The sequence below is a fragment of the Somniosus microcephalus genome, unplaced genomic scaffold (genome assembly GCF_052327205.1).
Source record: "Somniosus microcephalus isolate GS21.2 unplaced genomic scaffold, FLI_Smic_1.0 unresolved_chr9, whole genome shotgun sequence".
NCBI classification, from domain to species: Eukaryota; Metazoa; Chordata; class Chondrichthyes; order Squaliformes; family Somniosidae; genus Somniosus; species Somniosus microcephalus.
Genome location: NW_028225187.1, coordinates 29,535,265 through 29,607,353, shown reverse-complemented (window position 1 = coordinate 29,607,353; position 72,089 = coordinate 29,535,265). Strand labels below are relative to the sequence as shown.

Sequence of the window (72,089 nt, the reverse complement as noted above, 5' to 3'; positions counted from 1 at the left end):
GCAGTGTGGAAAGACCTGAGCTCTCATACTGGAATGGTGTAGTGTGGAAAGACCTGAGCTCTCATACTAGAATGGTGTTGTATGGAAAGACCTGAGCTCCCATACTGGAATGGTGTAGTGTGGAAAGACCTGAGCTCTCATACTGGAATGGTGTAGTATGGAAAGACCTGAGCTCCCATACTGGAATGGTGTAGTGTGGAAAGACCTGAGCTCTCATATTGGAATGGTGCAGTGTGGAAAGACCTGAGCTCTCATACTGGAATGGTGTAGTGTGGAAAGACCTCAGCTCTCATACTGGAATGGTGCAGTATGGAAAGACCTGAGCTCCCATACTGGAATGGTGTAGTATGGAAAGACCTGAGCTCCCATACTGGAATGGTGTAGTATGGAAAGTCCTGAGCTCTCATACTGGAATGGTGTAGTATGGAAAGACCTGAGCTCTCATACTGGAATGGTGTAGTATGGAAAGACCTGAGCTCTCATACTGGAATGGTGTAGTATGGAAAGGCCTGAGCTCCCATACTGGAATGGTGTAGTATGGAAAGACCTGAGCTCCCATACTGGAATGGTGTAGTATGGAAAGACCTGAGCTCACATACTGGAATGGTGTAGTATGGAAAGACCTGAGCTCACATACTGGAATGGTGTAGTATGGAAAGACCTGAGCTCACATACTGGAATGTTGTAGTATGGAAGTCCTGAGCTCTCATACTGGAATGGTGTAGTATGGAAAGACCTGAGCTCCCATACTGGAATGATGTAGTATGGAAAGACCTGAGCTCCCATACTGGAATGATGTAGTATGGAAAGACCTGAGCTCTCATACTGGAATGGTGTAGTGTGGAAAGACCTGAGCTCTCATACTGTAATGTTGTAGTATGGAAGTCCTGAGCTCTCATACTGGAATGGTGTAGTATGGAAAGACCTGAGCTCCCATACTGGAATGATGTAGTATGGAAAGACCTGAGCTCTCATACTGGAATGGTGTAGTGTGGAAAGACCTGAGCTCCCATACTGGAATGGTGTAGTATGGAAAGACCTGAGCTCCTATACTGCAATGTTGTAGTATGGAAGTCCTGAGCTCTCATACTGGAATGGTGCAGTATGGAAAGACTTGAGCTCCCAAACTGGAATGATGTAGTATGGAAAGACCTGAGCTCTCATACTGGAATGGTGTAGTATGGAAAGACCTGAGCTCCCATAGTGGAATGGTGTAGTGTGGAAAGACCTGAGCTCCCATACTGGAATTGTGTAGTATGGAAAGACCTGAGCTCCCATACTGGAATGGTGCAGTATGGAAAGACCTGAGCTCACATACTGGAAAGGTGTAGTATGGAAAGACCTGAGCTCCCATACTGGAATGGTGTAGTGTGGAAAGACCTGAGCTCCCATACTGGAATGTTGTAGTATGGAAAGACCTGAGCTCTCATACTGGAATTGTGTAGTATGGAAAGACCTGAGCTCCCATACTGGAATGGTGTAGTATGGAAAGACCTGAGCTCTCATACTGGAATGGTGTAGTATGGAAAGACCTGAGCTCCCATACTGGAATGGTGTAGTATGGAAAGACCAGAGCTCTCATACTGGAATGGTGTAGTGTGGAAAGACCTGAGCTCCCATACTGGAATTGTGTAGTATGGAAAGACCCGAGCTCCCATACTGGAATGGTGTAGTGTGGAAAGACCTGAGCTCTCATACTGGAATGGTGTAGTGTGGAAAGACCTGAGCTCCCATACTGGAATGGTGTAGTATGGAAAGAACTGAGGTCCCATACTGGAATGGTGTAGTATGGAAAGACCTGAGCTCCCATAGTGGAATGGTGTAGTATGGAAAGAACTGAGGTCCCATACTGGAATGGTGTAGTATGGAAAGACGTGAGCTCTCATACTGGAATGGTGTAGTATGGAAAGAACTGAGGTCCCATACTGGAATGGTGTAGTATGGAAAGACCTGAGCTCCCATACTGGAATGGTGTAGTATGGAAAGAACTGAGGTCCCATACTGGAATGGTGTAGTATGGAAAGACCTGAGCTCCCATACTGGAATGGTGTAGTATGGAAAGAACTGAGGCCCCATACTGGAATGGTGTAGTATGGAAAGACCTGAGCTCTCATACTGGAATGGTGTAGTATGGAAAGACCTGAGCTCCCATACTGGAATGGTGTAGTGTGGAAAGACCTGAGCTCCCATACTGGAATGGTGTAGTATGGAAAGACCTGAGCTCTCATACTGGAATGGTGTAGTATGGAAAGACCTGAGCTCTCATGCTGGAATGGTGTAGTATGGAAAGACCTGAGCTCCCATACTGGAATGGTGTAGTATGGAAAGACCTGAGCTCTCATACTGGAATGGTGTAGTATGGAAAGCCCTGAGCTCTCATACTGGAATGGTGTAGTATGGAAAGACCTGAGCTCTCATACTGGAATGGTGTAGTATGGAAAGACCTGAGCTCTCATACTGGAATGGTGTAGTTTGGAAAGACCTGAGCTCTCATACTGGAATGGTGTAGTATGGAAAGCCCTGAGCTCTCATACTGGAATGGTGTAGTATGGAAAGACCTGAGCTCCCATACTGGAATGGTGTAGTATGGAAAGACCTGAGCTCTCATACTGGAATGGTGTAGTTTGGAAAGACCTGAGCTCTCATACTGGAATGGTGTAGTATGGAAAGACCTGAGCTCACATACTGGAATGGTGTAGTATGGAAAGACCTGAGCTCTCATACTGGAATGGTGTAGTTTGGAAAGACCTGAGCTCACATACTGGAATGGTGTAGTATGGAAAGACCTGAGCTCACATACTGGAATGGTGTAGTATGGAAAGACCTGAGCTCTCATACTGGAATGGTGTAGTGTGGAAAGACCTGAGCTCTCATACTGGAATGGTGTAGTATGGAAAGCCCTGACCTCTCATACTGGAATGGTGTAGTGTGGAAAGACCTGAGCTCCCATACTGGAATGGTGTAGTATGGAAAGACCTGAGCTCTCATACTGGAATGGTGTAGTATGGAAAGACCTGAGCTCTCCTACTGGAATGGTGTAGTATGGAAAGACCTGAGCTCCCATGCTGGAATGGTGTAGTGTGGAAAGACCTGAGCTCCCATACTGGAATGGTGTAGTATGGAAAGACCTGAGCTCCCATACTGGAATGGTGTAGTATGGAAAGACCTGAGCTCTCATACTGGAGTGGTGTAGTATGGAAAGTCCTGAGCTCCCATACTGGAATGGTGTAGTATGGAAAGACCTGAGCTCTCATACTGGAATGGTGTAGTATGGAAAGTCCTGAGCTCCCATACTGGAATGGTGTACTGATGGAAAGACCTGAGCTCTCATACTGGAATGGTGTATTGTGGAAAGACCTGAGCTCTCATATTGGAATGATGTATTGTGGAAAGACCTGAGCTCTCATACTGGAATGGTGTAGTATGGAAAGACCTGAGCTCTCATACTGGAATGGTGCAGTGTGGAAAGACCTGAGCTCTCATACTGGAATGGTGTAGTATGGAAAGACCTGAGCTCCCATACTGGGATGGTGTAGTATGGAAAGACCTGAGCTCTCATACTGGAATGGTGTAGTGTGGAAAGACCTGAGCTCCCATACTGGGATGGTGTAGTATGGAAAGACCTGAGCTCCCATACTGGAATGGTGCAGTGTGGAAAGACCTGAGCTCCCATACTGGAATGGTGTAGTATGGAAAGACCTGAGCTCCCATACTGGAATGGTGTAGTATGGAAAGACCTGAGCTCCCATACTGGAATGGTGTATTGTGGAAAGACCTGAGCTCCCATACTGGGATGGTGTAGTATGGAAAGACCTGAGCTCCCATACTGGAATGGTGTAGTATGGAAAGACCTGAGCTCTCATACTGGAATGGTGCAGTGTGGAAAGACCTGAGTTCTCATACTGGAATGGTGTAGTATGGAAAGACCTGAGCTCCCATACTGGAATGGCGTAGTGTGGAAAGACCTGAGCTCCCATACTGGAATGGTGTAGTGTGGAAAGACCTGAGCTCCCAAACTGGAATGGTGTAGTATGGAAATACCTGAGCTCTCACACTGGAATGGTGTAGTATGGAAAGACCTGAGCTCCCATACTGGAATGGTGTAGTATGGAAAGACCTGAGCTCCCATACTGGAATGGTGTAGTATGGAAAGACCTGAGCTCTCATACAGGAATGGTGTAGTATGGAAAGACCTGAGTTCTCATACTGGAATTGTGTAATATGGAAAGGCCTGAGCTCCCATACTGGAATGGTGTAGTATGGAAAGACCTGAGCTCACATACTGGAATGGTGTAGTATGGAAAGACCTGAGCTCCCATTCTGCAATGGTGTAGTATGGAAAGACCTGAGCTCTCACACTGCAATGGTGTAGTATGGAAAGACCTGAGCGCACATATTGGAATGGTGTAGTATGGACAGACCTGAGCTCCCATACTGGAATGTTGTTGTATGGAAAGACCTGAGCTCCCATACTGGAATGGTGTAGTATGGAAAGACCTGAGCTCTCATACTGGAATGGTGTAATATGGAAAGACCTGAGCTCTCATACTGGAATGGTGTAGTATGGAAAGACCTGAGCTCCCATACTGCAATGGTGTAGTATGGAAAGACCTGAGCTCTCATACTGCAATGGTGTAGTATGGAAAGACCTGAGCTCACATACTGGAATGGTGTAGTATGGAAAGACCTGAGCTCCCATACTGGAATGGTGTTGTACGGAAAGACCTGACCTCACATACTGGAATGATGTAGTATGGAAAGACCTGAGATCCTATACTGGAATGGTGTTGTATGGAAAGACCTGAGCTCCCATACTGGAATGGTGTAGTGTGGAAAGACCTGAGCTCTCATACTGGAATGGTGTAGTATGGAAAGACCTGAGCTCCCATACTGGAATGGTGTAGTGTGGAAAGACCTGAGCTCTCATATTGGAATGGTGCAGTGTGGAAAGACCTGAGCTCTCATACTGGAATGGTGTAGTATGGAAAGACCTGAGCTCCCATACTGGAATGGTGTAGTGTGGAAAGACCTGAGCTCTCATACTGGAATGGTGTAGTATGGAAAGACCTGAGCTCCCATACTGGAATGGTGTAGTGTGGAAAGACCTGAGCTCTCATATTGGAATGGTGCAGTGTGGAAAGACCTGAGCTCTCATACTGGAATGGTGTAGTGTGGAAAGACCTGAGCTCTCATACTGGAATGGTGTAGTATGGAAAGACCTGAGCTCCCATACTGGAATGGTGTAGTATGGAAAGACCTGAGCTCTCATACTGGAATGGTGTAGTGTGGAAAGACCTGAGCTCTCATACTGGAATGGTGTAGTATGGAAAGACCTGAGCTCCTATACTGGAATGTTGTCGTTTGGAAGTCCTGAGCTCTCATACTGGAATGGTGCAGTATGGAAAGACCTGAGCTCCCATACTGGAATGGTGTAGTATGGAAAGTCCTGAGCTCCCATACTGGAATGGTGTAGTATGGAAAGACCTGAGCTCTCATACTGGAATGGTGTAGTATGGAAAGGCCTGAGCTCCCATACTGGAATGGTGTAGTATGGAAAGACCTGAGCTCACAGACTGGAATTGTGTAGTATGGAAAGACCTGAGCTCCCATACTGGAATGGTATAGTATGGAAAGACCTGAGCTCCCATACTGGAATGGTGTAGTGTGGAAAGACCTGAGCTCACAGACTGGAATTGTGTAGTATGGAAAGACCTGAGCTCCCATACTGGAATGGTGTAGTATGGAAAGACCTGAGCTCTCATACTGGAATGGTGTAGTATGGAAAGACCTGAGCTCTCATACTGGAATGGTGTAGTGTGGAAAGACCTGAGCTCTCATACTGGAATGGTGTAGTATGGAAAGACCTGAGCTCTCATACTGGAATGGTGTAATATGGAAAGACCTGAGCTCACATACTGGAATGGTGTAGTATGGAAAGACCTGAGCTCTCATACTGGAATGGTGTAGTATGGAAAGACCTGAGCTCCCATACTGGAATGGTGTAGTATGGAAAGACCTGAGCTCTCATACTGGAATGGTGTAGTATGGAAAGACCTGAGCTCACATACTGGAATGGTGTAGTATGGAAAGACCTGAGCTCCCATACTGGAATGGTGTAGTATGGAAAGACCTGAGCTCCGATACTGGAATGGTGTAGTGTGGAAAGACCTGAGCTCCCATACTGGAATTGTATAGTATGGAAAGACCTGAGCTCCCATACTGGAATGGTGTAGTATGGAAAGACCTGAGCTCCCATACTGGAATGGTGTAGTATGGAAAGACCTGAGCTCCCATACTGGAATGGTGTAGTGTGGAAAGACCTGAGCTCTCATACTGGAATGGTGTAGTATGGAAAGACCTGAGCTCACATACTGGAATGGTGTAGTATGGAAAGACCTGAGCTCTCATACTGGATTGGTGTAGTATGGAAAGGCCTGAGCTCCCATACTGGAATGGTGTAGCATGGAAAGACCTGTGCTCCCATACTGGAATTGTGTAGTATGGAAAGACCTGAGCTCCCATACTGCAATGGTGTAGTATGGAAAGGCCTGAGCTCTCATACTGCAATGGTGTAGTATGGAAAGACCTGAGCTCCCATACTGGAATGGTGTAGTATGGAAAGACCTGAGCTCCCATACTGGAATGGTGTAGTATGGAAAGACCTGAGCTCACATACTGGAATGGTGTAGTATGGAAAGACCTGAGCTCCCATACTGGAATGGTGTAGTATGGAAAGACCTGAGCTCCCATACTGGAATGGTGTAGTATGGAAAGGCCTGAGCTCTCATACTGGAATGGTGTAGTATGGAAAGACCTGAGCTCTCATACTGGAATGGTGGATTATGGAAAGACCTGAGCTCTCATACTGGAATGGTGTAGTATGGAAAGACCTGAGCTCCCATACTGGAATGGTGTTGTATGGAAAAACCTGAGCTCCCATACTGGAATGGTGTTGTATGGAAAGACCTGACCTCACATACTGGAATGGTGGATTATGGAAAGACCTGAGCTCTCATACTGGAATGGTGGATTATGGAAAGACCTGAGCTCTCATACTGGAATGGTGTAGTATGGAAAGACCTGAGCTCCCATACTGGAATGGTGTTGTATGGAAAGACCTGAGCTCCCATACTGGAATGGTGTTGTATGGAAAGACCTGAGCTCCCATACTGGAATGGTGGATTATGGAAAGACCTGAGCTCTCATACTGGAATGGTGTAGTATGGAAAGACCTGAGCTCCCATACTGGAATGGTGTTGTATGGAAAGACCTGAGCTCCCATACTGGAATGGTGTTGTATGGAAAGACCTGAGCTCACATACTGGAATGGTGTAGTATGGAAAGACCTGAGCTCTCATACTGGAATGGTGTAGTGTGGAAAGACCTGAGCTCTCATACTGGAATGGTGTAGTATGGAAAGACCTGAGCTCTCATACTGGAATGGTGTAGTGTGGAAAGACCTGAGCTCTCATACTGGAATGGTGTAGTATGGAAAGACCTGAGCTCCCATACTGGAATGGTGTAGTGTGGAAAGACCTGAGCTCCCATACTGGAATGGTGTAGTATGGAAAGACCTGAGCTCTCATACTGGAATGGTGTTGTATGGAAAGACCTGAGCTCTCATACTGGAATGGTGTAGTGTGGAAAGACCTGAGCTCCCATACTGGAATGGTGTAGTATGGAAAGACCTGAGCTCCCATACTGGAATGGTGTAGTATGGAAAGACCTGAGCTCACATACTGGAATGGTGTAGTGTGGAAAGACCTGAGCTCTCATACTGGAATGGTGTAGTGTGGAAAGACCTGAGCTCTCATACTGGAATGGTGTAGTATGGAAAGACCTGAGCTCCCATACTGGAATGGTGTGGTATGGAAAGACCTGAGCTCCTATACTGGAATGTTGTAGTATGGAAGTCCTGAGCTCTCATACTGGAATGGTGCAGTATGGAAAGACTTGAGCTCCCATACTGGAATGGTGTAGTATGGAAAGTCCTGAGCTCCCATACTGGAATGATGTAGTATGGAAAGACCTGAGCTCTCATACTGGAATGGTGTAGTATGGAAAGACCTGAGCTCCCATAGTGGAATGGTGTAGTGTGGAAAGACCTGAGCTCCCATACTGGAATTGTGTAGTATGGAAAGACCTGAGCTCCCATACTGGAATGGTGTAGTATGGAAAGACCTGAGCTCACATACTGGAAAGGTGTAGTATGGAAAGACCTGAGCTCCCATACTGGAATGGTGTAGTATGGAAAGACCTGAGCTCTCACACTGGAATGATGCAGTGTGGAAAGACCTGAGCTCCCATACTGGAATTGTGTAGTATGGAAAGACCTGAGCTCCCATACTGGAATGGTGTAGTATGGAAAGACCTGAGCTCTCATACTGGAATGGTGTAGTATGGAAAGACCTGAGCTCCCATACTGGAATGGTGTAGTATGGAAAGACCAGAGCTCTCATACTGGAATGGTGTAGTGTGGAAAGACCTAACCTCCCATACTGGAATTGTGTAGTATGGAAAGACCCGAGCTCCCATACTGGAATGGTGTAGTGTGGAAAGACCTGAGCTCTCATACTGGAATGGTGTAGTGTGTAAAGACCTGAGCTCCCATACTGGAATGGTGTAGTATGGAAAGACCTGAGGTCCCATACTGGAATGGTGTAGTATGGAAAGACCTGAGCTCCCATACTGGAATGGTGTAGTATGGAAAGACCTGAGCTCTCATACTGGAATGGTGTAGTATGGAAAGACCTGAGCTCCCATACTGGAATGGTGTAGTGTGGAAAGACCTGAGCTCCCATACTGGAATGGTGTAGTATGGAAAGACCTGAGCTCTCATACTGGAATGGTGTAGTATGGAAAGACCTGAGCTCCCATACTGGAATGGTGTAGTATGGAAAGACCTGAGCTCTCATACTGGAATGGTGTAGTATGGAAAGACCTGAGCTCCCATACTGGAATGGTGTAGTATGGAAAGACCTGAGCTCTCATACTGGAATGGTGTAGTATGGAAAGACCTGAGCTCCCATACTGGAATGGTGTAGTGTGGAAAGACCTGAGCTCCCATACTGGAATGGTGTAGTATGGAAAGACCTGAGCTCTCATACTGGAATGGTGTAGTATGGAAAGACCTGAGCTCCCATACTGGAATGGTGTAGTGTGGAAAGACCTGAGCTCCCATACTGGAATGGTGTAGTATGGAAAGACCTGAGCTCTCATACTGGAATGGTGTAGTGTGGAAAGACCTGAGCTCTCATGCTGGAATGGTGTAGTGTGGAAAGACCTGAGCTCCCATACTGGAATGGTGTAGTGTGGAAAGACCTGAGCTCCCATACTGGAATGGTGTAGTGTGGAAAGACCTGAGCTCCCATACTGGAATGGTGTAGTATGGAAAGACCTGACCTCTCATAGTGGAATGGTGTAGTGTGGAAAGACCTGAGCTCCCATACTGGAATGGTGTAGTATGGAAAGACCTGAGCTCTCATACTGGAATGGTGTAGTATGGAAAGACCTGAGCTCTCCTACTGGAATGGTGTAGTATGGAAAGACCTGAGCTCCCATGCTGGAATGGTGTAGTGTGGAAAGACCTGAGCTCCCATACTGGAATGGTGTAGTATGGAAAGACCTGAGCTCCCATACTGGAATGGTGTAGTATGGAAAGACCTGAGCTCTCATACTGCAGTGGTGTAGTATGGAAAGTCCTGAGCTCCCATACTGGAATGGTGTAGTATGGAAAGACCTGAGCTCTCATACTGGAATGGTGTAGTATGGAAAGTCCTGAGCTCCCATACTGGAATGGTGTACTGATGGAAAGACCTGAGCTCTCATACTGGAATGGTGTATTGTGGAAAGACCTGAGCTCTCATATTGGAATGGTGTAGTATGGAAAGACCTGAGCTCTCATACTGGAATGGTGTAGTGTGGAAAGTCCTGAGCACTCATACTGGAATGGTGTATTGTGGAAAGACCTGAGCTCTCATACTGGAATGGTGTAGTGTGGAAAGACCTGAGCTCTCATACTGGGATGGTGCAGTGTGGAAAGACCTGAGCTCCCATACTGGAATGGTGTAGAGTGGAAAGACCTGAGCTCCCATACTGGAATGGTGCAGTGTGGAAAGACCTGAGCTCCCATACTGGAATGGTGTAGTATGGAAAGACCTGAGCTCCCATACTGGAATGGTGTAGTATGGAAAGACCTGAGCTCCCATACTGGAATGGTGTATTGTGGAAAGACCTGAGCTCCCATACTGGAATGGTGTAGTGTGGAAAGACCTGAGCTCATATACTGGAATGGTGTAGTGTGGAAAGACCTGAGCTCCCATACTGGAATGGTGCAGTGTGGAAAGACCTGAGCTCCCATACTGGAATGGTGTAGTATGGAAAGACCTGAGCTCCCATACTGGAATGGTGTAATATGGAAAGACCTGAGCTCCCATACTGGAATGGTGTAGTGTGGAAAGACCTGAGCTCCCATACTGGAATGGTGCAGTGTGGAAAGACCTGAGCTCCCATACTGGAATGGTGTAGTATGGAAAGACCTGAGCTCCCATACTGGAATGGTGTAATATGGAAAGACCTGAGCTCCCATACTGGAATGGTGTAGTGTGGAAAGACCTGAGCTCTCATACTGGAATGGTGCAGTGTGGAAAGACCTGAGCTCCCATACTGGAATGGTGTAGTATGGAAAGACCTGAGCTCATATACTGGAATGGTGTAGTGTGGAAAGACCTGAGCTCCCATACTGGAATGGTGTATTGTGGAAAGACCTGAGCTCCCATACTGGAATGGTGTAGTGTGGAAAGACCTGAGCTCTCATACTGGAATGGTGTAATATGGAAAGACCTGAGCTCTCATACTGGAATGGTGTAGTATGGAAAGACCTGAGCTCCCATACTGCAATGGTGTAGTATGGAAAGACCTGAGCTCTCATACTGCAATGGTGTAGTATGGAAAGACCTGAGCTCACATACTGGCATGGTATAGTATGGAAAGACCTGAGCGCCCATACTGGAATGGTGTAGTATGGAAAGACCTGAGCTCCCATACTGGAATGGTGTAGTGTGGAAAGACCTGACCTCACATACTGGAATGATGTAGTATGGAAAGACCTGAGATCCCATACTGGAATGGTGTTGTATGGAAAGACCTGAGCTCCCATACTGGAATGGTGTAGTGTGGAAAGACCTGAGCTCTCATACTGGAATGGTGTAGTATGGAAAGACCTGAGCTCCCATACTGGAATGGTGTAGTATGGAAAGACCTGAGCTCCCATACTGGAATGGTGTAGTGTGGAAAGACCTGAGCTCTCATATTGGAATGGTGTAGTATGGAAAGACCTGAGCTCCCATACTGGAATGGTGTAGTATGGAAAGACCTGAGCTCTCATACTGGAATGGTGTAGTGTGGAAAGACCTGAGCTCTCATACTGGAATGGTGTATTATGGAAAGACCTGAGCTCCCATACTGGAATGGTGTAGTATGGAAAGACCTGAGCTCCTATACTGGAATGTTGTAGTTTGGAAGTCCTGAGCTCTCATACTGGAATGGTGCAGTATGGAAAGACCTGAGCTCCCATACTGGAATGGTGTAGTATGGAAAGTCCTGAGCTCCCATACTGGAATGGTGTAGTATGGAAAGACCTGAGCTCCCATACTGGAATGGTGTAGTATGGAAAGACCTGAGCTCTCATACTGGAATGGTGTAGTATGGAAAGACCTGAGCTCACATACTGGAATGGTGTAGTATGGAAAGACCTGAGCTCCCATACTGGAATGGTGTAGTATGGAAAGACCTGAGCTCTCACACTGCAATGGTGTAGTATGGAAAGACCTGAGCTCACATACTGGAATGGTGTAGTATGGAAAGACCTGAGCTCACATACTGGAATGGTGTAGTATGGAAAGACCTGAGCTCCCATACTGGAATGGTGTAGTATGGAAAGACCTGAGCTCACATACTGGAATGGTGTAGTATGGAAAGACCTGAGCTCCCATACTGGAATGTTGTAGTATGGAAAGACCTGAGCTCTCAGACTGGAATGATGTAGTATGGAAAGACCTGAGCTCCCATACTGGAATGTTGTAGTATGGAAAGACCTGAGCTCTCAGACTGGAATGATGTAGTATGGAAAGACCTGAGCTCCCATACTGGAATGGTGTAGTATGGAAAGACCTGACCTCACATACTGGAATGGTGTAGTGTGGAAAGACCTGAGCTCCCATACTGGAATGGTGTAGTATGGAAAGACCTGAGCTCCCATACTGGAATGGTGTAGTATGGAAAGACCTGAGCTCCCATACTGGAATGGTGTAGTATGGAAAGACCTGAGATCCCATACTGGAATGGTGTAGTATGGAAAGACCTGAGCTCCCATACTGGAATGGTGTAGTATGGAAAGACCTGAGCTCCCATACTGGAATGGTGTTGTATGGAAAGACCTGAGCTCCCATACTGGAATGGTGTAGTATGGAAAGACCTGAGCTCTCATACTGGAATGGTGTAATATGGAAAGACCTGAGCTCTCATACTGGAATGGTGTAGTATGGAAAGACCTGAGCTCCCATACTGGAATGGTGTAGTATGGAAAGACCTGAGCGCCCATACTGGAATGGTGTAATATGGAAAGACCTGAGCTCTCATACTGGAATGGTGTAGTATGGAAAGACCTGAGCTCTCATACTGGAATGGTGTAGTATGGAAAGACCTGAGCTCTCATAATGGGATGGTGTAGTATGGAAAGACCTGAGCTCCCATACTGGCATGGTATAGTATGGAAAGACCTGAGCGCCCATACTGGAATGGTGTAGTATGGAAAGACCTGAGCTCCCATACTGGAATGGTGTTGTATGGAAAGACCTGAGCTCCCATACTGGAATGGTGTAGTATGGAAAGACCTGAGCTCTCATACTGGAATGGTGTAATATGGAAAGACCTGAGCTCTCATACTGGAATGGTGTAGTATGGAAAGACCTGAGCTCTCATAATGGGATGGTGTAGTATGGAAAGACCTGAGCTCCCATACTGGCATGGTATAGTATGGAAAGACCTGAGCGCCCATACTGGAATGGTGTAGTATGGAAAGACCTGAGCTCCCATACTGGAATGGTGTTGTATGGAAAGACCTGACCTCACATACTGGAATGATGTAGTATGGAAAGACCTGAGCTCCCATACAGGAATGGTGTAGTATGGAAAGACCTGAGCTCCCATACTGGAATGGTGTTGTATGGAAAGACCTGAGCTCCCATACTGGAATGGTGTAGTATGGAAAGACCTGAGCTCTCATACTGGAATGGTGTAGTATTGAAAGACCTGAGCTCCCATACTGGAATGGTGTAGTATGGAAAGACCTGAGCTCCCATACTGGAACGGTGTAGTATGGAATGACCTGAGCTCCTATACTGGAATGTTGTAGTTTGGAAGTCCTGAGCTCTCATACTGGAATGGTGTAGTATGGAAAGTCCTGAGCTCCCATACTGGAATGGTGCAGTGTGGAAAGACCTGAGCTCTCATACTGGAATGGTGTAGTATGGAAAGACCTGAGCTCCCATACTGGAATGGTGTAGTGTGGAAAGACCTGAGCTCCCATACTGGAATTGTGTAGTATGGAAAGACCTGAGCTCCCATACTGGAATGGTGCAGTATGGAAAGACCTGAGCTCACATACTGGAATGGTGTAATATGGAAAGACCTGAGCTCCCATACTGGAATGGTGTAGTGTGGAAAGACCTGAGCTCCCATACTGGAATTGTGTAGTATGGAAAGACCTGAGCTCCCATACTGGAATGGTGTAGTGTGGAAAGACCTGAGCTCCCATACTGGAATGGTGTAGTATGGAAAGACCTGAGCTCCCATACTGGAATGGTGTAGTATGGAAAGACCAGAGCTCTCATACTGGAATGGTGTAGTGTGGAAAGACCTGAGCTCCCATACTGGAATTGTGTAGTATGGAAAGACCTGAGCTCCCATACTGGAATGGTGTAGTGTGGAAAGACCTGAGCTCTCATACTGGAATGGTGTAGTGTGGAAAGACCAGAGCTCTCATACTGGAATGGTGTAGTGTGGAAAGACCTGAGCTCTCATACTGGAATGGTGTAGTATGGAAAGACCTGAGCTCTCATACTGCAATGGTGTAGTATGGAAAGACCTGAGCTCACATACTGGAAGGTGTAGTTTGGAAAGACCTGAGCTCCCATACTGGAATGGTATAGTATGGAAAGACCTGAGCGCCCATACTGGAATGGTGTAGTTTGGAAAGACCTGAGCTCCCATCCTGGAATGGTGTTGTATGGAAAGACCTGACCTCACATACTGGAATGATGTAGTATGGAAAGACCTGAGCTCCCATACTGGAATGGTGTTGTATGGAAAGACCTGAGCTCCCATACTGGAATGGTGTAGTGTGGAAAGACCTGAGCTCTCATACTGGAATGGTGTAGTATGGAAAGACCTGAGCTCCCATACTGGAATGGTGTAGTGTGGAAAGACCTGAGCTCCCATACTGGAATGGTGTAGTATGGAAAGACCTGAGCTCCCATACTGGAATGGTGTAGTATGGAAAGACCTGAGCTCACATACTGGAATGGTGTAGTATGGAAAGACCTGAGCTCTCATACTGCAATGGTGTAGTATGGAAAGACCTGAGCTCCCATACTGGAATGGTGTTGTATGGAAAGACCTGAGCTCTCATACTGCAATGGTGTAGTATGGAAAGACCTGAGCTCCCATACTGGAATGGTGTTGTATGGAAAGACCTGAGCTCTCATACTGCAATGGTGTAGTATGGAAAGACCTGAGCTCCCATACTGGAATGGTGTAGTGTGGAAAGACCTGAGCTCCCATACTGGAATGGTGTAGTATGGAAAGACCTGAGCTCTCATACTGGACTGGTGTAGTATGGAAAGACCTGAGCTCTCATACTGCAATGGTGTAGTATGGAAAGACCTGAGCTCCCATACTGGAATGGTGTAGTATGGAAAGACCTCAGGTCACATACTGGAATGGTGTAGTATGGAAAGACCTGAGCTCCCATACTGGAATGGTGTAGTATGGAAAGACCTGAGCTCTCATACTGGAATGGTGTAGTATGGAAAGACCTCAGGTCACATACTGGAATGGTGTAGTATGGAAAGACCTGAGCTCCCATACTGGAATGGTGTAGTGTGGAAAGACCTGAGCTCACATACTGGAATGGTGTAGTATGGAAAGACCTGAGCTCACATACTGGAATGGTGTAGTATGGAAAGACCTGAGCTCCCATACTGGAATGGTGTAATATGGAAAGACCTGAGCTCTCATACTGGAATGTTGTAGTCTGGAAAGACCTGAGCTCTCATACTGCAATGGTGTAGTATGGAAAGACCTGAGCTCCCACACTGGAATGGTGTAGTATGGAAAGACCTGAGCTCCCATACTGGAATGGTGTAGTATGGAAAGACCTGAGCTCTCATACTGGAATGGTGTAGTATGGAAAGACCTGAGCTCCCATACTGGAATGGTGTAGTATGGAAAGACCTGAGCTCCCATACTGGAATGGTGTAGTATGGAAAGACCTGAGCTCTCATACTGGAATGGTGTAGTATGGAAAGACCTGTGCTCCCATACTGGAATGTTGTAGTATGGAAAGACCTGAGCTCCCATACTGGAATGGTGTAGTATGGAAAGACCTGTGCTCCCATACTGCAATGGTGTAGTGTGGAAAGACCTGAGCTCTCATACTGCAATGGTGTTGTATGGAAAGACCTGAGCTCCCATACTGGAATGGTGTAGTATGGAAAGACCTGAGCTCTCATACTGGAATGGTGTAGTATGGAAAGACCTGAGCTCTCATACTGGAATGTTGTAGTATGGAAAGACCTGTGCTCCCATACTGGAATGGTGTAGTATGGAAAGACCTGAGCTCTCATACTGCAATGGTGTAGTATGGAAAGACCTGAGCTCTCATACTGCAATGGTGTAGTATGGAAAGACCTGAGCTCACATACTGGAATGGTGTAGTATGGAAAGACCTGAGCTCCCATACTGGCATGGTATAGTATGGAAAGACCTGAGCGCCCATACTGGAATGGTGTAGTATGGAAAGACCTGAGCTCCCATACTGGAATGGTGTTGTATGGAAAGACCTGACCTCACATACTGGAATGATGTAGTATGGAAAGACCTGAGCTCCCATACTGGAATGGTGTTGTATGGAAAGACCTGAGCTCCCATACTGGAATGGTGTAGTATGGAAAGACCTGAGCTCTCATACTGGAATGGTGTAGTATTGAAAGACCTGAGCTCCCATACTGGAATGGTGTAGTATGGAAAGACCTGAGCTCACATACTGGAATGGTGTAGCGTGGAAAGACCTGAGCTCTCATACTGGAATGGTGTAGTATGGAAAGACCTGAGCTCCCATACTGGAATGGTGTAGTATGGAATGACCTGAGCTCCTATACTGGAATGTTGTAGTTTGGAAGTCCTGAGCTCTCATACTGGAATGGTGTAGTATGGAAAGACCTGAGCTCCCATACTGGAATGGTGCAGTGTGGAAAGACCTGAGCTCTCATACTGGAATGGTGTAGTATGGAAAGACCTGAGCTCCCATACTGGAATGGTGTAGTGTGGAAAGACCTGAGCTCCCATACTGGAATGGTGTAGTATGGAAAGACCTGAGCTCTCATACTGGAATGGTGCAGTGTGGAAAGTCCTGAGCTCCCATACTGGAATGGTGTAGTATGGAAAGACCTGAGCTCCCATACTGGAATGGTGTAGTATGGAAAGACCTGAGCTCACATACTGGAATGGTGTAGTATGGAAAGACCTGAGCTCCCATACTGGAATGGTGTAGTATGGAAAGACCTGAGCTCCCATACTGGAATTGTGTAGTATGGAAAGACCTGAGCTCCCATACTGGAATGGTGTAGTATGGAAAGTCCTGAGCTCACATACTGGAATGGTGTAGTATGGAAAGACCTGAGCTCTCATACTGGAATGGTGTAGTATGGAAAGACCTGAGCTCTCATACTGGAATGGTGTAGTGTGGAAAGACCTGAGCTCCCATACTGGAATGGTGTAGTGTGGAAAGACCTGAGCTCTCATACTGGAATGGTGTAGTGTGGAAAGACCAGAGCTCTCATACTGGAATGGTGTAGTGTGGAAAGACCTGAGCTCTCATACTGGAATGGTGTAGTATGGAAAGACCTGAGCTCTCATACTGCAATGGTGTAGTATGGAAAGACCTGAGCTCACATACTGGAAGGTGTAGTTTGGAAAGACCTGAGCTCCCATACTGGAATGGTATAGTATGGAAAGACCTGAGCGCCCATACTGGAATGGTGTAGTTTGGAAAGACCTGAGCTCCCATCCTGGAATGGTGTTGTATGGAAAGACCTGACCTCACATACTGGAATGATGTAGTATGGAAAGACCTGAGCTCCCATACTGGAATGGTGTTGTATGGAAAGACCTGAGCTCCCATACTGGAATGGTGTAGTGTGGAAAGACCTGAGCTCTCATACTGGAATGGTGTAGTATGGAAAGACCTGAGCTCCCATACTGGAATGGTGTAGTGTGGAAAGACCTGAGCTCCCATACTGGAATGGTGTAGTATGGAAAGACCTGAGCTCCCATACTGGAATGGTGTAGTATGGAAAGACCTGAGCTCACATACTGGAATGGTGTAGTATGGAAAGACCTGAGCTCTCATACTGCAATGGTGTAGTATGGAAAGACCTGAGCTCCCATACTGGAATGGTGTTGTATGGAAAGACCTGAGCTCTCATACTGCAATGGTGTAGTATGGAAAGACCTGAGCTCCCATACTGGAATGGTGTTGTATGGAAAGACCTGAGCTCTCATACTGCAATGGTGTAGTATGGAAAGACCTGAGCTCCCATACTGGAATGGTGTAGTGTGGAAAGACCTGAGCTCCCATACTGGAATGGTGTAGTATGGAAAGACCTGAGCTCTCATACTGGACTGGTGTAGTATGGAAAGACCTGAGCTCTCATACTGCAATGGTGTAGTATGGAAAGACCTGAGCTCCCATACTGGAATGGTGTAGTATGGAAAGACCTCAGGTCACATACTGGAATGGTGTAGTATGGAAAGACCTGAGCTCCCATACTGGAATGGTGTAGTATGGAAAGACCTGAGCTCTCATACTGGAATGGTGTAGTATGGAAAGACCTCAGGTCACATACTGGAATGGTGTAGTATGGAAAGACCTGAGCTCCCATACTGGAATGGTGTAGTGTGGAAAGACCTGAGCTCACATACTGGAATGGTGTAGTATGGAAAGACCTGAGCTCACATACTGGAATGGTGTAGTATGGAAAGACCTGAGCTCCCATACTGGAATGGTGTAATATGGAAAGACCTGAGCTCTCATACTGGAATGTTGTAGTCTGGAAAGACCTGAGCTCTCATACTGCAATGGTGTAGTATGGAAAGACCTGAGCTCCCACACTGGAATGGTGTAGTATGGAAAGACCTGAGCTCCCATACTGGAATGGTGTAGTATGGAAAGACCTGAGCTCTCATACTGGAATGGTGTAGTATGGAAAGACCTGAGCTCCCATACTGGAATGGTGTAGTATGGAAAGACCTGAGCTCCCATACTGGAATGGTGTAGTATGGAAAGACCTGAGCTCTCATACTGGAATGGTGTAGTATGGAAAGACCTGTGCTCCCATACTGGAATGTTGTAGTATGGAAAGACCTGAGCTCCCATACTGGAATGGTGTAGTATGGAAAGACCTGTGCTCCCATACTGCAATGGTGTAGTGTGGAAAGACCTGAGCTCTCATACTGCAATGGTGTTGTATGGAAAGACCTGAGCTCCCATACTGGAATGGTGTAGTATGGAAAGACCTGAGCTCTCATACTGGAATGGTGTAGTATGGAAAGACCTGAGCTCTCATACTGGAATGTTGTAGTATGGAAAGACCTGTGCTCCCATACTGGAATGGTGTAGTATGGAAAGACCTGAGCTCTCATACTGCAATGGTGTAGTATGGAAAGACCTGAGCTCTCATACTGCAATGGTGTAGTATGGAAAGACCTGAGCTCACATACTGGAATGGTGTAGTATGGAAAGACCTGAGCTCCCATACTGGCATGGTATAGTATGGAAAGACCTGAGCGCCCATACTGGAATGGTGTAGTATGGAAAGACCTGAGCTCCCATACTGGAATGGTGTTGTATGGAAAGACCTGACCTCACATACTGGAATGATGTAGTATGGAAAGACCTGAGCTCCCATACTGGAATGGTGTTGTATGGAAAGACCTGAGCTCCCATACTGGAATGGTGTAGTATGGAAAGACCTGAGCTCTCATACTGGAATGGTGTAGTATTGAAAGACCTGAGCTCCCATACTGGAATGGTGTAGTATGGAAAGACCTGAGCTCACATACTGGAATGGTGTAGCGTGGAAAGACCTGAGCTCTCATACTGGAATGGTGTAGTATGGAAAGACCTGAGCTCCCATACTGGAATGGTGTAGTATGGAATGACCTGAGCTCCTATACTGGAATGTTGTAGTTTGGAAGTCCTGAGCTCTCATACTGGAATGGTGTAGTATGGAAAGACCTGAGCTCCCATACTGGAATGGTGCAGTGTGGAAAGACCTGAGCTCTCATACTGGAATGGTGTAGTATGGAAAGACCTGAGCTCCCATACTGGAATGGTGTAGTGTGGAAAGACCTGAGCTCCCATACTGGAATGGTGTAGTATGGAAAGACCTGAGCTCTCATACTGGAATGGTGCAGTGTGGAAAGTCCTGAGCTCCCATACTGGAATGGTGTAGTATGGAAAGACCTGAGCTCCCATACTGGAATGGTGTAGTATGGAAAGACCTGAGCTCACATACTGGAATGGTGTAGTATGGAAAGACCTGAGCTCCCATACTGGAATGGTGTAGTATGGAAAGACCTGAGCTCCCATACTGGAATTGTGTAGTATGGAAAGACCTGAGCTCCCATACTGGAATGGTGTAGTATGGAAAGTCCTGAGCTCACATACTGGAATGGTGTAGTATGGAAAGACCTGAGCTCTCATACTGGAATGGTGTAGTATGGAAAGACCTGAGCTCTCATACTGGAATTGTGTAGTATGGAAAGACCTGAGCTCCCATACTGGAATGGTGTAGTATGGAAAGACCTGAGCTCCCATACTGGAATTGTGTAGTATGGAAAGACCTGAGCTCCCATACTGGAATGGTGTAGTATGGAAAGACCTGAGCTCACATACTGGAATGGTGTAGTATGGAAAGACCTGAGCTCCCATACTGGAATGGTGTAGTATGGAAAGACCTGAGCTCCCATACTGGAATGGTGTAGTATGGAAAGACCTGAGCTCCCATACTGGAATGGTGTAGTGTGGAAAGACCTGAGGTCTCACACTGGAATGGTGTAGTATGGAAAGACCTGAGCTCACATACTGGAATGGTGTAGTGTGGAAAGACCTGAGGTCTCACACTGGAATGGTGTAGTATGGAAAGACCTGAGCTCCCATACTGGAATGGTGTAGTATGGAAAGACCTGAGCTCCCATACTGGAATGGTGTAGTGTGGAAAGACCTGAGCTCCCATACTGGAATGGTGTAGTGTGGAAAGACCTGAGCTCCCATACTGGAATGGTGTAGTGTGGAAATACCTGAGCTCTCATACTGGAATGGTGTAGTATGGAAAGACCTGAGCTCTCATACTGGAATGGTGTAGTATGGAAAGACCTGAGCTCCGATACTGGAATGGTGTAGTATGGAAAGACCTGAGCTCCGATACTGGAATGGTGTAGTGTGGAAAGACCTGAGCTCCCATACTGGAATTGTGTAGTATGGAAAGACCTGAGCTCTCATACTGGAATGGTGTAGTGTGGAAAGACCTGAGCTCACATACTGGAATGGTGTAGTATGGAAAGACCTGAGCTCACATACTGGAATGGTGTAGTATGGAAAGACCTGAGCTCCGATACTGGAATGGTGTAGTGTGGAAAGACCTGAGCTCCCATACTGGAATTGTGTAGTATGGAAAGACCTGAGCTCCCATACTGGAATGGTGTAGTGTGGAAAGACCTGAGCTCTCATGCTGGAATGGTGTAGTGTGGAAAGACCTGAGCTCTCATACTGGGATTGTGTAGTATGGAAAGACCTGAGCTCCCATACTGGAATGGTGTAGTGTGGAAAGACCTGAGCTCCCATACTGGAATTGTGTAGTGTGGAAAGACCTGAGCTCCCATACTGGAATTGTGTAGTATGGAAAGACCTGAGCTCCCATACTGGAATGGTGTAGAATGGAAAGACCTGAGCTCTCATACTGGAATGGTGTAGTATGGAAAGACCTGAGCTCCCATACTGGAATGGTGTAGTATGGAAAGACCTGAGCTCCCATACTGGAATGGTGTAGTATGGAAAGACCTGAGCTCTCATACTGGAATGGTGTAGTGTGGAAAGACCTGAGCTCCTATACTGGAATGGTGTAGTATGGAAAGACCTGAGCTCACATACTGGAAGGTGTAGTATGGAAAGACCTGAGCTCCCATACTGCAATGGTGTAGTATGGAAAGACCTGAGCTCCCATACTGGAATGGTGTAGTATGGAAAGACCTGAGCTCCCATACTGGAATGGTGTAGTATGGAAGTCCTGAGCTCTCATACTGGAATGGTGTAGTATGGAAAGACCTGAGCTCCCATGCTGGAATGGTGTAGTAGGGAAAGACCTGAGCTCACATACTGGAAGGTGTAGTATGGAAAGACCTGAGCTCCCATACTGGAATGGTGTAGTATGGAAAGACCTGAGCTCCCATACTGGAATGGTGTAGTTTGGAAAGACCTGAGCTCCCATACTGGAATGGTGTAGTTTGGAAAGACCTGAGCTCCCATACTGGAATGGTGTAGTATGGAAAGACCTGAGCTCCCATACTGGAATGGTGTAGTATGGAAAGACCTGAGCTCCCATACTGGAATGGTGTAGTTTGGAAAGACCTGAGCTCCCATACTGGAATGGTGTAGTTTGGAAAGACCTGAGCTCCCATACTGGAATGGTGTAGTATGGAAAGACCTGAGCTCCCATACTGGAATGGTGTAGTATGGAAAGACCTGAGCTCCCATACTGGAATGGTGTAGTTTGGAAAGACCTGAGCTCCCATACTGGAATGGTGTAGTTTGGAAAGACCTGAGCTCCCATACTGGAATGGTGTAGTATGGAAAGACCTGAGCTCCCATACTGGAATGGTGCAGTGTGGAAAGACCTGAGCTCACATACTGGAAGGTGTAGTATGGAAAGTCCTGACCTCACATACTGGAATGGTGTAGTATGGAAAGTCCTGAGCTCTCATACTGGAATGGTGTAGTATGGAAAGTCCTGAGCTCCCATACTGGAATGGTGTAGTATGGAAAGACCTGAGCTCACATACTGGAATGGTGTAGTATGGAAAGACCTGAGCTCACATACTGGAAGGTGTAGTATGGAAAGACCTGAGCTCCCATACTGGAAGGTGTAGTATGGAAAGACCTGAGCTCCCATACTGGAATGATATAGTATGGAAAGACCTGAGCTCCCATACTGGAAGGTGTAGTATGGAAAGACCTGAGCTCCCATACTGGAATGGTGTAGTGTGGAAAGACCTGAGCTCCCATACTGGAATGGTGTAGTGTGGAAAGACCTGAGCTCCCATACTGGAATGGTATAGTATGGAAGTCCTGAGCTCTCATACTGGAATGGTGCAGTATGGAAAGATCTGAGCTCCCATACTGGAATGGTGTAGTATGGAAAGTCCTGAGCTCCCATACTGGAATGGTGTAGAATGGAAAGACCTGAGCTCCCATACTGGAATGGTGTAGTATGGAAAGACCTGAGCTCCCATACTGGAATGGTGTAGTATGGAAAGACCTGAGCTCTCATACTGGAATGGTGTAGTGTGGAAAGACCTGAGCTCCCATACTGGAATGGTGCAGTATGGAAAGACCTGAGCTCACATACTGGAATGGTGTAGTACGGAAAGACCTGAGCTCCCATACTGGAATTGTGTAGTATGGAAAGACCTGAGCTCCCATACTGGAATGGTGCAGTATGGAAAGACCTGAGCTCCCATACTGGAATGGTGTAGTACGGAAAGACCTGAGCTCCCATACTGGAATGGTGTAGTATGGAAAGACCTGAGCTCCCATACTGGAATTGTGTAGTATGGAAAGACCTGAGCTCCCATACTGGAATGGTGTAGTATGGAAAGACCTGAGCTCTCATACTGGAATGGTGTCGTATGGAAAGACCTGAGCTCCCATACTGGAATGGTGTAGTATGGAAAGACCAGAGCTCTCACACTGGAATGGTGTAGTGTGGAAAGACCTGAGCTCCCATACTGGAATTGTGTAGTATGGAAAGACCTGAGCTCCCATACTGGAATGGTGTAGTGTGGAAAGACCTGAGCTCTCATACTGGAATGGTGTAGTATGGAAAGACCTGAGCTCCCATACTGGAATGGTGTAGTATGGAAAGACCTGAGCTCTCATACTGGAATGGTGTAGTATGGAAAGACCTGAGCTCCCATACTGGAATGGTGTAGTATGGAAAGACCTGAGCTCCCATACTGGAATGGTGTAGTATGGAAAGACCTGAGCTCCCATACTGGAATGATGTAGTATGGAAAGACCTGAGCTCCCATACTGGAATGGTGTAGTTTGGAAAGACCTGAGCTCCCATACTGGAATGGTGTAGTGTGGAAAGACCTGAGCTCACATACTGGAATGGTGTAGTTTGGAAAGACCTGAGCTCCCATACTGGAATGGTGTAGTGTGGAAAGACCTGAGCTCCCATACTGGAATGGTGTAGTGTGGAAAGACCTGAGCTCTCATACTGGAATGGTGTAGTATGGAAAGACCTGAGCTCCCACACTGGAATGGTGTAGTATGGAAAGAACTGAGCTCTCATACTGGAATGGTGTAGTGTGGAAAGAGCTGAGCTCACATACTGGAATGGTGTAGTATGGAAAGACCTGAGCTCTCATACTGGAATGGTGTAGTGTGGAAAGACCTGAGCTCCCATACTGGAATGGTGTAGTATGGAAAGACCTGAGCTGTCATACTGGAATAGTGTAGTATGGAAAGACCTGAGCTCTCATACTGGAATGGTGTAGTATGGAAAGACCTGAGCTCTCATACTGGAATGGTGTAGTATGGAAAGAACTGAGCTCACATACTGGAATGGTGTAGTATGGAAAGACCTGAGCTCCCATACTGGAATGGTGTAGTATGGAAAGACCTGAGCTCCCATGCTGGAATGGTGTAGTATGGAAAGACCTGAGCTCTCATACTGGAATGGTGTAGTATGGAAAGACCTGAGCTCCCATACTGGAATGGTGTAGTATGGAAAGACCTGAGCTCACATACTGGAATGTTGTAGTATGGAAAGACCTGAGCTCCCATACTGGAATGGTGTAGTGTGGAAAGACCTGAGCTCACATACTGGAATGGTGTAGTATGGAAAGACCTGAGCTCCCATACTGGAATGGTGTAGTGTGGAAAGACCTGAGCTCACATACTGGAATGGTGTAGTATGGAAAGACCTGAGCTCACATACTGCAATGGTGTAGTATGGAAAGACCTGAGCTCCCATACTGGAATGGTGTAGTATGGAAAGACCTGAGCTCACATACTGGAATGTTGTAGTTTGGAAAGACCTGAGCTCCCATACTGGAATGGTGCAGTGTGGAAAGACCTGAGTTCCCATACTGGAATGGTGTAGTATGGAAAGACCTGAGCTCCCATCCTGGAATGGTGTAGTATGGAAAGACCTGAGCTCCCATCCTGGAATGGTGTAGTGTGGAAAGACCTGAGCTCCCATACTGGAATGGTGTAGTATGGAAAGACCTGAGCTCCCATACTGGAATGGTGTAGTATGGAAAGACCGGAGCTCTCATACTGGGATGGTGTAGTATGGAAAGTCCTGAGCTCCCATACTGGAATGGTGTAGTGATGGAAAGACCTGAGCTCTCATACTGGAATGGTGGTTTGTGGAAAGACCTGAGCTCTCATATTGGAATGATGTATTGTGGAAAGACCTGAGCTCTCATACTGGAATGGTGTAGTATGGAACGACCTGAGCTCCCATACTGGAATGGTGTAGTATGGAAAGACCTGAGCTCCCATACTGGAATGGTGCAGTGTGGAAAGACCTGAGCTCCCATACTGGGATGGTGTAGTGTGGAAAGACCTGAGCTCTCATACTGGAATGGTGCAGTGTGGAAAGACCTGAGCTCCCATACTGGAATGGTGCAGTGTGGAAAGACCTGAGCTCCCATACTGGGATGGTGTAGTATGGAAAGACCTGAGCTCTCATACTGGAATGGTGCAGTGTGGAAAGACCTGAGCTCCCATACTGGAATGGTGTAGTATGGAAAGACCTGAGCTCCCATACTGGAATGGTGTAGTATGGAAAGACCTGAGCTCCCATACTGGAATGGTGTAGTATGGAAAGACCTGAGCTCCCATACTGGAATGGTGTATTGTGGAAAGACCTGAGTTCTCATACTGGAATGGTGTAGTATGGAAAGACCTGAGCTCTCATACTGGAATGGTGTAGTTTGGAAGGACCTGAGCTCTCAGACTGGAATGGTGTAGTGTGGAAAGACCTGAGCTCTCATACTGGAATGGTGTAGTATGGAAGGACCTGAGCTCTCATACTGGAATGGTGTAGTATGGAAAGACCTGAGCTCTCAGACTGGAATGGTGTAGTATGGAAGGACCTGAGCTCTCATACTGGAATGGTGTAGTATGGAAGGACCTGAGCTCTCATACTGGGATGGTGCAGTATGGAAAGACCTGAGCTCTCATACTGGAATGGTGTAGTATGGAAAGACCTGAGCTCTCATACTGGAATGGTGTAGTGTGGAAAGACCTGAGCTCCCATGCTGGAATGGTGTAGTATGGAAAGACCTGAGCTCCCATACTGGAATGGTGCAGTATGGAAAGCCCTGAGCTCTCATACTGGAATGCTGTAGTATGGAAAGACCTGAGCTCTCATACTGGAATGGTGTAGTGTGGAAAGACCTGAGCTCTCATACTGGAATGGTGTAATGTGGAGAGACCTGAGCTCCCATACTGGAATGGTGTAGTATGGAAAGACCTGAGCTCTCATACTGGAATGGTGCAGTGTGGAAAGACCTGAGCTCCCATACTGGAATGGTGTAGTATGGAAGGACCTGAGCTCTCATACTGGAATAGTGTAGCATGGAAAGACCTGAGCTCCCATACTGGAATGCTATAGTATGGAAAGACCTGAGCTCTCATACTGGAATGGTGTAGTATGGAAAGACCTGAGCTCCCATACTGGAATGGTGTAGTATGGAAAGACCTGAGCTCTCATACTGGATTGGTGTATTATGGAAAGTCCTGAGCTCTCATACTGGAATGGTGTAGTGTGGTAAGTCCTGAGCTCTCATACTGGAATGGTGTGGTGTGGAGATGCCAGTGTTGGACTGGGGTGGGCAAATGTAAAAAGTCACACAACACCAGGTTATAGTCCAACAGCTTTATTTGAAATCACAAGCTTTTGGAGCGCTGCTCCTTCTTCAGGTGAAGTGGAGAAATGCATAAAGACACAGCTTATATAGTCAGAGAATCATGTCAGATGTTTACAGGTAACCTTTCCAACTGCCATTTATCACACCTCGGCAGAGAGATAATCACAGCATTCAAAGGCGTGAATGGTGTCCAAACAGGTCAGTCAGGGAAACATTACATCAAAGAACAATGAGGTGGGGTCACAAGGGGTCAAATATTGCAGATGCTGGGGTCTGTCTGAAAAACAAAAAAACAGACAAAAAACATTTTTTTTGGCTGGAAATCACAGCAGGTCCGGCCGCATCTGTGTAGAGAGAACAAGCCAATGTCGACTCGAGTCTGGATGACCCTGCGTCAGGTGGGGTTACATGTAGCGTGACATGAACCCAAGATCTCGGTTGAGGCCGTCCTCATGTGTGCGGAACTTGGCTATCAGTTTCTGCTCGACGATTTTGCGTTGTCATGTGTCTCGAAGGCCACCTTGGAGAATGCTTACCCGAAGATCGGAGGCTGAATGTCCTTGACTGCTGAAGTGTTCCCCGACTGGGAGGGAACACTCCTGCCTGGTGATTGTTGTGCGGTGTCCGTTCATCCGTTGTCGCAGTGTCTGCATGGTCTCGCCGATGTACCATGCTCCAGGGCATCCTTTCCTGCAACGTATGTGGTAGACAACGTTGGCCGAGTCACATGAGTATGTACCATGTACCTGGTGGGTGGTGTCATCACGTGTGATGATGGTATCTGTGTTGATGATCTGGCATGTCTTGCAGAGGTTGCTGTGGCAGGGTTGTGTGGTGTCGTGGTCGCTGTTCTCCTGAAAGCTGGGTAATTTGCTGCAAACGATGCTCTGTTTGAGGTTAGGCGGCTGTTTGAAAGCGAGTAGTGGAGGCGTGGGGATGGCCTTAGCGAGGTGTTCATCGTCATCAATGACATGTTGAAGGCTGCGAAGAACATGGCGTAGTTTCTCCACTCCGGGGAAGTACTGGACGACGAAGGGTACTCTGTTGGTTGTGTCCCGTGTTTGTCTTCTGAGGAGGTCTATGCGATTTTTCGCTGTGGCCCGTCGGAACTGTCGATCGACGAGTCGAGTGTCATATCCAGTTCTTACAAGGGCGTCTTTCAGTGTCTGTAGGTGTCCATCGCGTTCCTCCTCGTCTGAGCAGATCCTGTGTATTCGCAGGGCTTGTCCATAGGGGATGGCTTCTTTAACGTGGTTAGGGTGGAAGCTGGAGAAGTGAAGCATCGTGAGGTTGTCCATGGGCTTGCAGTAGAGTGAAGTGCTGAGGTGTCCGTCTTTGATGGAGATTCGTGTGTCCAAGAATGAGACTGATTCTGAGGAGTAGTCCATGGTGAGTTTGATGGTGGGATGGAACTTGTTGATGTTATCGTGTAGTCTTTTCAGTGATTCTTCGCCGTGGGTCCATAGGAAGAAAATGTCGTCGATGTATCTGGTGTATAGCGTTGGTTGGAGATCCTGTGCAGCGAAGAAGTCTTGCTCGAACTTGTGCATGAAGATGTTTGCATATTGGGGTGCGAATTTGGTCCCCATGGCTGTTCCATGTGTTTGGGTAAAGAACTGGTTGTCGAAGGTGAAGACATTGTGGTCAAGGATGAAACGAATGAGTTGTAGGATGGCGTCTGGAGATTGGCTGTTGTTGGTGTTGAGTACTGAGGCTGTCGCAGCGATGCCGTCATCGTGGGGGATACTGGTGTAGAGTGCCGAGACGTCCATCGTGGCGAGGAGTGTTCCTGGTTCAACTGGTCCGTGGGTGCTGAGCTTCTGTAAGAAGTCTGTAGTGCCGCGACAGAAGCTGGGGGTTCCCTGTACGATGGGTTTCAGGATGCCCTCGACATATCCAGAGAGGTTCTCACACAGGGTTCCGTTGCCTGATGCAATAGGACGTCCAGGTGTGTTGGCTTTGTGTATCTTTGGGAGGCAGTAGAAGTCTCCCACGCGGGGAGTACGTGGGATGAGAGCATGCAGGATGCTTTGAAGGTCTGGATCGAAGGTTTTGATCAGTCTGTTGAGTTGGCGGGTGTGTTCTTTGGTCGGATCTGCGGGTAACTGTCTGTAGTGTTCCTGGTTGTCCAGTTGTCGGTATACTTCTTTGCAATAGTCCGTTCTGTTCTGTATGACGATGGCACCTCCTTTGTCTGCTGGTTTGATGACGATGTTGCGGTTGGTCTTGAGAGCGTGGATGGCGTTGCGTTGTGCTCGGGTGACATTCTGGACTGTCTTGTGAGTGCGGCTGATGAATCTGGCGTTGATGCATCTCCTGACAGCTTGAGCATACATGTCAAGCTTAGGGCAGCGACCCTCCGGAGGGGTCCAATTTGACTCTTTCTTCTTCGGTCGCTGCACTGCAGATCCCTCTGTCTGCTGTTCCGGATCATTGATTGTCTCATTGGGTTCGCTGCTGACATCTTGGGATTTGTGGAAGAATTCCCGGAGCCTCATTCTCCTGATGAATTCCTCTGTGTCTGCCGCGAGACCGATGGGGTCCATTTTGGTGGTGGGGCAGAAATTGAGCCCTCGGCTGAGAACTTCAATTTCGTCTGGTTGAAGGGTGTGGTCGGACAGGTTGACGATGGATTTCCCTGTGGTTTCAACCATGGTACCGGGGGAGGCTTGGTTGCTGCTGCTGGTGATGCCAAGTTTCTCAAGCTTCCTGTTCTTGGTGTGCATGTAGGTAGCGTAGTTCCGTTGCCTTGTTTGTTTGGCGGTGTCTCGTAGCTGGTCTGCTGCATCCTGAGCACAGGCTGAGAACATGGACTCTATCTCGGTTTCGAGGTTGCGGCGTCTGCTGTAGAGCTGGTGTACGAGATGGTTGAGGAGTGTGCGAGAGGTACGACGGCAGAGTCTCTCAGCGCAGTCTGTGTTGTAGGTCGACTTGAGTGGGTTAGTGATCTGTAGTCCTTTCGGGATCTTGTCTGCTTTCTTGCACCTCTGCAGAAACTTGATGTCTGTGTCGATATGCGCGATCTTCTTGGAGATCCTCTCCACTTTGAGCCGGCAGTTTGTGGTGTCGATAGTAGCCATGGTGTGGAGATGCCAGAGTTGGACTGGGGTGGACAAATGTAAAAAGTCACACAACACCAGGTTATAGTCCAACAGCTTTATTTGAAATCACAAGCTTTCGGAGCGCTGCTCCTTCTTCAGGTGAAGTGGAGAAATGCATAAAGACACAGCTTATATAGTCAGAGAATCATGTCAGATGTTTACAGGTAACCTTTCCAACTGCCATTAATCACACCTCGGCAGAGAGATAATCACAGCAGTCAAAGGTGTGAATGGTGTCCAAACAGGTCAGTCAGGGAAACATTACATCAAAGAACAATGAGGTGGGGTCACAAGGGGTCAAATATTGCAGATGCTGGGGTCTGTAAGAAAAACAAAAAAACAGACAAAAAACATTTTTTTTTTTTGGGCTGGAAATCACAGCAGGTGTCCACCCCAGTCCAACTCCGGCATCTCCACACCATTAGTTCATTAAATAAGCATCGCAGTAGGAAGCAGCATCAACTGGAAGATGGCTGCGTGGAAGACGTGCATTTTCTTCAATGGGTTGCAAAATAAAATATTTTCGACGGTTAAAATTGCTTTCACGGTTCCAAGAGCGTTAAATAACGTAGTATTCTCCTCTGGCTTAGGCCTCTCGTAATGTCATAATGGGGTGAAGTGCTCGTTATACTTTCTGCTTGAAACTTTGTTTGATTGTAGCTTTGAATCTCGGCAGAGGAACCGAAAGGCAGCAGTTCAAATTAAGTAAAAACCGATTATTTGGGACGACGTCCTCGGTGCCGTAAATTGGCAAGATTCGAACCTGCGCGGGAAAACCCCAATGGATTTCTAGTCCATCGCCTTAACCACTCGGCCACGACTACCCTGACAGTGGTTTGGACCCACGCAGCTTCTCATTTGCTTCGAAATCGGTGCCTCTGCTGTGAACACTCTGGCACATAATCACATGGGCTCATGTGGAATAATTCCAATTGCAAACATTTTCGTGTCTATTTCTGTGGCGCAATGGGCCAGCACGTTTGGCTGTTAACTGAAAGGTTGGTGGTTTCGAGCCCACCCAGAGACGTGAGTAACTTTTAATTTTTGCAAACTCATCTATTGTTTAAAAATGGAGTCTTTGATTCCGTGAAATGAACAGTGGTGAGCATACTGCTGCTGCCTTCCTGTTTCCAATGGGAACAATCGCTTCATCGATCAGTCTTCTGCCAGGCTGCATGGATATTCTACATCCCTTATACCAATACTCCAAGTGCAGCGTTCTTGCATTAAAATCCAGCAGGAAAATCGGCCACAGTGGATAATCCATTCTGAAAACCCTTTTCTACACTTTCCTCAGGTTTACACAGACATGGATTAGAATGGAAAGCTTGAAACTATTACAATTGCCAGAGAACTTCAGCTTCCTTGCATCGCCCTGCACCCTGATCACATGACAACAACCAACCAATCACATAGAGCGGCGCGAGAACACCCCCATTGAATGTGTCCAATCAGGGCCTGAGGATTGAACTGCTCTGTCACATGCAGTTCCAGTAAGTTGGAGGACTCAGCTGTGACCGGATGACTTGTTGCTGTCACTAGCGCCGCGGCCGAGAAGCGAGCAGCCCCTGCAATCTCTTGTTTTCAGCCAAATGCCAGAGGTATGAATTTCTAATGATAAAATCTTTGACGCTAACTGATTTGGTTGCTGTATTTGAATGCGGTTTAGTGCCTCGCACGGGCCTTGTGATTTTCTTTTTGAGTACGGTTTGCAGTGTGTGATCGCTTAACATTTTGAGACTGAAATTAAATGCAATATCTGATTCAAATTGTTGCTTCATATGGCGTTCGGTCAAATTGAGGAAATTCGACACTACGAACGGGATTCAAATCGCCTTTTCTCTTGTGTGCTGCTTTTGTCACTTTGTACGGCCGCGTGCCTCAGGGAATGTGGTTGGAGAATAAATCTTTGGCTGCATTGTTTTTCCTGCTGGTTGTCCATCCAGCTAAACATAGTTTTCTGTGGTGAAATGAATTCAGCAGACGCTACGAAGGAAGAACATATAAATTCTTTCATGGCTTGACTGGGCGGATTCTGAGAGGTTGTTTACCCTGGCTGTGGAGCCCGAACTCGGGGTCAATGTTTCAGAATAAGGGGCCGGCCATTTAAGATTGAGATGAGGAGAAATTGCTTCATTGTAAGGGTTGTGTATCTTTGCAGTTTTCTAACGCAGAGGGCTGTGGTGGTTCAGTCGTTGAGTACATTCCTAACGGAGATGGATATGTACATTACGGAAATCAAGGTATATGGGGCTAGGTCGGTAATTTTCAGTTGAGGTAGAGGATCAGCCATGATCTTATTGAATGGCGGAGCATGATCGAGGGCCGCATGGCCAAATCCTGCTCCTATTCCTTATGATCTAATGTACCGATTTAGGCCGGCGGTGTTGAGAACTGTGGCTCGTCTGGCTTAGTTCATTAAATAAGCATCGCAGTAGGAAGCAGCATCAACTGGAAGATGGCTGCGCGGAAGACGTGCATTTTCTTCAATGGGTTGCAAAATAAAATATTTTCGACGGTTAAAATTGCTTTGACGGTTTCAAGAGCGTTAAATAACGTCGTGTTCTCCTTAGGCTTAGGCCTCTCGTAATGTCATAATGGGGTGAAGTGCTTGTTCTACTTTCTGCTTGAAACGTTGTTTGATTGGAGCTTTGAATCTCGGCAGAGGAACCGAAAGGCAGCAGTTCAAATTAAGTAAAAACCGATCATTTGGGACGACGTCCTCTGTGCCGTAGTCGGCAGTTATTCGAACCTGCGCGGGGAAACCCCAATGGATTTCTAATCCATCGCCTTAACCACTCGGCCACGACTACCCTGACAGTGGTTTGGACCCACGCAGCTTCTCATTTGCTTCGAAATCGGTGCCTCTGCTGTGAACACTCTGGCACATAATCACATGGGTTCATGTGGAATAATTCCAATTGCAAACATTTTCGTGTCTGTCTCTGTGGCGCAATGGGCCAGCGCGTTCGGCTGTTAACTGAAAGGTTGGTGGTTCGAGCCCACCCAGAGACGTGAGTAAATTTTAATTTTTGCAAACTCATCTATTGTTTAAAAATGGAGTCTTTGATTCCGTGAAATGAACAGTGGTGAGCATACTGCTGCTGCCTTCCTGTTTCCAATGGGAACAATCGCTTCATCGATCAGTCTTCTGCCAGGCAGCATGGATATTCTACATCCCTTATACCAATACTCCAAGTGCAGCGTTCTTGCATTAAAATCCAGCAGGAAAATCGGCCACAGTGGATAATCCATTCTGAAAACCCTTTTCTACACTTTCCTCAGGTTTACACATACATGGATTAGAATGGAAAGCTTGAAACTATTACAATTGCCAGAGAACTGCAGCTTCCTTGCATCGCTCCGCACCCTGAACACGTGACAACAACCAACCAATCACATAGAGCGGCGCGAGAACACCCCCATTGAATGTGTCCAATCAGGGCCTGAGGATTGAACTGCTCCGTCACAAGCAGTTCCAGTACGTTGGAGGACTCAGCTGTGAGCGGATGACTTGTTGCTGTCGCTCGCGCCGCGGCCGAGAAGCGAGCAGCCCCTGCAATCTCTTGTTTTCAGCCAAATGTTAGAGGTATGAATTTCTAATGACAAAATCTTTGACGCTAACTGATTTGGTTGCTGTATTTGAATGCGGTTTAGTGCCTCGCACGGGCCTTGTGATTTTCTTTTTGCGTACGGTTTGCAGTGTGTGATCGCTTAACATTTTGAGACTGAAATTAAATGCAATATCTGATTCAAATTGTTGCTTCATATGGCGTTCGGTCAAATTGAGGCCATTCGACACTACGAACGGGGTTCAAATCGCCTTTTCTCTCGTGTGCTGCTTTTGTCCCTTTAAACGGCCACATGCTTGTCACAAATTCTTGGACGCGAGCTGGTTTGGTTCCTGTGTTTGAACATTAATAAAAAGATACAAAAGCAAAATACTGCGGATGATGGAAATCTGAAATAAATAAATAAAATGCTGGAAATACTCAGCACTTCAGGCAGCATCTGTGGAGAGAGAAACAGAGTTAAGGTTTCAGGTTGAAGACCCTTCGTCAGAACTGGAATAAGCTGGAGACCGATGTTTCTTGTAACACACCGATTGTAAATTTAATTCATAATTTATCCCAAAATCAACAGCACGAATAAAACTGATGAGCTGATAATTAACACATTGCTGCTTGTGGGACATTTTATGCACAACTTGGCTGCAGCGTTTCCAACATTACAACAATAACTACACTTCAAAATACTTCATTGGTTGTAAAGCGCTCTGGGACATCCTGAGGAGCTGAAAGGCACTAAGGCAATGCAAGTCTGAGCAGAGCGTGCGAGCATGAGGGGAAACATTGCAAGTTGACAACAAATAATATCGTGGCAACCGTCGGCAGAATGTCAGTGAGAGGAAAGATATCGTGTTTGAGTGAAGAAATAAACCATGGTAGAAAGAAAGATAATCATTTCCATAGGGACATATTGCAGAATGTTGCCAATTGTTTTAATAAAATTCAGAGCATAGCCGGCACATTTGATCTTCCTTCTACTGCTCTCACAACTGAACTATTCCTGCCGCATTGAGACTGAAATTTACCATTAGTATAAGAGGAGAGAATATTAGGGGATATTTGCCCTCCTAATCAAAAGTTCCTCAGACTAATGGAATTTAAACAACATCTGACCCTCATCCTGATCACGGAGACCAGCTCACCACCTGTTTATAGATAATGAATATTCCCTTAACCTTGTCTTAATGTAAAGTTCACTGTCTGGCTAGGTCAGGTTGAGAATATATTCTTGTAATATTGATCTGATTGGAGCGCAGGAGCAGATGGGATCCGCTGTTCAACCGGGAAGTTTGGTAGGGCGAATGGGGAATTGGCTGAGAGATGGTGGGTTTGAGAGTGGCAGCAAGCATGGCGTGGTCAATAGATTGTAAATCTAGGGCAGGTACAGCACTGCTTAGATAGAGAATAAAGGTCCATCTACACTTGCGCATCAAACAATCCCAGGGCAGTTACAGCACGGGTTAGATACAGAGTAAAGCTCCCGCTACATTGTCCCACCAAACACTCCCAGGTCAGGCACAGCACCGGATACATACAGAGAAAAGCTACCTCTACACGGTACCATCAAATACTCCCAGGGCATATACAGCACTGTTTAGATACAGAAGAAAGTTCTATCTACACTGCCCCATGAAACACTCCCAGGGCAGATACAGCATGGGTCAGGTACAGAGTAAAGCTCCCTCTACACTGTCCCATCAAACACTAGAATGGCAGGAACAGCACGGGTTAGATAGAAAGTAAAACACCCTCGGCACTATCTAATCAAACACTCCAATGGCAGGTACAGGACGAGGAAGATACAGAGTAAATCTCCCTCCACACTGTCACATCAAAGTCTCCAAGTGCAGGTACAGCACTGGTTAGACTCAGAGTAAAGCCCCTTATACACTGTCCCATCAAACACTCCCAGGGCAGGTACAACACGATTTAGATACAGAGTAAAGCTACCTCTACACTGTCCCATCAAACAATCTTAGGGAACGTACAGCACGGGTTAGATACAGAGTCAAGCTACCTCTACACTGCCAAATGAAACACTCCCACGCCAGGCACAGCACAGGCTAGAGAGAGAGTAAAGCTCCATCTATATTATCCCTTCAAAGAATCACTGGGCAGGTACAGAGCAGGTTAAATACAGCATAAAGCTTCATCTACACTGACTCATCAAACACTCCGAGGGCAGGTACAGCACAGGTCAGATACAGAGTGAAGTTCCATCTACACTGTCCCACCCAGCACTACCAGAGCAGCTACAGCACGTGTAAGATACAGCGTAAATCTCCCTCTACACGGTACCAAACACTCCCAGGGCAGGTACAGCACGGAAAAGATACAGAGTAAATCTCCCTCTACAATGTCCCATCAAACATTGGAATGGCAGGAACCACACAGGTTATATACAGCTTAAAAGTCCCTCGGCACTATCGAATTAAACACTCCAAGGACAGTTACAACACGGTGTAGATAAGGAGTAAATCACCCTCTACACTCTGCCAACAAACACTCCCAGGGCAGGTACAGCACGGGTTAGATAAAGAGTAAAGTTCCCTCTACACTGCCCCATCAATCACTCCCAGGGCAGGCACAGCACAGGCTAGATACAGAGTAAAGCTCCTATATTGTCCCATCAAAGAATCCCAGGGCAGACACAGCACAGGTTTGATACAGCAAAACGCTCCATCTACATTGTCCCATCAAAAACTCCTAGGGATGGTACAGCAAGGGTTAGACACAGAGTAAAGCACCCTCTACACTGTCGCATCAAAAACTGACAGGGCAGGTAGAGCGCGGGTTAGATACAGAGTAAAGCTCCTTCTACACTGTCCCATCAAACACTCCAAGGGCAGATACAGCAGAGGTTAGACACAGAGCAAAGTTCCCTCTACACTGTCCCATCAAACATTTACAGGGCAGGTAGAGCACGGGTTAGATATAGAGTAAAGCTCCTTCTACACTGTCAAATCAAACACTCCCAGGGCAGGTACAGCACGGAGTTAGATACAGAGTAAATCTCCCTCTACACTGTCCCATCAAACACTCCCAGGGCAGGTACAGCACGGGTTAGATACAGAGTTAAGCTCCCTCTACACTGTCCCATCAAACACTCCCAGGGCAGGTACAACACAATTTAGATACAGAGTAAAGCTCCCTCTACACTGTCCCATCAAAAACTCCCAGTGCAGGTACAGCACGAGGTTAGATACAGAGTAAAACTTCCACTACACTGTCCCATCAAACACTCCCAGGGATGGTACAGCACAGGTTTGAAACAGAGTAAAGCTCCCTCTGCACTCACCCACTAAACACTCCCAGGGTAGGTAATGCACAGGTTAGATACAGAGTAAATCTCCATCTACACTGTCCCATCAAAGAATCCAAGGACAGGTTCAGCATAGGTAAGATACAGAGTAAAGCTCCCTCGACACTATATCATCAAACACTTCCAGTGCAGGTATAGCACGGGTTAGATACAGAATAAAGCTCCCTCTACATTGCCCATCAAAGACTCCCAGAGCAGGTACAGCACGTGTTAGATACAGAGTAAAGCTCCCTCTACACTTTCCCACAAAGCACTCCCAGGGCAGGTGCAACACGGGTTAGATACAGAGATCAGCTCCCTCTACATTCTAACATCAAAAACTCCCAGGGCAGGTGCAGCACGGGTTAGACACAGAGTAAAGCTCCATCTAAACTGTCTCCTCAAACACTAACAGGCCAGGTACAGCACGGTAATATACAGAGTACAGCTCCCTCTACGTTGTCCCATCAAACAATTCCAGGGCATGTATAGCACGAGGTATATACAGAGTACATCTCCCTCAACACTGTCCCATTAAACAATCCCAGGGCAGGTGCAGGACGGCTTAGAGACAGAGGAAACCACCCTCTACACTGTCCCATGAAATAATCCCAGGGCAGGTACAGCACTCCTTAGATAGTGAATAAATCTCCATCTACACTGTCCCACAAAACACTCCGGGGTCAGGTACTGCACCGGATACATACAAAGAAAAGCTACCTCTAAACGGTACCATCAAATACTCACAGGGCAGGTACAGCACTGTTTAGATACAGAAGAAAGCTCCATCTACACTGCCCCATTAAACACTCCAAGGGCAGATATAGCAGGGGTCAGTTTCAGAGTAAAGATCCCTCTGCACTGTCCCATCAAAAACTAGAAAGGCAGGAACAGCATGGGTTAGGTACAGAGTAAAGCACCCTCGAAACTATCTAATCAAACACTGCAACGGCAGGTACAGCACGAAGAAGATACGGAGTAAATCTCTCTCCACACTGTCCTATCAAACACTCCAAGTGCAGGTACAGCACTGGTTAGACTCAGTGTAAAGCCCCTTATACACTGTCCCAACAAACACTCCCAGGGCAGGTACAACACGAATTAGATACAGAGTAAAGCTCCCTCTATACTGACCCATCAAACACTCCCAGGGCAGGTACAGCACAGATCAGATACAGAGTAAATTTCCACCTACACTGTCACATCCAACACTACTAGAACAGCTACAGCACATTTCAGATACAGCGTAAAGCTCCCTCTACACTGTACCATCACACACTCCCAGGGCGGGTACAGCACGGATAAGATACAGAGTGAAGCTCCCTCTACACTGTCACATCAAACATTGGAATGGCAGGAACTGCACGGGTTATATACAGGCTAAAACTCCCTCGACACTATCTAATCAAACACTCCAAGGCCAAATACAACACGGTGTAGATACAGAGTAAATCTCCCTCTACACTCTACCAACAAACTCTCCCAAGGCAGGTAAAGCACGGGTTAGATACAGAGTAAAGCTCCCTCTACACTGCCCCATCAAACACTCCCAGGGCAGGCACAGCACAGGCTAGATACAGAGTAAAGCTCCTTCTATATGGTCCCACCAAAGAATCCCAGGGCAAAAACAGCACAGGTTAGATACAGCAAAAAGCTCCATCTACATTGTCCCATCAAAAACTCCCAGGGATGGTACAGCAAGGGTTTGACTCAGAGTAAAGCACCCTCTACACTGTCCCATCAAACACTTACAGGGCAGGTGGAGTGCGGATTAGATACAGAGTAAAGCTCCTTCTACACTGTCAAATCAAACACTCCCAGGGCAGCTACAGCACGGGGTTAGATACAGAGTATATCTCCCTCTACAGTGTCCCATCAAACACTCCCAGGGCAGGTACAACACGATTTAGATAGAGGGGTCAAATTAAAAAACAGAACCTCAAGGGTAATAATCTCTGGGTTATTACCTGAGCCACGAGCGAATTTGGCTAGGATAAATAAAATTAAAGTGTTAAATGCGTGGCTCAAAGACTGGTGTGGGAGAAATGGGTTTTGCTTCTTGGGACACTGGCACCAGTACTGGGACAGGAGGGAGCTGTTCTGTTGGGATGGACTCCACTTGGCCAGTGCTGGGACTAGAGTCCTGGCGAATCATATAACTAGGGCTGTAGAGAGGGCTTTAAACTAATTAGTGGGGGGGAGGTTTCTAGAGAGCAAATAATAGAAATGACAACAGAGCAGGTCATAGAATTAGGTAGCAGTGGGGGAATTAAAAAACAGAATGTGTCAGGAAGGGACAGAAGGTATGGAGTAAAAAGTAAAGTACTAAAAAGGGAAAAAACAGGAACTAAGTGTTACAAAACATATTTGAAAGTTCTTTATCTGAATGCACGTAGCATTCGTAACAAAATGAATGAGTTAACGGCACAAATAATGACATATGGGTATGATCTTGTGGCCATTACAGAAACATGGCTGCAGGGTGACCATGACTGGGAAATAAACATACCAGGTTATTTAACAATCAGGAAGGACAGGCAGGAAGGGAGAGGAGGTGGGGTGGCTATGTTAATAAAGGAAGGAATCACTATAATACAGAGAAATGATATTGGGTCAAAGGAGCAGGATAGTGAAACAGTTTGGGTGGAGATAAGGAATAATAAGGGGAAAAAAACACTAGTGGGTGTAGTCTATAGGCCTCCAAACAGTTGCAACTCTGTTGGACGGAGTATTAATCAGGAAATAGTTGAGGCTTGTAATAAGGGAACAGCTATAATTATGGGGGAATTTTAATTATCATATTAACTGGACAAATCAAATTGGGCAGAGCAGCCTTGAGGATGAGTTCATTGAGTGTATTAGGGATGGGTTTCTTGAGCAGTATGTAACTGAACCGACCAGGGGGCAAGCAACCTTAGATTGGGTCCTGTGTAATGAGACAGGATTAATTAAAAATGTCCTAGTAAAGGATCCCCTTGGAATGAGTGACCATAACATGGTTGAGTTCCATATTCAATTAGAGGGTGAGAAGGTTGGATCTCAAACAAGCGTGCTGAGCTTGAATAAGGGGGACTATGAAGGTATGAGAGCGGAATTAATTAGAGTGGACTGGGAAAATAGATTAAAGGGCAAGACGGTACATGATCAGTGGTGTACATTTAAGGAGTTATTTTACAACTTCCAAAAGAAATATATTCCACTGAGGAAAAAAGGGTGTAAAAGAAAAGATAGCCATCCGTGGCTAAGCAAAGTAATTAAGGATAGTATCCGACTAAAAAAAAAGGGCATATAAGGTAGCCAAATCTAGTGGGAGGATGGAAGATTGGGAAGTCTTTAAAAGACAGCAAAAAATAACTAAAAGATTGATTAAGAAAGGGTAGATAGATTATGAAAGTGTAAGGACCAGAACTCGGTGGACCCAACTGCAGTAAGGCAAACTGAGGCAGAGGTACGGTTGCAAAATAAAGGTAGACTTTACTTGACATAAACAAAATAACAACAGTACAGAATACAGGCAAGCAGACCAGCAAGAGGTATCTCCAGGCAGTGCAACTCAAGACTGAGCAAAGAACATAAAGTGAACACCGCTTAAATAGTAGGCATCTAACAATGCACAGGTGAATACAATAATGAATAAAGAAGGACACAATTAAGAGAGTTCATGGAGCCCTCTGGTGGTGAGGCGAGGCAGAGTCTGGGTCATTCCTTACAGGAACCCCCCCCCCCCACTAGGAACGGCCCCTGACGTTCCCCCAGAAGCTCCATGGTGACGACGAAAAAAATTCCGTACTAAATCGCGATCCAGGATGTCCCGGTCCGGGACCCAAGAGTGTTCCTCTGGACCATATCCCTCCCAGTCCACCAGGAACTGGAGGCCCCCGCGAACCCGGCGAGAGTCCATCAGGCGACGGACCGTGTAAGCAGGCTGGCTGTCGATGATGCGGGGAGCAGGAGGAGGCCTCGTGGCGGGCGCCAGGGAACTGCTGGCCACTGGCCGAAGCCGGGAGACATGGAAGGTAGGATGAATCCGCATGGAGCGGGGTAGCTGGAGACAGTAGGACACCGGGTTGACCTTTCTCAACACCATGAAGGGGCTGATGAAACGGGGCGCCAGCTTGCGGGACTCCACTCGCAGCGGGAGATCCTGCGTAGAAAGCCAGACCCTCTGACCAGGACGGAATGAAGGAGCCAGTCTGCGCCGCTTGTTGGCCTGGATCTGCCGTTGTCAAGAAGCATGTTGCAAGGCCAGCCGCGCTCTCCTCCAGGTCCGCCGACAACGCTGGACAAACTTCTCCGCGGACGGAACCCCCACCTCGAGCTCCTGCTCCTGGAACAGTGGAGTCTGAAAATCGAACTGGCACTCGAACGGCGACAGTCCTGTGGGGGAGCAGCGCAATGTGTTGTGTGCGTACTCAGCCCAGACGATGTGACGACTCCAGGTCGCAGGGTTAGCGGACACGCGACACCTCAGGGTCGTCTCCAGGTCTTGGTTGATTCGTTCTGTTTGACCGTTCGACTGAGAGTGGAAACCCGAGGAAAGACTGACAGTAGCTCCAATGAGCTTGTAGAAGGCTTTCCAAAACTGGGACGCGAATTGTGGACCATGGTCAGAAACAATGTCAAGGGGCAAACCGAATAACCTGAAAACATGCTGGACCATGAGCTCGGCTGTCTCTTGGGCTGAGGGAAGCTTGGGCAAGGGCAGAAAACGACAGGCTTTGGAGAAGCGATCTCCGATGACCAGAATGACAGTGTTGCCTTGAGATGGTGGAAGGCCTGTGATGAAATCCACCGAGAGGTGTGACCAGGGGCGAGTGGCAATGGGGGAGAGGATGCAGCAAACCCTGGGGGTGAGATCGAGGGTTCTTGTTTCGTGCAAAAATGGCACAAGCTGCCACGAACGCCTTTACGTCCTTCTCCATGGTGGGCCACCAGAACCTCCTGCGAAGAAACTCCAGCGTCCTGGATGTGCCTGGATGACCGGTGAGTCGCGACGAATGCCCCCACTGCAGAACTTGTGAGCGAGTCGTGTTGGGGACAAAAAGGCGAACAGGTGGGCCGTTGCCAGGGTCTGCCTCCCTCTGTTGCATCTTTCTGACCAGCGTCTCGATTCCCCAGCAAACCGGTGCTACAATTCGGGAAGTAGAAATAATAGGTTCTGGTTGTCTCTCCCGCTCGGGTGGATCAAATTGCCTGGAGAGAGCATCAGGCTTGAGATTCTTGGAACCTGGACGATATGACAGGACAAAGTCAAAACGATTAAAAAACAGTGCCCAGCGAGCTTGACGAGAGTTAAGCCGTTTGGCCTCCTGGATATAGGCCAGATTCTTATGGTCAGTCCAGACAATGAACGGGTGTTTAGACCCCTCCAACCAATGTCTCCACTCCTCCAGTGCCAACTTAACTGCCAGTAATTCCCTGTTCCCGATATCGTAGTTTCGTTCAGCGGGAGTGAGTCGGCGAGAGAAAAAGGCGCAAGGGTGCAGTTTGTTGTCGTTAGACCGTTGGGATAAAACGGCGCCCACTCCTATATCCGAGGCATCCACCTCGACAATGAAGGGGAGTGAGGGATCCGGAATAACGAGGACAGGAGCAGATGTGAAGCGCCGCTTGAGATCCTCGAAAGCCTGCGCAGCCTCAGCGGACCAACTGAACCGAGTAGAGGCGATCCTGGTGAGGGCGTTAAGAGGGGCAGCAATGGTGCCGAAGTTTCTGATGAATCTCCGATAGAAGTTAGCAAACCCCAAGAAACATTGCACCTGTTTGAGAGAGGTGGGTGGTGGCCAATCTCGGACAGCTTGGGTCTTGCCAGGGTCCATTTGGATGTTGCCGCTGGAGATGATGAAGCCCAGAAATGAAACTGTGGAAACGTGAAATTCACACTTCTCCGCCTTGACAAACAAGAGGTTGTTAAACAAAAGTTGCAGGACTTGTCTTACATGCTGGACATGATCGTGAAGAGTTTTGGAGAAAATGAGAATGTCATCCAGGTAGACAAAAACAAAGTGATTCAGCATGTCTCGGAGAACGTCGTTGATGAGCGCCTGGAATACAGCAGGAGCGTTGGTCAATCCAAAAGGCATAACCAGGTACTCATAGTGCTCAGTGGGTGTGTTGAATGCCGTCTTCCACTCGTCCCCTTCGCGGACGCGGATGAGGTTGTAGGCGTTGCGGAGGTCCAATTTAGTGAAGACCGTGGCTCCCTGAAGTAGCTCGAAGGCCGTCGACATGAGTGGAAGAGGATAACGGTTCTTTATAGTAATCCGGTTAAGGCCACGGTAGTCGATGTAGGGACAGAGACCTCCATCTTTCTTAATCACGAAGAAAAAACCGGCACCAGCAGGAGAGGTGGATGGACGGATGAAGCCAGCGGCGAGGACGTCACGGATGTACTCCTCCATGGCGGCGGTCTCAGGAGCAGAAAGGGAAAAGATCCTACCCCTAGGTGGGCATGTCCCAGGCAGGAGGTCAACGGCACAGTCATATGGCCTATGAGGGGGAAGTGATGTGGCTCGAACCTTACTGAAGACCTCTTTTAGATCCTCATACTCGGGTGGCACTCGGGACAATTCAGAGCGTGATGGGAACTCCTGGGGCTGGGAAGGAGACTTGGCGCGAAGACAGGTAGTATGGCAGGCGGAGCCCCATTCCGTAAGCCGGCCGGTGACCCAATCTAAGCGAGGATTATGGCAGACCAACCAAGGGTAACCCAGAATTAATGGAAACTGGGAAGTGTGGATAAGGGAGAATTGGATGGTCTCAAAATGTTGTCCTTCCACGCCCAAACACAGAGGGGCAGTATGATGGTGAACGGTTCCAGAGCCCAGGGGTCTTCCATCCAGGGCAACAACAGTGAGGGGATGATCAGGATGGGTCAGGGGAATCTTGAGCTGTTTAGCTAACCCCAGATCTATGAAGTTACCATCAGACCCCGAATCCACCATGGCCTTAAGATCATATTGTTGATTGTCCCAGAAAAGGGAGGATGCCAGCAAAACCCTAGAAACAGTGGGGTCGGAAGGAATGGTTATGCTCATCTCAGGTCGCTCCATCCTGGATGAGCCCTGGCTTTTCCCACAAAATCTGGACAGGAAGAGCGGAAGTGGCCAGCTTTCCCACAACAGAGACAAGATCCCTCTCTCATTCGGCGATCATGTTCGGGCTGCGAGAGGCGGGTTACTCCCACCTGCATGGGTTCCTCTGGATCGGACAAAGATGGACTCGGGATGGCTCGGAGGTTCTCAGATGGCTTCGAAGCAGGAAAAGCTCTGGTCTCTGGAAACGGAGTGAAAAAGGAGTGGCGTTCTCTTTGCCTCTCACGGAGACGATTATCCACACGAACGGAGATATCAAAAAGAGACTCCAAATCACTCACCGGATCCCTGGAAGCCAGTTCGTCCTTGATCTCATCCGTGAGACCGTGGCGAAAGGTGGTGATGAGCGCCTCCGAATTCCATTGGCCTTCAGCAGCGAGAGTGCGAAACTCAATAGCGTAGTCCGCAACGCTACGAACCCCCTGGCGAAGCCGAAGTAGTCTGTTAGATGCCTCTCTCCCACTGACAGGGTGATCAAAAACCCTTCTCATCTCTTCCGAGAAAAGTTGGTAGTTTGAACATACCGGCGTTTGCTGTTCCCAGACGGCTGTAGCCCAGGTAAGCGCCTTGCCGGTAAGTAGCAAAATGATGTAGGCCACTCGGGAACAGTCACTGGGAAATAATGAACCCTGCAGTTGGAAAACCAGGGAACACTGGATTAGGAAACCTCGACATCCTCCTGGGTTACCGTCGTAGCGCTCGGGTGCAGGTAATCGGGGTTCTCTCAGAGGAGAAGGCGAAATCGTAGGAGCGGGTAACGGTGCAGGAGCGGCTTGGATCACCTGACTCTGTTTCTGGCTCTGATGGAAAGTGATGACGAGGCCCTCCAGCAGATTCTGGTTTCGGGAGACTGCCGTGGCGAGACACTGCAGTTCGTTCAAAATAAGTTGTAGCTGTTCAGAAACTTGTCTTGGCAATTGGTCCTTCTCTGCTGGGTCCATGTTTTGGCTCAGTCTTGCTGTAAGGACCGGAACTCGGTGGACCCAACTGCAGTAAGGCAAACTGAGGCAGAGGTAAGGTTGCAAAGTAAAGGTAGACTTTACTTGACATAAACAAAATAACAACAGTACAGAATACAGGCAAGCAGACCAGCAAGCGGTATCTCCAGGCAGTGCAACTCAAGACTGAGCAAAGAACATAAAGTGAACCCCACTTAAATAGTAGGCAACTAACAATGCACAGGTGAATACAATAATGAATAAAGAAGGACACAATTAAGAGAGTTCATGGAGCCCTCTGGTGGCGAGGCGAGGCAGAGTCTGGGTCATTCCTTACAGAAAGTAAATTAGCAAAAAATATAAAAACAGACAGTAAAAGTTTCTATAGTTATATAAAAAGAAAAAGGGTGGCTAAAGTAAATGTTGGTCCCTTAGAGGATGAGACCGGGAAATTAATGGTGGGAAACATGGAGATGGCAAAAACACTGAACAATTATTTTGTATCAGTCTTTACAGTAGAGGACACTAAGAATATCCCAACACTGGACAAACAGGGGGCTCTAGGGGGGGGAGGAGCTAAACACGATCAAAATCACTAAGGAAGTGGTACTTGGTAAAATAATGGGACTCAAGGCGGATAAATCCCCTGGACCTGATGGCTTGCATCCTAGGGTCTTGAGGGAAGTGGCGGTATGGATTTTGGATGCATTGGTAATAATTTTCCAAAACTCCCTGGACTCAGCAAAGGTCCCGGCAGATTGGAAAACTGCTAATGTAGCACCCTTATTTAAAAAGGGTAGCAGGCAGAAGGCTGGAAACTATAGACCTGTTAGCCTAACATCTGTGGTAGGTAAAATGTTAGAGTCCATTATTAAGGAGACAGTAACAGGACATTTGGATAAACATAATTTAATAGGACAAAGTCAGCATGGTTTCATGAAAGGGAAGTCATGTTTGACAAATTTGCTTGAGTTTTTTGAGGAAGTAACATACAGGGTGGATAAAGGGGAACCAGTGGATGTAGTGTATTTAGACTTCCAAAAGGCATTTGACAAGGTGCCACACAAAAGATTATTGCTCAAGATAAAAAATCATGGGATTGGGGGTAATATTCTGGCGTGGGTGGAGGATTGGCTCTCTAACAGAAAGCAGAGAGTTGGGATAAATGGTTCGTTCTCAGATTGGCAACCAGTAACTAGTGGTGTTCCGCAGGGGTCAGTGCTGGGTCCCCAACTCTTTACAATCTATATTAGCGATTTGGAGCAGGGGACCGAGTGTAACAGATCAAAGTTTGCAGATGATACAAAGATGGGACGGAAAGTAGTGAGTGAGGAGGACATAAAAAACCTGCAAAGGGACATAGACAGGCTAAGTAAGTGGGCAGAGATTTGGCAGATGGAATACAATACGTGAAAGTGTGAGGTTATGCACTTTGGCAGGAAAAATCATAGAGCAAGTTATTATCTTAATGGCAAGAAAATGGAAAGTACTGAAGTACAAAGGGATCTGGGGGTCCTGGTGCACGAAACTCAAAAAGTTAGTGTGCAGGTGCAGCAAGTGATTAAGAAGGCCAATGGAATGTTGGCTTTTATTGCTAGGGGGATGGAATATAAAAACAGGGAGGTATTGCTGCAGTTGTACAAGATATTGGTGAGACCGCACCTGGAATACTGCATGCAGTTTTGGTGTCCATACTTAAGAAAAGACATACTTGCTCTCGAGTCAGTACAAAGAAGGTTCACTCGGTTAATCCTGGGGATGAGGGGGTGGTCATATGAGGAGAGGTTGAGTAGATTGGGACTCTACTCATTGGAGTTCAGAAGAATGAGAGGCGATCTTATTGAAACATATAAGATTGTGAAGGGGCTTGATCGGGTGGATGCGGTGAGGATGTTCCCAATGATGGGTGAAACTAGAACTAGGGGGCATAATCTTAAAATAAAGGGCTGCTCATTCAAAACTGAGATGAGGAGAAACTTCTTCACTCAGAGGGTGGTAGGTTTGTGGAATTTGCTGCCCCAGAAAGCTGTGGAAGCTACATCATTAAATAAATTTAAAACAGAAATAGATAGTTTCCTAGCAGTAAAGGGAATTAAGGGTTACGGGGAGCGGGCAGGAAATTGGACATGAGTCTAGGTTCGGAATGGTCATGGCCCTGTGGGTAGTGGAGTGGGCCCAGGGGCCGTGTAGCATTGTTCTGCTCCTACTGTGTTCCAATTCTGTGTTAGATTTCAGGAGATGGTTTTATTCCTGTTCCTGGCTGGGGTGGAGATCGCCTTTACAGAAGGTAAGTACTGTAGAAAATATAGGGACAGAGTGATCTCCTGGAAGAATTTCAATCGCCTAGATGGGTCGGAGAGGAATTTCCCAGATTTTTTTCTCCCAAATTGGCCATTGGGTCTTTATCTGGTTTTTCGCCTCTCCCGGGAGATCACATGGGTTTGGGTGGATGGAGAGTGATAGAAGATTCGAGGTTAGGATCAGATCAGCCATGATCTTATTGAATGGTGGAGCAGGCTCGAGGGGCCGATTGGCCTACTCCTGCTCCTACTTCTTATGTTCTTATGTTCTCCCTCTACACTGTCCCATCAAACACTCCTGGGAAGGTACAGCACGGGTTAGATAGAGAATCAAGCCCCCTCTGCACTGCCCCATGAAACACTCCCACGCCAGGCACAGCACCGGCTAGATTCAGAGTAAAGCTCCATCTATATTGTCCCATCAAAGAATCCCTGGGAAGGTACAGCAGACGTTAGATACAGCATAAAGCTCCATTTACATGGTCCCATCAAACTCTCCCAGGGCAGGTACGGCACGGGGTTTGATACAGAGTAAAGCTCCCTCTACACTGACCCATCAAACAATCCCAGGGCAGGTACGGCACGGGGTTAGATACAGAGTAAAGCTCCCTCTACACTGACCCATCAAACACTCCCAGGGCAGGTACGGCACGGGGTTAGATACAGAGTAAAGCTCCCTCTACACTGTCCCATCAAACACTCCCAGGGCAGGTACAGCACGGGTTTGATACAGAGTAATGCTCCCTCTACACTGACCCATCAAACACTCCCAGGGCAGGTACAGCGGGTTTGATACAGAGTAATGCTCCCTCTACACTGTCCCATCAAACACTCCCAGGGCAGGTACGGCACGGGGTTAGATACAGAGTAAAGCTCCCTCTACACTGACCCATCAAACACTCCCAGGGCAGGTACAGCACGGGCTTAGATACAGAGTAATGCTCCCTCTACACTGACCCATCAAACACTCCCAGGGCAGGTACGGCACGGGGTTAGATACAGAGTAAAGCTCCCTCTACACTGCCCCATCAAACAATCCCAGGGCAGGGACAGCAAATCAAATCAAATCAAATCAACTTTTATTGTCATTGTTAGTGCACAAGTGCAGTACAACGAAATGTAGGCTTGCAGCTCCCGAGAGTGTACATTTAGATTAAGACATTTAAACATTCAACATACATTTGGCTTGTAATACATTAACATAAACATAACCATAATAAAGTGCATTGGCAGATGTGCAGGCTTTAGAGTTTATTTGTGGAGTTCAGTAGGATGACAGCCCTGGGAAAGAAGCTGTTCCTAAATCTGGTCGTACGGGTGCAAATGCATCTGTAGCGTCTCCCAGATGGCAGGAGGGCGAACAGACTGTGGCTGGGGTGGGTAGGGTCTTTGATGATGGTCCGTGACCTCCGTAAACAGCGTTTCTGGTATATGTGCTCTATGGTCGGTAGCCGGGTGCCGGTAATGCGTTGGGCAGTTTTGACGACCCGCTGCAGGGCTTTCCGGTCATAGTAGCTACAGCTGCCATACCATACTGTGATACAGTTTGTCAGGATGCTCTCTATTGTGCAGCGGTAAAAGTTAGAGAGGATCAGGCGTGACAGGTTACATCCCTTCAGCCTCCTTAGGAAATATAGGCGTTGCTGGGCCTTCTTCACCAGAGAGGAGGTATTGAGGGACGAGGAGAGGTCTTCAGTGATGTGGACTCCGAGGAACTTAAAGCTGTCCACCCTTTCCACCACAGCCCCATTGATGTGGATGGGGGTGTGACTTCCGCCTTTGGACTTCCTGAAGTCCACAATGATTTCTTTGGTTTTCTTGATGTTAAGGGCCAGGTTGTTATCGGCGCACCACTTCACGAGATGCTGGACCTCCTCCCTGTAGGCTGACTCATCGTTGTTGGTGATCTGGCCTACGACCGTGTTTGGATATAACACAGGGCTATGGGGAGAAAGCGGGGCAGTGTGCTTACGTTGGGGATTGATACAGGGCTATGGGGAGAGAGCGGGGCAGTGGGATTAATTTGGAGATTGATACAGGGCTATGGGGAGAAAGCGGGGCAGTGGGATTAGTTTGGATATAACACAGGGCTATGGGGAGAAAGCGGGCAGTGGGATTTGTTTGGATATAACACAGGGCTATGGGGAGAAAGCGGGCAGTGGGCTTACGTTGGGGATTGATACAGGGCTATGGGGAGTCAGCAGGGCAGTGGGATTAGTTTGGGGATTGATACAGAGTATGGGGAGAGAGCGGAGCAGTGGGATTTGTTTGGGGATTGATACAGGGCTATGGGGAGAGCAGGGCAGTGGGATTAGTTTGGGGTTTGATACAGGGCTATGGGGAGAGAGCGGGGCAGTGGGATTAGTTTGGGATTGATACAGGGCTATGGGGAGAGAGCAGGGCAGTGGGATTAGTTTGGGATTGGTACAGGGCTATGGGGAGAGAGCGGGGCAGTGGGATTAGTTTGGGATTGATACAGGGCTATGGGGAGAGAGCAGGGCAGTGGGATTAGTTTGGGGATTGAAACAGGGCTATGGGGAGAGAGCGGGGCATTGGGATTAGTTTGGGATTGATACAGGGCTATGGGGAGAGAGTGGGGCTTTGGGATTAGTTTTGGATTGATACAGAGCTATCGGGAGTGAGCGGGGAACTGAGATTAGTTTGGGATTGATACAGGGCTATGGGGAGTGAGCGGGGCAGTGGGATTAGTTTGCGGATTGATACAGGGCTATGGGGAGAGAGCGGGGCAGTGGGATTAGTTTGGGATTGATACAGGTCTATGGTGAGTGAGCGGGGCAGTGGGATTAGTTTGCGGATTGATACAGGGCTATGGGGAGAGAGCGGGGCAGTGGGATTAGTTTGGGATTGATACAGGGCTATGGTGAGTGAGCGGGGCAGTTTGATTAGTTTGGGATTGATACAGGGCTATGGGGAGTGAGCGGGGCAGTGGGATTAGTTTGGGGATTGATGCAGGGCTATGGGGTGTGAGCGGGGCAGTGGGATTAGTTTGGGATTGATACAGGGCTATCGGGAGAGATCAGGGCAGTGGGATTAGTTTGGGATTGATACAGGGCTATCGGGAGAGAGCTAGGCATTGAGAAATATTTGGGATTGATACAGGGCTATCGGGAGAGAGCAGGGCAGTGGCATTAGATTGGGATTGATACCGGGCTACCGGGAGAGAGCGAGGCAGTGGGAAAAGTTTGGGATTGATACAGGGCTATCAGGAGAGAGCGGGGCAGTGGCTTTAGTTTGGGATTGATACAGGGCTATGGGGGGAGAGCGGGGCAGTGGGATTAGTTTGGAATTGATACAGGGCTATGGGGTTTTGTATATTGCACATGTCCTGTGCTTGAAGTCTCTGACATTGGCCAGACATTGTTTTAGCATTTCATTGTCTTGGTCTGTTTAGTATGAACACCTTTACCTGTTTCTGATCTACACAGGATGCAACAGATCAGAAAAACCTCCATTCAACAATGCCATTTTCTGCCTCTGCAAAGACATCATACTGTTCCACAAATTTCATTAAAAATCTTTCAAGTCTCACTGCAGCTTTGACAGAAAAAGTTGCTCCAAGTTTCTCCTTCCCCCTTCAAAGCTGTCATTAAACATCCGACAAAATAAAGTCTAATTCCAAATGGAGCTCCAATCAGAAAGTGAATAAAGTGGTTAAACTTCCTAAGAAGGCGGAGAGGTTATCTATCCCCAGCCTTGGCGATGAGTTGGGATCAGTTTTTGGAGATGTTGTTTCCTCTTTTTCTGTTGCCGTTCCCTCCGTCTCTCAGACTCTGAGGTCCAAACGGGGGCGCAAACTATTTCCCTTTCTCGCAACATGATTTAAATAGCGCTGGCTGATTTCCCCTCTCTCTCTAACCCAGGGGTCACTGGGCAGTGATCAGGAACAGGAACCCTGGCTGATTTCCCCTCCCTCTCTAACCCAGGGGTCACTGGACAGTGATTAGGAGCAGGAACCCTGGCTGACTTCCCCTCTCTCTAACCCAGGGGTCACTGGGCAGTAATCAGGAGCAGGAACCCTGGCTGATTTCCTCTCTCTCTAAATCAGGGGTCACCGGACAGTGATAAGGAGTAGGAATCCTGGCTGATTTCCCCACTTTCTAACCCAGGCATCGCTGGACAGAGATCAGGAGCACGAACACTGGCTGATGTCCCATCTCTCAAACCCTGGGGTCACTGGACAGTGATCAGGAGCACGAACCCTGGCTGATTACCCCTCTATCTCTAACCTGGGCGTCACTGGACAGATTTCAGGAGCACGAGCCCTGGCTGATTTCCCATCTCTCTAACCCAGGCGTCACCGGGCAGTGATCAGGAGCACGAACACTGGCTGATTTCCCCTCTCTCTCTAACCCAGGGGTCACTGGGCAGTGATGAGGAGCACGAATCCTGGCTGATTTCCCCTCTCTCGAACCGAGGAGTCACTGGACAGTGATCAGGAGCAGGAATCCTGGCTGATTTCCCCTCTCTCTAACACAGAGGTCACTGGATAGCGATCAGGAGCTGGATAAGCTTGGGATTGATCCGGGGCTATGGGGAGTGAGCGTGGCAGTGGGATTAGTTTGTGATTGATACAGGGCTAGAGGAGAGAGCGGTGCAGTGGGATTAGTTTGGATATAACGCAGGGCTATGGGGAGCAAGCAGGGCAGTGGGCTTACGTTGGGGATTGATACAGGGCTATGGGGAGAGAGCGGGGTAGTGGGATTTGTTTGGATATAACACAGGGCTATGGGGAGAAAGCAGGGCAGTGGGCTTACGTTGGTGATTGATACAGGGCTTTGCGGGAGAGCGGGGCAGTGGGATTTGTTTGGGATTGATACAGGGCTATGGGGAGAAAGTGGGGCAGTGGGATTAGTTTGGGGATTGATACAGGGCTATGGGGAGAAAGCGGGGCAGTGGGATTAGTTTGGATATAACACAGGGCTATGGGGAGAAAGTGGGCAGTGGGATTTGTTTGGATATAACACAGGGCTATGGGGAGAAAGCGGGCAGTGGGCTTACGTTGGGGATTGATACAGGGCTATGGGGAGAGAGCAGGGCAGTGGAAATAGTTTGTGATTGATACAGGGCTATGGGGAGAAAGCGGGGCAGTGGGATTAGTTTGGTGATTGATACAGGGCTATGGGGAGAAACCGGGGCAGTGGGATTAGGTTGGGGATTGATACAGGGCTTTGGGGGGAGAGCGCGGCAGTGGGATTCGGCTGGGGACTGATACAGAGCTATGGGGAGAGAGCGGGGCAGTGGGATTAGGTTGGCGATTGATACAGGGCAATGGGGAGAGAGCAGGGCAGTGGGATTATTTTGGGACTGAGACAGAGGGGTGTCAAGTAGCTGTTCCCAGTCCACTTTGGACAGATCCTGCCTTATCATATTAAAATCGGCCTGTTGTTTGCTAAATTTCCCCACTGAACTCATTGTTAATCTGTGTTATCAAAACGTGCCTGGTTCTCCTGGTATATTTCAATACTGAACCTCGGTAGATTAAATAAAAGTGTTACCGTGATTTGATTTAAATGCAGAGGAGGGATTCACGTGCGAATGAATGTTGGTCTGCAGATATCTGGGTACACCTTAGAAAAATGAAGCAAATAAAAGACAATTAAAGTCTGTTCTGGGTATTCTTACTGAGATTTGAATGAATTTTAGGCCGTGAGACTCACTGTCTTATACACAGGAGTGAAGGATTACATCAAACAAAGATAATGGCCCTGAAATCACGGTCTCCGTACCAACGACTTAGGCCTTGGTAGAGGCCCCGCAAGTTCCGTGTTTCTGTCTGCGCTGTGTATGCGCTGAATCCCCGGACTTGCAATCTGTCAAGGTTTACTACAGAATCGATAGAGTAAAGCTCTCTTTAAACCAGCCCATCAAAAACTCCCAGGGCAGGAACAACACGGGTTAGATACAGAGTGAAGCTCCCTCTACACTGTCCCATCAAACACTCCCAAGGCAGGTACAGCACGGGTTAGATATAGAGTAATGCTCCCTCTACACTGTCCCATCAAACACTCCCAAGGCAGGTACCGCACGGGTTAGATACAGAGAAAAGCTCCCTCTACACTGTCCCATGAAACACTGACAGGGTAGGTACTGCACGGGTTAGATACAGAGAAAAGCTCTCTCTACACTGTCCCATCAAGCATTCCAAAGGCAGGTACTGCACGGGTTAGATATAGAGTAATGCTCCCTCTACACTATCCCATCAAACACTCCCAGGGCTATGGGGAGAGAACGTACGTGGCAGTGGGGTTAGTTTGGGAATGATGCAGGGCTATGGGCAGAGAGTGGGGCAGAGGGATTAGTTTGGAAGTGATGTAGGGCTATGGGGAGAAAGCAGGGCAGTGGGATTAGTTTGGAGATTGATACAGGGCTATGGGGAGAAAGCGGGGCAGTGGGATTAGGTTGGGGACTGATACAGGGCTATGGGGAGAGAGCGAGGCAGTGGGATTAGGTTGGCGATTGATAATGGGCTAACAGGAGAGAGCAGGGCAGTGGGATTAGTTTGGGGCTGAGACAGAGGGTTGTCAAGTAGCTGTTCCCAGTCCACTTTGGACAGATCCTGCCGTATCATATTAAAATCGGCCTGTTGTTTGCTAAATTTCCCCACTGAACTCATTGTTAATCTGCTTTATCAAAACGTGCCTGGATCTCCTAGTATATTTCAATACTGAACCTCGGCAGATTAAATAAAAGTGTTACCGTGATTTAATTTAAATGCAGAGGAGGGATTCACATGTGGATGAATGTTGGTCTGCAGATATCTGGGTACACCTTAGAAAAATGAAGCAAATAAAAGACAATTAAAGTCTGTTCTGGGTATTCTTACTGAGATTTGAATGAATTTTAGGCCGTGAGACTCACTGTCTTATACACAGGAGTTAAGGATTACATCAAACAAAGATAATGGCCCTGAAAACATGGTCTCCGTGCCAACGACTTAGGCCTTGGTAGAGGCCCCGCAAGTTCCGTGTTTCCGTCTGCGCTGTGTATGCGCTGAATCCCCGGACTTGTAATCTATCAAGGTTTGCTACAGAATCGATAGAGTAAAGCTCTCTTTAAACCAGCCCATCAAAAACTCCCAGGGCAGGAACAACACGGGTTAGATACAGAGTGAAGCTCCCTCTACGCTGTCCCATCAAACACTCCCAAGGCAGGTACAGCACAGGTTAGATATAGAGTAAAGCTCCCTCTACATTGTCCCATCAAACACTCCCAAGGCAGGTACAGCACGGGTTAGATATAGAGTAATGCTCCCTCTACACTGTCCCATCAAACACTCCCAAGGCAGGTGCTGCACGGGTTAGATATATATAGTAATGCTCCCTCTACACTGTCCCATCAAACACTCCAAGGGCTATGGGGAGAGAAGGTGGCAATGGGGTTAGTTTGGGAATGATGCAGGGCTCTGGGCAGAGAGTGGGGCAGAGGGATTAGTTTGTGATTGATACAGGGCTATGGGGAGAAAGCGGGGCAGTGGGATTAGTTTGGTGATTGACACAGGACTATGGGGAGAGAGCGGGGCAGTGGGATTAGGTTGGGGATTGATACAGGGCTATGGGGAGAGAGCGCGGCAGTGGGATTAGGCTGGGGAGTGATGCAGGGCTACGGGGCGAGAGCGGGGCAGTGGGATTAGGTTGGCGATTGATACAGGGCAATGGGGAGAGAGCAGGGCAGTGGGATTAGGTTGGGGATTGATAAAGGGCTAACAGGAGAGAGCAGGGCAGTGGGATTAGTTTGGGACTGAGACAGAGGGGTGTCAAGTAGCTGTTCCCAGTCCACTTTGGACAGATCCTGCCGTATCATATTAAAATCGGCCTGTTGTTTGCTAAATTTCCCCACTGAACTCATTGTTAATCTGCTTTATCAAAACATGCCTGGTTCTCCTGGTATATTTCAATACTGAACCTCGGTAGAATAAATAAAAGTGTTACCGTGATTTGATTTAAATGCAGAGGAGGGATTCACATGCGGATGAATGTTGGTCTGCAGATATCTGGGTACACATCAGAAAAATGAAGCAAATAAGAGACAATTAAAGTCTGTTCTGGGTATTCTTACTGAGATTTGAATGAATTTTAGGCCGTGAGACTCACTGTCTTATACAGAGGAGTGAAGGATTACATCAAACAAAGATAATGGCCCTGAAATCACGGTCTCCGTACCAACGACTTAGGCCTTGGTAGAGGCCCCGCAAGTTCCGTGTTTCTGTCTGCGCTGTGTATGCGCTGAATCCCCGGACTTGCAATCTGTCAAGGTTTACTACAGATTCGATAGAGTAAAGCTCTCTTTAAACTAGCCCATCAAAAACTCCCAAGGCAGGTACCGCACGGGTTAGATACAGACAAAAAGCTCCCTCTACACTGTCCCATCAAACATTCCCAAGGCAGGTGCTGCACGGGTTAGATATATATAGTAATGCTCCCTCTACACTGTCCCATCAAACACTCCAAGGGCTATGGGTAGAGAACGTGGCAATGGGGTTAGTTTGGGAATGATGCAGGGCTCTGGGCAGAGAGTGGGGCAGAGGGATTAGTTTGGGATTGATGCAGGGCTATGGGGAGAGAGTGGGGCAGTGGGATTCGTTTGGGAATGATTCAGGGCTATGGGGGTAGAGCAGGGCAGAGGGATTAGTTTGGGATCAAGACAGAGCTATGGGGAGAAAGCGAGGCAGTGAGATTAGTTTGGGATTGATACAGGGCTATGGGGAGAGAGCGGGGCAGTGGGATTGGTTGGGGATTGATACAGGGCTATGGGGAGTCAGCAGGGCAGTGGGATTAGTTTGGGGATTGATACAGGGTATGGGGAGAGAGCGGGGCAGTGTGATTAATTTGGGGATTGATACAGGGCTATGGGGAGAGAGCAGGGCAGTGGGATTAGTTTGGTGATTGATACAGGGCTATGGGGATAGAGCGGGGCAGTGGGATTAGTTTGGGATTGATACAGGGCTATGGGGAGAGAGCAGGGCAGTGGGATTAGTTTGGGATTGATACAGGGCTATGGGGAGAGAGCGATGCAGTGGGATTAGTTTGGGATTGATACAGGGCTACGGGGAGAGAGCGGGGCAGTGGGATTAGTTTGGGGATTGAAACAGGGCTATGGGGAGAGCGGGGCAGTTGGATTAGTTTGGGATTGATAAAGGGCTATGGGGAGAGAGCGGGGCAGTGGGATTAGTTTTGGGGATTGATACAGGGCTATGGGGAGAGAGCGGGGCAGTGTGATTAGTTTGGGATTGATGCAGGACTATGGGAAGAGAGCGCGGCAGTGGGATTAGTTTAGGATTGATGTAGGGCTATATGGGGAGAGCGGGGCAGTGGGATTGGTTTGGGGATTGATACAGGGCTACGGGGAGAGAGCGGGGCAGTGGGATTAGTTTGGGGATTGATACAGGGCTATGGGGAGAGAGCGGGGCAGTGGGATTAGTTTGGGGATTGATACAGGGCTATGGGGAGCGAGCGGGGCAGTGGGATTAGTTTGGGGATTGATACAGGGCTATGGGGAGAGAGCGGGGCATTGTGATTAGTTTGGGATTGATACAGGGCAATCGGGAGAGAGCGGGGCAGTGGGGTTAGTTTGGGGATTGATACAGGGCTATGGGGAGAGCGCCGGGCAGTGGGATTAGTTTGGGGATTGATGCAGGGCTATGGGGTGAGAGCAGGGCAGTCTGATTAGTTTGGGATTGATACAGGCTTATCGGGAGCGAGCGAGGCATTGGGAATAGTTTGGGATTGATACAGGGCTATCGCGAGAGATCAGGGCAGTGTGATTAGTTTGGGATTGATACAGGGCTATGGGGAGAGAGTGGGGCTTTGGGATTAGTTTGGGATTGATACAGGGCTATGGGGAGAGAGCGGGGCAGTGGGATTAGTTTGGGGATTGATACAGGGCTATGGGGAAAGTGCAGGGCAGTGGTATTAGTTTGCGATTGATGCCGGGCTATGGGGAGAGAGCGGGGCAGTGTGAATAGTTAGGGATTGATACAGGGCTTTGGGGAGAGACGGGGGCAGTGGGATTAGTTTGGGATTGATGCAGGACTATGGGGAGCGAGCGAAGCATTGGGAATAGTTTGGGATTGATACAGGGCTATCGGGAGAGATCGGGGCAGTGTGATTAGTTTGGGATTGATACAGGGCTATGGGGAGAGAGTGGGGCTTTGGGATTAGTTTGGGATTGATACAGGGATATCGGGAGTGACCGGGGCACTGGGATTAGATTGGGATTGATTCAGGGCTTTGGGGAGTGAGCGGGGCAGTGTGATTAGTTTGCGGATTGATACAGGACTATGGGGAGTGAGCGGGGCAGTGGGATTAGTTTGGGATTGATACAGGGCTATGGGGAGAGAGCGGTGCAGTGGGATTAGTTTGGATATAACACAGGGCTATGGGGAGAAAGCGGGGCAGTGGGCTTACGTTGGGGATTGATACAGGGCTATGGGGAGAGAGCGGGGCAGTGGGATTTGTTTGGATATAACACAGGGCTATGGGGAGAAAGCAGGGCAGTGGACTTACGTTGGGGATTGATACAGGGCTATGGGGAGAGAGCAGGGCAGTGGAAATAGTTTGTGATTGATACAGGGCTATGGGGAGGAAGCGGGGCAGTGGGATTAGTTTGGAGATTGATACAGGGCTATGGGGAGAGAGCGCGGCAGTGGGATTAGGTTGGGGACTGATACAGGGCTATGGGGAGAGAGCGAGGCAGTGGGATTAGGTTGGGGACTGATACAGGGCTATGGGGATAGAGTGAGGCAGTGGGATTAGGTTGGCGATTGATAATGGGCTAACAGGAGAGAGCAGGGCAGTGGGATTAGTTTGAGACTGAGACAGAGGGTTGTCAAGTAGCTGTTCCCAGTCCACTTTGGACAGATCCTGCCGTATCATATTAAAATCGGCCTGTTGTTTGCTAAATTTCCCCACTGAACTCATTGTTAATCTGCTTTATCAAAACGTGCCTGGATCTCCTGGTATATTTCAATACTGAACCTCGGTAGATTAAATAAAAGTGTTACCGTGATTTGATTTAAATGCAGAGGAGGGATTCACATGCGGATGAATGTTGGTCTGCAGATATCTGGGTACACCTTAGAAAAATGAAGCAAATAAAAGACAATTAAAGTCTGTTCTGGGTATTCTTACTGAGATTTGAATGAATTTTAGGCCGTGAGACTCACTGTCTTATACACAGGAGTGAAGGATTACATCAAACAAAGATAATGGCCCTGAAATCATGGTCTCCGTACCAACGACTTAGGCCTTGGTAGAGGCCCCGTAAATTCCGTGTTTCCGTCTGCGCTGTGTATGCGCTGAATCCCCGGATTGCAATCTATCAAGGTTTGCTACAGAATCGATAGAGTAAAGCTCTCTTTAAACCAGCCCACCAAAAACTCCCAGGGCATGAACAACAAGGGTTCGATACAGAGTGAAGCTCCCTCTACACTGTCCCATCAAACACTCCCAAGGCAGGTCCTGCACGGGTTAGATACAGAGTAAAGCTCCCTCTACGCTGTCCCATCAAACACTCCCAAGGCAGGTACAGCATGGGTTAGATATAGAGTAATGCTCCCTCTACACTGTCCCATCAAACACTCCCAAGGCAGGTACCGCACGGGTTAGATACAGAGTAAAGCTCCCTCTACGCTGTCCCATCAAACACTCCCAGGGCAGGTACAGCGCGGGTTAGATATAGAGTAATGCTCCCTCTACACTGTCCCATGAAACACTCCCAAGGCAGGTACCGCACGGGTTAGATACAGACAAAAAGCTCCCTCTACACTGTCCCATCAAACATTCCCAAGGCAGGTGCTGCACGGGTTAGATATAGAGTAATGCTCCCTCTACACTGTCCCATCAAACACTCCCAGGTCTATGGGGAGAGAACGTGGCAGTGGGGTTAGTTTGGGAATGATGCAGGGCTATGGGCAGAAAATGGGGCAGAGGGATTAGTTTGGAATTGATGCAGGGCTATTGGGAAAAGTTTGGGATTGATGCAGGGCTATGGGGAGAGAGTGGGGCAGTGGGATTAGTTTGGGATTGATTCAGGGCTATGGGGGGAGAGCAGGGCAGTGGGATTAGTTTGGGATCAAGACAGAGCTATGGGGGGAAAGCAAGGCAGTGGGATTAGTTTGGGATTGATACAGGGCTATGGGGAGAGAGCTGGGCAGTGGGATTAGATTGGGATTGATACAGGGCTATGGGGAGAGAGCGGGGCAGTGGGATTAGTTTGGGGATTGAAACAGGGCTATGGGGAGAGAGCGGGGCATTGTGATTAGTTTGGGATTGATACAGGGCTATGGGGAGAGAGCGGGGCAGTGGGATTAGTTTGGGATTGATACAGGGCTATGGGGAGAGAGCGGGGCAGTGGGATTCGTTTGGGATTTGCTGCAGGGCTATGGGTTGAGAGCGGGGCAGTGTGATTTGTTTGGCATTGATACAGGGCAATCGGGAGAGAGCGGGGCAGTGGGATTAGTTTGGGGATTGATACAGGGCTATCGGGTGACAGCACGGCAGTCTGATTAGTTTGGGATTGATACAGGGTTATCGGGAGCGAGCGAGGCATTGGGAATAGTTTGGGATTGATACAGGGCTATCGGGAGAGATCGGGGCAGTGTGATTAGTTTGGGATTGATACAGGGCTATGAGGAGAGAGTGGGGCTTTGGGATTAGTTTGGGATTGATGGGGCACTGGGATTAGTTTGGGATTGATACAAGGCTATGGGGAGTGAGCGGGGCAGTGGGATTAGTTTGCGGATTGATACAGGGCTATGGGGAGAGAGCGGGGCAGTGGGATTAGTTTGGGATTGATACAGGGCTATGGGGAGAGAGCGGGGCAGTTGGATTAGTTTGGGATTGATAAAGGGCTATGGGGAGAGAGCGGGGCAGTGGGATTAGTTTTGGGGATTGATACAGGGCTATGGGGAGAGAGCGGGGCAGTGTGATTAGTTTGGGATTGATGCAGGACTATGGGAAGCGAGCGCGGCAGTGGGATTAGTTTAGGATTGATGTAGGGCTATGTGGTGAGAGCGGGGCAGTGGGATTAGTTTGGGGATTGATACAGGGCTATGGGGAGAGAGCGGGGCAGTGGGATTAGTTTGGGGATTGATACAGGGCTATGGGGAGAGAGCGGGGCAGTGTGATTAGTTTGGGATTGATACAGGGCAATCGGGAGAGAGCGGGGCAGTGGGATTAGTTTGGGGATTGAAGCAGGGCTATGGGGTGAGAGCAAGGCAATCTGATTAGTTTGGGATTGATGCAGGGTTATCGGGAGCGAGCGAGGCATTGGGAATAGTTTGGGATTGATACAGGGCTATCGGGAGAGATCAGGGCAGTGTGATTAGTTTGGGATTGATACAGGGCTATGGGAAGAGAGCGGGGCAGTGGGATTAGTTTGGGGATTGATACAGGGCTATGGGGAAAGAGCGGGGCAGTGGTATTACTTTGCGATTGATGCAGGGCTATGGGGAGAGAGCGGGGCAGTGTGATTAGTTAGGGATTGTTACAGGGCTTTGGGGAGAGACGGGGCAGTGGGATTAGTTTGGGATTGATGCAGGACTATGGGGAGCGAGCGAAGCATTGGGAATAGTTTGGGATTGATACAGGGCTATCGGGAGAGATCAGGGCAGTGTGATTAGTTTGGGATTGATACAGGGCTATGGGGAGAGAGTGGGGCTTTGGGATTAGTTTGGGATTGATACAGGGCTATGGGGAGAGAGCGGGGCAGTGGGATTAGTTTGGGGATTGATACAGGGCTATGGGGAAAGAGCAGGGCAGTGGTATTAGTTTGCGATTGATGCCGGGCTATGGGGAGAGAGCGGGGCAGTGTGATTAGTTAGGGATTGATACAGGGCTTTGGGGAGAGACGGGGGCAGTGGGATTAGTTTGGGATTGATGCAGGACTATGGGGAGCGAGCGAAGCATTGGGAATAGTTTGGGATTGATACAGGGCTATCGGGAGAGATCGGGGCAGTGTGATTAGTTTGGGATTGATACAGGGCTATGGGGAGAGAGTGGGGCTTTGGGATTAGTTTGGGATTGATACAGGGATATCGGGAGTGACCGGGGCACTGGGATTAGATTGGGATTGATTCAGGGCTTTGGGGAGTGAGCGGGGCAGTGTGATTAGTTTGCGGATTGATACAGGACTATGGGGAGTGAGCGGGGCAGTGGGATTAGTTTGGGATTGATACAGGGCTATGGGGAGAGAGCAGTGCAGTGGGATTAGTTTGGATATAACACAGGGCTATGGGGAGAAAGCGGGGCAGTGGGCTTACGTTGGGGATTGATACAGGGCTATGGGGAGAGAGCGGGGCAGTGGGATTTGTTTGGATATAACACAGGGCTATGGGGAGAAAGCAGGGCAGTGGACTTACGTTGGGGATTGATACAGGGCTATGGGGAGAGAGCAGGGCAGTGGAAATAGTTTGTGATTGATACAGGGCTATGGGGAGGAAGCGGGGCAGTGGGATTAGTTTGGAGATTGATACAGGGCTATGGGGAGAGAGCGCGGCAGTGGGATTAGGTTGGGGACTGATACAGGGCTATGGGGAGAGAGCGAGGCAGTGGGATTAGGTTGGGGACTGATACAGGGCTATGGGGATAGAGTGAGGCAGTGGGATTAGGTTGGCGATTGATAATGGGCTAACAGGAGAGAGCAGGGCAGTGGGATTAGTTTGAGACTGAGACAGAGGGTTGTCAAGTAGCTGTTCCCAGTCCACTTTGGACAGATCCTGCCGTATCATATTAAAATCGGCCTGTTGTTTGCTAAATTTCCCCACTGAACTCATTGTTAATCTGCTTTATCAAAACGTGCCTGGATCTCCTGGTATATTTCAATACTGAACCTCGGTAGATTAAATAAAAGTGTTACCGTGATTTGATTTAAATGCAGAGGAGGGATTCACATGCGGATGAATGTTGGTCTGCAGATATCTGGGTACACCTTAGAAAAATGAAGCAAATAAAAGACAATTAAAGTCTGTTCTGGGTATTCTTACTGAGATTTGAATGAATTTTAGGCCGTGAGACTCACTGTCTTATACACAGGAGTGAAGGATTACATCAAACAAAGATAATGGCCCTGAAATCATGGTCTCCGTACCAACGACTTAGGCCTTGGTAGAGGCCCCGTAAATTCCGTGTTTCCGTCTGCGCTGTGTATGCGCTGAATCCCCGGATTGCAATCTATCAAGGTTTGCTACAGAATCGATAGAGTAAAGCTCTCTTTAAACCAGCCCACCAAAAACTCCCAGGGCATGAACAACAAGGGTTCGATACAGAGTGAAGCTCCCTCTACACTGTCCCATCAAACACTCCCAAGGCAGGTCCTGCACGGGTTAGATACAGAGTAAAGCTCCCTCTACGCTGTCCCATCAAACACTCCCAAGGCAGGTACAGCATGGGTTAGATATAGAGTAATGCTCCCTCTACACTGTCCCATCAAACACTCCCAAGGCAGGTACCGCACGGGTTAGATACAGAGTAAAGCTCCCTCTACGCTGTCCCATCAAACACTCCCAGGGCAGGTACAGCGCGGGTTAGATATAGAGTAATGCTCCCTCTACACTGTCCCATGAAACACTCCCAAGGCAGGTACCGCACGGGTTAGATACAGACAAAAAGCTCCCTCTACACTGTCCCATCAAACATTCCCAAGGCAGGTGCTGCACGGGTTAGATATAGAGTAATGCTCCCTCTACACTGTCCCATCAAACACTCCCAGGTCTATGGGGAGAGAACGTGGCAGTGGGGTTAGTTTGGGAATGATGCAGGGCTATGGGCAGAAAATGGGGCAGAGGGATTAGTTTGGAATTGATGCAGGGCTATTGGGAAAAGTTTGGGATTGATGCAGGGCTATGGGGAGAGAGTGGGGCAGTGGGATTAGTTTGGGATTGATTCAGGGCTATGGGGGGAGAGCAGGGCAGTGGGATTAGTTTGGGATCAAGACAGAGCTATGGGGGGAAAGCAAGGCAGTGGGATTAGTTTGGGATTGATACAGGGCTATGGGGAGAGAGCGGGGCAGTGGGATTAGATTGGGATTGATACAGGGCTATGGGGAGAGAGCGGGGCAGTGGGATTAGTTTGGGGATTGAAACAGGGCTATGGGGAGAGAGCGGGGCATTGTGATTAGTTTGTGATTGATACAGGGCTATGGGGAGAGAGCGGGGCAGTGGGATTAGTTTGGGATTGATACAGGGCTATGGGGAGAGAGCGGGGCAGTGGGATTCGTTTGGGATTTGCTGCAGGGCTATGGGGTGAGAGCGGGGCAGTGTGATTCGTTTGGCATTGATACAGGGTAATCGGGAGAGAGCGGGGCAGTGGGATTAGTTTGGGGATTGATACAGGGCTATCGGGTGACAGCAGGGCAGTCTGATTAGTTTGGGATTGATACAGGGTTATCGGGAGCGAGCGAGGCATTGGGAATAGTTTGGGATTGATACAGGGCTATCGGGAGAGATCGGGGCAGTGTGATTAGTTTGGGATTGATACAGGGCTATGAGGAGAGAGTGGGGCTTTGGGATTAGTTTGGGATTGATAGGGGCACTGGGATTAGTTTGGGATTGATACAAGGCTATGGGGAGTGAGCGGGGCAGTGGGATTAGTTTGCGGATTGATACAGGGCTATGGGGAGAGAGCGGGGCAGTGGGATTAGTTTGGGATTGATACAGGGCTATGGGGAGAGAGCGGGGCAGTGTGATTAGTTTGGGATTGATGCAGGACTATGGGAAGCGAGCGCGGCAGTGGGATTAGTTTAGGATTGATGTAGGGCTATGTGGTGAGAGCGGGGCAGTGGGATTAGTTTGGGGATTGATACAGGGCTATGGGGAGAGAGCGGGGCAGTGGGATTAGTTTGGGGATTGATACAGGGCTATGGGGAGAGAGCGGGGCAGTGTGATTAGTTTGGGATTGATACAGGGCAATCGGGAGAGAGCGGGGCAGTGGGATTAGTTTGGGGATTGAAGCAGGGCTATGGGGTGAGAGCAAGGCAATCTGATTAGTTTGGGATTGATGCAGGGTTATCGGGAGCGAGCGAGGCATTGGGAATAGTTTGGGATTGATACAGGGCTATCGGGAGAGATCAGGGCAGTGTGATTAGTTTGGGATTGATACAGGGCTATGGGAAGAGAGCGGGGCAGTGGGATTAGTTTGGGGATTGATACAGGGCTATGGGGAAAGAGCGGGGCAGTGGTATTACTTTGCGATTGATGCAGGGCTATGGGGAGAGAGCGGGGCAGTGTGATTAGTTAGGGATTGTTACAGGGCTTTGGGGAGAGACGGGGCAGTGGGATTAGTTTGGGATTGATGCAGGACTATGGGGAGCGAGCGAAGCATTGGGAATAGTTTGGGATTGATACAGGGCTATCGGGAGAGATCGGGGCAGTGTGATTAGTTTGGGATTGATACAGGGCTATGGGGAGAGAGTGGGGCTTTGGGATTAGTTTGGAATTGATACAGGGATATCGGGAGTGAGCAGGGCACTGGGATTAGTTTGGGATTGATACAGGGCTTTGGGGAGTGAGCGGGGCAGTGTGATTAGTTTGCGGATTGATACAGGGCTATGGGGAGTGAGCGGGGCAGTGGGATTAGTTTGGGATTGATACAGGGCTATGGGGAGAGAGCGGTGCAGTGGGATTAGTTTGGATATAACACAGGGCTATGGGGAGAAAGCGGGGCAGTGGGCTTACGTTGGGGATTGATACAGGGCTATGGGGAGAGAGCGGGGCAGTGGGATTTGTTTGGATATAACACAGGGCTACGGGGAGAAAGCAGGGCAGTGGACTTACGTTGGTGATTGATACAGGGTTATGGGGAGAGAGCGGGGCAGTGGGATTTGTTTGTGATTGATTCAGGGCTATGGGGAGAAAGCGGGGCAGTGGGATTAGTTTGAATATAACACAGGGCTATGGGGAAAAAGCGGGCAGTGGGATTAGTTTGGAGATGGATACAGGGCTATGGGGAGAGAGCGCGGCAGTGGGATTAGGTTGGGGACTGATACAGGGCTATGGGGATAGAGTGGGGCAGTGGGGTTAGGTTGGCGATTGATAAAGGGCTAACAGGAAAGAGCAGGGCAGTGGGATTAGTTTGGGACTGAGACAGAGGGTTGTCAAGTAACTGTTCCCATTCCACTTTGGACAGATCCCGCCTTATCATATTAAAATCGGCCTGTTGTTTGCTAAATTTCCCCACTGAACTCATTGTTAATCTGCTTTATCAAAACGTGCTTGGATCCCCTAGTATATTTCAATACTGAACCTCGGTAGATTAAATAAAAGTGTTCCCGTGATTTGATTTAAATGCAGAGGAGGGATTCACATGCGGATGAATGTTGGTCTGCAGATATCTGGGTACCCCTTAGAAAAATGAAGCGAATAAAAGACTGTTCTGGGTATTCTTACTGAGATTTGAATGAATTTTAGGCCGTGAGACTCACTGTCTTATACACAGGAGTGAAGGATTACATCAAACAAAGATAACGGCCCTGAAATCGTGGTCTCCGTACCAACGACTTAGGCCTTGGTAGAGGCCCCGCAAGTTCCGTGTTTCCGTCTGCGCTGTGTATGCGCTGAATCCCCGGACTTGCAATCTATCAAGGTTTGCTGCAGAATCGATAGAGTAAAGCTCTCTTTAAACCAGCCCATCAAAAACTCCCAGGGCATGAACAACACGGGTTAGATGCAGAGTGAAGCTCCCTCTACACTGTCCCATCAAACACTCCCAAGGCAGGTACTGCACGGGTTAGATACAGAGTAAAGCTCCCTCTACGCTGTCCCATCAAATACTCCCAAGGCAGGTACAGCACGGGTTAGATACAGAGTAATGCTCCCTCTACACTGTCCCATCAAACACTCCCAAGGCAGGTACTGCACGGGTTAGATACAGACAAAAAGCTCCCTCTACACTGTCCCATCAAACATTCCCAAGGCAGGTGCTGCACGGGTTAGATATATATAGTAATGCTCCCTCTACACTGTTCCATCAAACACTCCCTGGGCTATGGGGAGAGAACGTGGCAGTGGGGTTAGTTTGGGAATGATGCAGGGCTATGGGCAGAAAATGGGGCAGAGGGATTAGTTTGGAATTGATGCAGGGCTATTGGGAAAAGTTTGGGATTGATGCAGGGCTATGGGGAGAGAGTGGGGCAGTGGGATTACTTTGGGAACGATTCAGGGCTATGGGGGGAGAGCAGGGCAGTGGGATTAGTTTGGGATCAAGACAGAGCTATGGGGGGAAAGCGACGCAGTGGGATTAGTTTGGGATTGATACAGGGCTGTGGGGAGTCAGCAGGGCAGTGGGATTAGTTTGGGGATTCATACAGGGTATGGGGAGAGAGCGGAGCAGTGGGATTAGTTTGGGGATTGATACAGGGCTATGGGGAGAAAGCAGGGCAGTGGGATTAGTTTGGGGTTTGATACAGGGCTATGGGGAGAGAGCGGGGCAGTGGGATTAGTTTGGGATTGATACAGGGCTATGGGGAGAGAGCAGTGCAGTGGGATTAGTTTGGGATTGATACAGGGCTATGAGGAGAGAGCGGGGCAGTGGGATTAGTTTGGGATTGATACAGGGCTATGGGGAGAGAGCAGGGCAGTGGGATTAGTTTGGGGATTGAAACAGGGCTATGGGGAGAGAGCGGGGCATTGGGATTAGTTTGGGATTGATACAGGGCTATGGGGAGAGAGTGGGGCTTTGGGATTAGTTTGGGATTGATACAGGGCTATGGTGAGTGAGCAGGGCAGTTTGATTAGTTTGTGATTGATACAGGGCTATGGGGAGTGAGCGGGGCAGTGGGATTAGTTTGGGATTGATACAGGGCTATGGTGAGTGAGCAGGGCAGTTTGATTAGTTTGTGATTGATACAGGGCTATGGGGAGTGAGCGGGGCAGTGGGATTAGTTTGGGGATTGATGCAGGGCTATGGGGTGTGAGCGGGGCAGTGGGATTAGTTTGGGATTGATACAGGGCTATCGGGAGAGATCAGGGCAGTGGCATTAGTTTGGGATTGATACAGGGCTATCGGGAGAGAGCTAGGCATTGGGAAATATTTGGGATGGATACAGGGCTATCGGGAGAGAGCAGGGCAGTGGCATTAGTTTGGGATTGATACAGGGCTATGGGGGGAGAGCGGGGCAGTGGGATTAGTTTGGGATTGATACAGGGCTATGGGGAGAGAGCGGGGCAGTGGGATTAGTTTGGGATTGATACAGGGCTATGGGGTTTTGTATATTGCACATGTCCTGTGCTTGAAGTCTCTGACATTACCCAGACATTGTTTAAGCATTTCATTGTCTTGGTCTGTTTACTATGAACACCTTTACCTGTTTCTGATCTACACAGGATGCAACAGATCAGAAAAAACTCCATTCAACAATGCCATTTTCTGCCTCTGCAAAGACATCATACTGTTCCACAAATTTCATTAAAAATCTTTCAAGTCTCACTGCAGCTTTGACAGAAAAAGTTGCTCCAAGTTTCTCCTTCCCCCTTCAAAGCTGTCATTAAACATCCGACAAAATAAAGTCTAATTCCAAACGGAGCTCCAATCAGAAAGTGAATAAAGTGGTTAAACTTCCTAAGAAGGCGGAGAGGTTATCTATCCCCAGCCTTGGCGATGAGTTGGGATCAGTTTTTGGAGATGTTGTTTCCTCTTTTTCTGTTGCCGTTCCCTCCGTCTCTCAGACTCTGAGGTCCAAACGGGGGCGCAAACTATTTCCCTTTCTCGCAACATGATTTAAATAGCGCTGGTTGATTTCCCCTCTCTCTCTAACCCAGGGGTCACTGGGCAGTGATCAGGAACAGGAACCCTGGCTGATTTCCCCTCCCTCTCTAACCCAGGGGTCACTGGACAGTGATTAGGAGCAGGAACCCTGGCTGACTTCCCCTCTCTCTAACCCAGGGGTCACTGGGCAGTAATCAGGAGCAGGAACCCTGGCTGATTTCCTCTCTCTCTAGATCAGGGGTCACCGGACAGTGATAAGGAGTAGGAATCCTGGCTGATTTCCCCACTTTCTAACCCAGGCGTCGCTGGACAGAGATCAGGAGCACGAACACTGGCTGATGTCCCATCTCTCAAACCCTGGGGTCACTGGACAGTGATCAGGAGCACGAACCCTGGCTGATTACCCCTCTATCTCTAACCCGGGCGTCACTGGACAGATTTCAGGAGCACGAGCCCTGGCTGATTTCCCATCTCTCTAACCCAGGCGTCACCGGGCAGTGATCAGGAGCACGATCACTGGCTGATTTCCCCTCCCTCTCTAACCCAGGGGTCACTGGGCAGTGATGAGGAGCACGAATCCTGGATGATTTCCCCTCTCTCGAACCGAGGAGTCACTGGACAGTGATCAGGAGCAGGAATCCTGGCTGATTTCCCCTCTCTCTAACACAGAGGTCACTGGATAGCGATCAGGAGCTGGATAAGCTTGGGATTGATCCGGGGCTATGGGGAGAGAGCGGGGCAGTGGGATTAGTTTGGGGATTGATACAGGGCTATGGGGAGAGAGCGGGGCAGTGTGATTAGTTTGGGATTGATACAGGGCAATCGGGAGAGAGCGGGGCAGTGGGATTAGTTTGGGGATTGAAGCAGGGCTATGGGGTGAGAGCAAGGCAGTCTGATTAGTTTGGGATTGATGCAGGGTTATCGGGAGCGAGCGAGGCATTGGGAATAGTTTGGGATTGATACAGGGCTATCGGGAGAGATCAGGGCAGTGTGATTAGTTTGGGATTGATACAGGGCTATGGGAAGAGAGCGGGGCAGTGGGATTAGTTTGGGGATTGATACAGGGCTATGGGGAAAGAGCGGGGCAGTGGTATTACTTTCCGATTGATGCAGGCCTATGGGGAGAGAGCGGGGCAGTGTGATTAGTTAGGGATTGTTACAGGGCTTTGGGGAGAGACGGGGCAGTGGGATTAGTTTGGGATTGATGCAGGACTATGGGGAGCGAGCGAAGCATTGGGAATAGTTTGGGATTGATACAGGGCTATCGGGAGAGATCGGGGCAGTGTGATTAGTTTGGGATTGATACAGGGCTATAGGGAGAGAGTGGGGCTTTGGGATTAGTTTGGAATTGATACAGTGATATCGGGAGTGAGCGGGGCACTGGGATTAGTTTGGGATTGATACAGGGCTTTGGGGAGTGAGCGGGGCAGTGTGATTAGTTTGCGGATTGATACAGGGCTATGGGGAGTGAGCGGGGCAGTGGGATTAGTTTGGGATTGATACAGGGCTATGTGGAGAGAGCGGTGCAGTGGGATTTGTTTGGATATAACACAGGGCTACGGGGAGAAAGCAGGGCAGTGGACTTACGTTGGGGATTGATACAGGGTTATGGGGAGAGAGCGGGGCAGTGGGATTTGTTTGTGATTGATTCAGGGCTATGGGGAGAAAGCGGGGCAGTGGGATTAATTTGGGGATTGATACAGGGCTATGGGGAGAAAGCGGGGCAGTGGGATTAGTTTGAATATAACACAGGGCTATGGGGAGAAAGCGGGCAGTGGGATTAGTTTGGAGATGGATACAGGGCTATGGGGAGAGAGCGCGGCAGTGGGATTAGGTTGGGGACTGATACAGGGCTATGGGGATAGAGTGGGGCAGTGGGGTTAGGTTGGCGATTGATAAAGGGCTAACAGGAAAGAGCAGGGCAGTGGGATTAGTTTGGGACTGAGACAGAGGGTTGTCAAGTAACTGTTCCCATTCCACTTTGGACAGATCCCGCCTTATATTAAAATCGGCCTGTTGTTTGCTAAATTTCCCCACTGAACTCATTGTTAATCTGCTTTATCAAAACGTGCTTGGATCCCCTAGTATATTTCAATACTGAACCTCGGTAGATTAAATAAAAGTGTTACCGTGATTTGATTTAAATGCAGAGGAGGGATTCACATGTGGATGAATGTTGGTCTGCAGATATCTGGGTACACCTTAGAAAAATGAAGCGAATAAAAGACTGTTCTGGGTATTCTTACTGAGATTTGAATGAATTTTAGGCCGTGAGACTCACTGTCTTATACACAGGAGTGAAGGATTACATCAAACAAAGATAACGGCCCTGAAATCATGGTCTCCGTACCAACGACTTAGGCCTTGGTAGAGGCCCCGCAAGTTCCGTGTTCCCGTCTGCGCTGTGTATGCGCTGAAACCCCGGACTTGCAATCTATCAAGGTTTGCTACAGAATCGATAGAGTAAAGCTCTCTTTAAACCAGTCCATCAAAAACTCCCAGGGCATGAACAACACGGGTTAGATGCAGAGTGAAGCTCCCTCTACACTGTCCCATCAAACACTCCCAAGGCAGGTACTGCACGGGTTAGATACAGAGTAAAGCTCCCTCTACGCTGTCCCATCAAATACTCCCAAGGCAGGTACAGCACGGGTTAGATACAGAGTAATGCTCCCTCTACACTGTCCCATCAAACACTCCCAAGGCAGGTACTGCACGGGTTAGATACAGACAAAAAGCTCCCTCTACACTGTCCCATCAAACATTCCCAAGGCAGGTGCTGCACAGGTTAGATATATATAGTAATGCTCCCTCTACACTGTTGCATCAAACACTCCCTGGGCTATGGGGAGAGAACGTGGCAGTGGGGTTAGTTTGGGAATGATGCAGGGCTATGGGCAGAAAATGGGGCAGAGGGATTAGTTTGGAATTGATGCAGGGCTATTGGGAAAAGTTTGGGATTGATGCAGGGCTATGGGGAGAGAGTGGGGCAGTGGGATTAGTTTGGGATTGATTCAGGGCTATGGGGGGAGAGCAGGGCAGTGGGATTAGTTTGGGATCAAGACAGAGCTATGGGGGGAAAGCGACGCAGTGGGATTAGTTTGGGATTGATACAGGGCTATGGGGAGTCAGCAGGGCAGTGGGATTAGTTTGGGGATTCATACAGGGTATGGGGAGAGAGCGGAGCAGTGGGATTAGTTTGGGGATTGATACAGGGCTATGGGGAGAAAGCAGGGCAGTGGGATTAGTTTGGGGTTTGATACAGGGCTATGGGGAGAGAGCGGGGCAGTGGGATTAGTTTGGGATTGATACAGGGCTATGGGGAGAGAGCAGTGCAGTGGGATTAGTTTGGGATTGATACAGGGCTATGGGGAGAGAGCAGGGCAGTGGGATTAGTTTGGGGATTGAAACAGGGCTATGGGGAGAGAGCGGGGCATTGGGATTAGTTTGGGATTGATACAGGGCTATGGGGAGAGAGTGGGGCTTTGGGATTAGTTTTGGATTGATACAGGGCTATCGGGAGTGAGCGGGGAACTGGGATTAGTTTGGGATTGGTACAGGGCTATGGGGAGAGCGCGGGGCAGTGGGATTAGTTTGGGATTGATACAGGGCTATGGTGAGTGAGCAGGGCAGTTTGATTAGTTTGTGATTGATACAGGGCTATGGGGAGTGAGCGGGGCAGTGGGATTAGTTTGGGGATTGATGCAGGGCTATGGGGTGTGAGCGGGGCAGTGGGATTAGTTTGGGATTGATACAGGGCTATCGGGAGAGATCAGGGCAGTGGCATTAGTTTGGGATTGATACAGGGCTATCGGGAGAGGTAGGCATTGGGAAATATTTGGGATGGATACAGGGCTATCGGGAGAGAGCAGGGCAGTGGCATTAGTTTGGGATTGATACAGGGCTATGGGGGGAGAGCAGGGCATTGGGATTAGTTTGGGATTGATACAGGGCTATGGGGGGAGAGCGGGGCAGAAGGATTAGTTTGGGATTGATACAGGGCTATGGGGTTTTGTATATTGCACATGTCCTGTGCTTGAAGTCTCTGACATTACCCAGACATTGTTTAAGCATTTCATTGTCTTGGTCTGTTTACTATGAACACCTTTACCTGTTTCTGATCTACACAGGATGCAACAGATCAGAAAAACCTCCATTCAACAATGCCATTTTCTGCCTCTGCAAAGACATCATACTGTTCCACAAAGTTCATTAAAATTCTTTCAAGTCTCACTGCAGCTTTGACAGAAGAAGTTGCTCCAAGTTTCTCCTTCCCCCTTCAATGCTGTCATTAAACATCCGACAAAATAAAGTCTAATTCCAAACGGAGCTCCAATCAGAAAGTGAATAAAGTGGTTAAACTTCCTAAGAAGGCGGCGAGGTTATCTATCCCCAGCCTTGGCGATGAGTTGGGATCAGTTATTGGAGATGTTGTTTCCTCTTTTTCTGTTGCTGTTCCCTCCGTCTCTCAGACTCTGAGGTCCAAACGGGGGCGCAAACTATTTCCCTTTCTCGCAACATGATTTAAATAGCGCTGGCTGATTTCCCCTCTCTCTCTAACCCAGGG

General features: G+C 48.3%; 1 long non-coding RNA gene and 1 other non-coding gene across 2 annotated transcripts; both read left to right on the top strand.

The window, feature by feature from the left end:
• Window positions 1-30,290: 30,290 nt before the first annotated feature.
• On the top strand, window positions 30,291-33,354 carry LOC147084984 (uncharacterized). Its single transcript, XR_015075823.1, has 2 exons — window positions 30,291-31,204; window positions 32,889-33,354. It is a non-coding gene; the product is annotated as an uncharacterized LOC147084984 (long non-coding RNA).
• On the top strand, window positions 32,545-32,618 carry trnan-guu (transfer RNA asparagine (anticodon GUU)). Its single transcript has one exon. It is a non-coding gene; the product is annotated as a tRNA-Asn (tRNA).
• Window positions 33,355-72,089: the final 38,735 nt, after the last annotated feature.